This window comes from Pempheris klunzingeri, chromosome 13 (genome assembly GCF_042242105.1).
Source record: "Pempheris klunzingeri isolate RE-2024b chromosome 13, fPemKlu1.hap1, whole genome shotgun sequence".
In the NCBI taxonomy this organism is placed as follows: domain Eukaryota; kingdom Metazoa; phylum Chordata; class Actinopteri; order Acropomatiformes; family Pempheridae; genus Pempheris; species Pempheris klunzingeri.
Window position 1 is genome coordinate 6155860 of NC_092024.1, and position 72089 is coordinate 6227948.

Genomic DNA, 72089 nt, shown 5'->3' on the forward strand with positions numbered 1-72089 from the left:
AGCCAAAAATGTCCACCTTGTCACCCTGTCACTGTCCACCCTGTCACTGTCCACCTTGTCACCCTGTCACTGTCCACCCTGTCACCCTGTCACTGTCCACCCTGTCACCCTGTCACCATCACTGTCCACCCTGTCACTGTCCACCCTGTCACCCTGTCACCGTCCATCCTGTCACCCTGTCACCGTCCATCCTGTCACCCTGTCACCGTCCACCCTGTCACTCTGTCACTGTCCACCCTGTCACCGTCCACCCTGTCACCGTTACTGTCCACCTTGTCACCCTGTCACCGTTACTGTCCACCCTGTCACCCTGTCCACCTTGTCACCCTGTCACTGTCCACCCTGTCACCCTGTCACTGTCCACCCTGTCACCCTGTCACTGTCCACCTTGTCACCCTGTCACCGTTACTGTCCACCCTGTCACTGTCCACCTTGTCACCCTGTCACTGTCCACCTTGTCACCCTGTCACCGTCCACCCTGTCACCCTGTCACTGTCCACCCTGTCACCGTTACTGTCCACCTTGTCACCCTGTCACTGTCCACCCTGTCACTGTCCACCCTGTCACCGTTACTGTCCACCTTGTCACCCTGTCACTGTCCACCCTGTCACTGTCCACCTTGTCACCCTGTCACTGTCCACCCTGTCACCGTCCACCCTGTCACCCTGTCACCGTCCACCCTGTCACCCTGTCACTGTCCACTCACCTGCCCTTTATGACCCTCCTTCTTCGGGAAGGAAAAACTCAAAAACCTTCATTAACCTATTGCCAACTTGTCTTCTTACCTTTGCAGTTGAAAAACTAACGCTATAGAAGTTTAGTGCCACTTAAAGTCATTCGGCTGCCTCCATAGAGAAAAACGATGCAAGAGAGAGAGAGACACATTGACGTTAGCTAGCTAAAAGTACATGTTCGTAAATTAACATTGTACTGTAACTTACTTGCTGCTTAAAACAATGATGTCTTGCACCGTGTATTGATGCAGTTAGCAGTTGCATATAAAACAAAGCAAAAATAGTTGCTTACTTACAACAACATTCAAACTCCGGTTCTCCTCCTCCTTGGTGCCTCGAGTATTGGCAGTGAAACAAGCCCGGGGAAATCTGGCCGTGTACTTAAGTTTGACAAAATGCACAGTTGGAATCCACTAAATAGACAAATTGGGCTAACGTAATTTTCTCTACAATCAAATGAACGCAGAAATGTTCAAAATTTATTTAAAAAAATTACTTTACACCTTACTCTTTATATTTTGGCTAACATCTTGCAATAAGTTATCAACTGATTAAAACATGTTCATGTAACATGGTCTTTATTTTAAGGGTGATTTACTAACCCCATGAATCATTTCTTAGAGTGCATGGAAACTGATCCCTTTAGACCAGCCTGGTCTTGGTTCGGCTTAGCATCGCTTCAGGCTAAACCTGTGCTACAAACAAAGTGACAGACTGGAACACAGTGTTTTATCCAAAGTTCTATCTCAAGGTTCTTCTTTCCTGCTGCACTGTGAACATCATTCAGTTGCCTACATGTCAAATGCAAATTCCACCTTTCCATCTATGTACCTTTTAAAACAAACAATCATCTTTGACCTCTAGCTGTAGCCTCATAGTAAGAAACATTTAGACAAAGTGTTCTCTGTTTCAATTATATCAAATGAAATAGACAGACTTGAAAATGCTGAGCGTGGCAGACTGTCCATCTGAGGACATTTTAAGAGTTTTTCCACTGAATGGAGGCCGTCATGTCACTCGTAATAGCCAAGTAACATCAATCGATGGAGTTGATAGAGTTGACAATTTAATTTCCAGGAGATATGAATCATCTAATTTGCTGTGAAATACATGTAATTCTCAGCACATATTGGAAGTAAGTTTCCATTTCTCATTGATGCTTTAAACTGATAGTGACATTTGACAGCAGGAGCTCAGTTGATCTCCACCAGTGTCAAAGTCTGAGCTTCATGCTCTTCTGTAACATCCTGAAGCAAAGGTTCACTTTTCTTTTGTTCTGTTTTTGGCAGTGGTTTTGTTAGCTTTTGCTGTCTTTACATGTTAGCTGTCTTCCTTGTGGTTTAATATGATAAGTGCTTGATGTGTCAGGTCATAAAATAAACCAGACCTGAATTTGTCAGATCTCATTAACTCTGAGTTGGCTTTATGAAAAAGATGAATGAGATGATGCTCATTCAAACACACTTTCTACAACGTGTCCCACTTTTCTGAGCCTCCTTCATGAAAAACTTTCAAAGGTGACAATGAAGTGTGGGAGTCACATACTGATTTCCACTTGAGTGTGTCAGGCTTCTGTATTTAACATCTGGATAGATACATGGCAAAAGACTTTTGCACTCAATGTCACACATCATAGTGGCTCTCTACCAGCTTGTCATGCGATAACGCCTCTAAAGTCTAAAGAGCCTGCTGTCATTCCATTATGGCACTGCTTGAATTTCATTTTAACAAGTGATTTTTTCTCTATCCTATTTCGTTGTCAATGTGCAACAAAAGCTTAGATTAAAAGGACAAGTTTCCCATCAAAGCAGGGTAAGACGGAGATTTCATCTGGGTGTCCTGATCCTAATCCACATGAAGTGTTTTTCAGAATGATTCCCTGAGACATGCAGGCCTATGCTAACAAAATGTGTGTGCGTGTGTGTGTGTGTGTGTGTGTGTGTGCGTGTGTGTGTGCGCGATGGAGATTCAAAGCATACTATTTACACTGTGATTTAACATCAGGGATGAACGATTAAGACTTTTTACAGGATACTGTGCACATGTGCATGGAGGGTTAAAGTTATTATTGCAGATGTACTACACCTCTCTCTCTCTCTCTCTCTCTCTCTCTAAGCTGTAATGCACTACAACAGCTGGTGTGCTTTCACCACAGCCTACTGTTGTTGCAGCAGCAGCATCCTCTTACATAGGACAAACACAGCTACTAGCTCTTTGAAAGGCTTGTTTGGATTTTGCATGGATGCTCCTTTTTGCTACAGGAGGGAGTTTGAGGAATAGAGAGAAGTCTGCAGGCTCTATGGAGAAGAAGGTAAAACAAAGAACTGGGCAATGCACTTCTTTTCTGTAAAAATCGATCGTTTTGAACATTTTAACAGACACCAGCTTCATGTCGAAATATTAATAATGATACTGGAAAAAGTCTTTCGAACAACAGGTAGTACTGCAGTTTCAATTCTGAGTCCTGATGAACACATTTCTTGTAACATAGGCAGTAAATTGTAGTATGCATATGTACAATATAGTATGCTACTGCATACTATATTGTACATATGCATACTACAATTTACTACAATTTAATTGTTTGATAATTCATCAGCATTCACTTAGACATCACCTATTTACACTATTCCTACAATATTCTAGCTTGTTCTTTGCCTTTATTATGGCAATTCACACTTCATTAAAGGTGATTCAGGATCAGTAAAAGTGTTAAACTGTATTAAACTGACTTTATATCAAATTAATAGGCCACCATTTTACACTTCATATCTATCTAACATGCAACAGCAAATAGTTTTGTAAGAAACTGGCCCAGATTACAAGTAAAATACAGTAAAATGAGGATATGTTCTTAAAGAAAAGTTATATAATGTGCTTAGTGAAAAGTTCAAGGACTACCTGCTTGTGAAAACCTCAATCATTTCTATGACAAGGGACTGCAGTCTCATGCTCACAGATTTTCAAGTCTGTCTTAAAACAATACTCAGGTGCCCATAAGAACATTGATAGATGTTTTGTTTGCTGTAATCAGTCCAGTTAGAGATCCCCTGCTGCTGCTCCAATGGAAGAGATGGGGGAGCAACTTCCCAATGCGCCATTTTTCACGAGATAGAAATGGGCACCAACATTCCAACCAACGCTAACCATAACCCTTGTAACAGGCTTCATTAACTCTAACCATACCCTGGTCCACCAAATTTTAAGATGTTAATATATTAATCATCAGTAGGTTTAGCCTAGCTTAGCACAACGGCTGGCAGAAAAGCACAATGAAACTATTTACATAATGTATCTTGTTTGTCGTACTTTTGTTGAACAGAAATGTAAAATACCACTTCTTGGTTTGGGGTGGAGCTATTTTCTTGACAAACAAGAGTCTATCCAGTGTTACGTCTGTAGCCCTGGGTTTTGGTTTTGGTCTCTGATACGTTACCTGACAACCTCACTGTGATGACAAGAGTCCAGGAAAGGACGGTCGGTGTTAAACGTTCTGAGAAGTCCTGCACATATATCCTGTCATTTAAAACCAAGCAGAGATACTACGTCTGTGTATGTTAGCATATGTACATGTTGGCTAAATGTGGCCATTTGACACGTACTGGTAAAGATGATATATTTTTGAATGCAGCAGGGGAGAAGTTATTAGAATCAATTAGAATCAGATTCTGCACTGGAGTAAAAGTACCAGTACAATAATGCAAAATGACCCTATTACTTGAACTGCAGCTTAAGTGAAAATACAGATATTAATTGGTGACATGTACTTATGTAAGGGGTCAATGTTAAAGTAGTGATTGTGCGGTAAAATATCTACCAACTGACATATTATTATATATGACATGATTAGACTGTTAATACTGATACATCAATGTGTAATTTATGTTTAACTACTTTATTCTACACAGTACAGTTAGCTAGTGTAGTCCAGTGGTTCCCAGCCTTGAAGCCCGGCTCCTTATGAAAGCGTCACAAGATAAATCTTTGGGTTTCTGACATGAGAGAAAACAAAGTTCTGTTACGCAAACCTGTTTTTTTCCTGTAATGATAGATCATTTGATCACAGCCAAACAAACTTTAAAATTCAACAATGTAACATCTTGATCTTTTACTAGCAGTCATATTAATAAAAACATAGAATGCTCACCTTTAAATTGTATTGGAATAGAAGTATATGGTTGCAAATAATGAAAATACTTTGAAATTGTACTTAAGTACTGTATTTGAGTAAATACTGTTACTTTGAGTGACCAAAATTTTAGTCAAGGTGAAAGTTTGACCTGATGGTGTTGCTGGAGGAAAGGCCAGAGGGACACCAACAGCATGCAACATCACAACAAGCTGACTCTGCACTCACCACCTGCCTGATAAAAAAAAAATCTGAAGAAAAGAATAATTAGATATAGAATTCCAAACAGACGCAACCTTCTGTGTAGCGTAAGACTGTGTATTCATGCAGAAAACATGGGAGCAATTGTATGTGATGCAGGTGGCATTAGTGTACAGGAGTAAGAGTGACTGGAGCCTGTTTATAATGACCAACAAAGATTAAAGGTTGACCCTTGGCATGGAGAATAATCTGACTATCAGCTAAATACTGCAGCAATGACATAGAATCCTTTGTCATTTGGGTCAGATTCTCCACATTAAAGGAGCAGGACAGCCAGCATGAGAATGTAGGTCAGTGGTATTTAGTGAGTAAGCCAATAGCATGCCAGTAAAGTGCAAGTGTTATCTGACATTTATAGTTTGAATTTCATAGATTTTCATCCAAACAACCAAATATATCTACAAAGTGGCTCGGGTGTTTATTGTTTTAAGTTTACAGTCCACGACTTTGCTGTTCTGGTTCAGCCTCACTGCTCTCACCAGCCTGCTGGGAACCAGTTTCATAAGAGCTGTGAGACTGAGCTACAATGGTAGAGCTGCAGGCTGGAAACCAATGAACTCAAAGAAGCTAAAAACCTCTGTAGCTGCTGAAAACTGCACAGTTAGCTGATAATTTTTAATGGGTCCCTCACTATGATTATAGTAATAATAATATTATAATAATAACACTTCGAGCAACAACTCTTCAAGTAATCCTGTAATCTATTATTATTATTATTATTACTCACAACTTCTAACTTATTCATACCTTATTTTCTATTTGATGTCAGATCTTACTGCTTCAGCCTTTATTTTCAGTTTTATTTTATATGACATTATTTGCATACAAATGGAAAATTTAATTTTAATTTGATTGTATGATTTTATTTTGATATTGACAGACCTTGACCTTTATACACTGTAAAGCAAGTGAAACATATCGTAACAAAGATAAAGGTGGGTGGGAAGACCACACTCATACAATTGCCTTTATATAAATATATATACGTGTGTGTGTGTGTGTGTGTGTGTGTGTGTATATACTATATAGCTGTTGTAGGCCTACGTGTATGAATGTGTGTGTGTCAGCAGTGATGAGTGAGCAGGCGCTGGGCCATGTGCCTTCAGCATCACACCAGGGCCCGGGTCACCAGACGGCCCTGCACCGAGCTGCCATGGTGGGGAACAGTGATACCGTGGCTGCTCTTATTCAGGGAGGCTGTGCTGTGGACCTGCAGGACAGAGTGAGTGGTGGACACACTGTATACATCAGAACTCTTTCACACACCTACAGTTTCATTCACCCATGAAACCTCACTTTGTTTGGTTAACGCCAGCAGTTTGTGAAGGGAATAATAAGTCTGTATCCGTTTAAGGACGGCAACGCAGCGCTGCATGAGGCATCTTGGCATGGTTTCTCTCACTGTGTCAAACTGCTGGTCAAGTCAAGAGCTGACGTACACATCAGGAATAAGGTAGGGTGATAATAACAACACCAGCAATGATAATGATAATGATAATAATAATGTAGATGATGATGATATATAAATACACTGTTGCCCATAAAGTTGGAATCAAATGTTTTTCACCTCTTCTCATGAAATGATTGTGACAATGTGATTTACTCTTGATAAATAAAGTGTATATCTTCTCAACTTTATTGATCAAACTCTTCCAAACATATCACAGTGAAACTTAAACCACAATGAACCTTTGCAGACTGTGTGTTCAGGCTTTAACTAAATTGGGGGTATTGAACAATTATTCCAACTTTATGGGCAACAGTGTATAATAATATATACAACTATATTTCAGTTATAGTCTCTATTTGGTTTGTGTTTAGACAAGCAAGGTGGGCACACATCACAGCAAAAAAACAGTTCAGTGCAGGATTTATAGTAGTGTAGTAATAACAGAGTAGTAGTAATAGAAGTAGTCTTACAGTAGTAGTAATAACAGAGTAGTAGTAATAGTAGTGGTCTTACAGTAGTAGTAATAACAGAGTAGTAGTAGTAGTAATAGTAGTAGTCTTATAGTAGTAGTAATAATGGCTGTTTGGTGGGATGCAGAATTTGTCGGTCTCAATGCATCTGGGAAGAACCTTAGTTCTGCATGCCTTATAGTTACTCACATGCATTATAACGTGACAAGAAAGGCTCTGTGGACCATGAATACCACCAAACGTGTTGCCAAACTCTTAACAACATAATAATAACATGAAAACATCTGGATCTTTTTGCCCTTACAGTTGTGGTGTTCCATTCTCATGCTTGTGCAGAAGTTTTAGGCAGGTGTGAAGAAATGCTGTGAAACAAGAATGCTTTCAAACATATAAGATTTATTTTTTATTTTATTTTTTTTTCGATTTACAAACTGCAAAGTGAGCGAACAGAAGGAAAAAATCTAAATCAAATCAATATTTGCTGTGACCTCCCTTTGCTTTCAAAACAGCTCCAGCTTCCAAACATGTTGGAGATACTAACCACAGATCTTCTGTGGATGTATTCTGCCTCAGATCCATCTGTCTCTTCATGTGATCCCAGACAGACTGGATGATGGTGAGATCAGGGCTCTGTGGGGGGGCCACACCATCACTTCCAGGACTCTGTGAAGATAGTTCCTGATGACACTGGCTGTATGTTTGTTTCTAATTTGAACTCATCAATCCAGAGCACCTGCTGCCATTTTCCTGCTCCCCAGGTTTACGTGCTTAGTTGAGCTGCTTAACCATGTTCCCACATGGTTCCACACAGAGGGTTGGCTTTTGGTCACAATGCTTCCATGAAGACCCCTTCTGGTCTTCTGTCTTCTCCAGACAGTAGATGGTGTTCCAGGGTCCCACTGGTTTCTGCTAGTTCTGAGCTGATGGCACTGCTGGACATCTTCTGATTTTGAAGTGAAGTAAACATAATGTGTCCTTCAACTTCTGCACTAAGGTTCCTTGGCCAACTGCCGTGTCGACGCTCCTCAACGTTGCCCGTTTCTTTGTGCTTCTTCAAAAGAGCCTGGCAGGGACCTTGCTGATGCAGTTTAACTACCTGGTGTCTTGTTGCTGTGCTCAGTCTGAACATGATGACCTGGGACATGAAGCTGTCTTCCACAGCCTCACCCTGATAGCAGAGTTTGGCTGTTCTCACTTTAAAGCATTTCTTCACACCTGCCTAAAACTTTTGCACAGTACTGTAGATGAAGGTATCCAACCAGCCACCCTAACAAGCTAACATGAAAGCCCACCTCACATCTGTGTTCACTTTGTAATTACTATATAATGTCCATTCAGGCAGGAAACACGGCGCTCCACCTGGCCTGTCAGAACGCACATGCTCAGACCACTCGCCTTCTGCTGCTCGGAGGAGCCACACCGGACATCAAGAACAACGTGAGTCCTTCTGTATCCCATAATGCACTGATGACATGAACAAATAAGTTGTAGACGTTCTGCTATATCACTATTGAGCTATAGCACTGTGGACTGTCACACAGTAAGAAATTGTTTCACAGGGTCCTTTCTACACTGTTGCCCATAAAGTTGGAATCAAATGTTTTTCACCTCTTCTCATGAAATGATTGTGACAATGTGAATTATTCTTGATAAATAAAGTGTATATCTTATTGATCAAACTCTTCCAAACATATCACAGTGAAACTTAAACCACAATGAACCTTTGCAAACTGTGGATTCAGGCTTTAACAAAATTGGGGGTATTGAACAATTGTTCCAACTTTATGGGCAACAGTGTACATTGCTCATCATGGGATCCCTTAAAAAACACTCACCTAAGAACTCTGCTCTGGTTCCAGGTGGGCGACACCTGTTTACATGTGGCTGCTCGCTACGACAACTGGTCCCTGGTGAAAATCCTGCTGAGTTCTCTGTGCTCTGTGACAAAGAGAAACCAGGTACAGCATACGTGTGCTTTCAGTATGATGGCATTGTACATCACATGACACAAACAAACGAAAACAAACGTACTTTGGTGTGTATGAGAGTGTATTTTTTACAGTAAACCTTTCTTTTGTATGTATGTGGTTTCACACAGCATGTCCAGTTAGCCCTGTGAGTGTGAAAGCAGAGCTGGGTAATAATACATCAAACAGTATCTTGTTAAATAGTTGCTCAGCAAATGTATCGCAGTGAAATACAACATACTGTGGGAAATATGTATTTACTTAAAATACAAGTCATTTGTAATTCGATAATACAAAATGAAGTTCTACACAAACTGATATTAGAACATTTTCATCTCTCCCAGTGTTTGAGAGAAGTACCTGCAAGGTGCCACAGCCACAGGAAAGTTCATTATACTGTTGATGCTGGTTTGAGTTAATATAAAGCATCTGTTAAGTCACTATCACATAATTAGTGACCCTGTAGCCCACTGATGAAAGCCCTTGCATTTGCAGTATTCTGCATTATGTAGTACTATCACCCAGCATTGGCTGATCCACCAGTTAGTGATGTGAGGAAACTTATTATGGCCGAACACACAAAGACAAGATCACTGTCTACAGTCAATGAAACTTCAGAAACAACTGCAGCTCCAAAGAAAACAAACAGTTCAGCATCAAAACTGTTAGCAAGGACACTGCTCCTTGGATCTCTGTTAAAGGGAGGTCCAAATATTACAGCTTATTACCACAGACCACAACTATTAAGAACTTCCACTACAAAACGCCTAAATGTAGCAATGCTAGAACAAAATGTTGTCCTGATCATTAACCACAAGATGCTCAGTGTGACTGTGACTAAGCTGGTATGCTGATATTATCTGCTTAATTGCTCTTTTCATCTTATGTATTTTAGTGTAATTCAATAAGCTTTGCCTTAGCTGCAATATCTGATTATTTTGATTTCATACCTTTATCTCAAAAGACATTTGCATCAACACAGAAGCAGCTTCTTTCCAGGAGTTACCAGTGGGACACAAATGTTACGTAGTTTGCAACGCACGTGTTGATGGACACAGTAGGACATGTCATGTGATTCACTTGCTTTTAGCCAAATCCCACGAGTAGGTTGTTTGTAACAGTTTAAATAAAAATGGGGAATAAAAATATGTCTCATTTGACAATAAAATGACATATCAAATAATGTATTTAAGGTATTTCAAATACAAGTTCTTAAAATATTTTGTTACAAATTACATCTTACACCAAAATATGAGTGACAAATTATTCATTTTGTAATTAAGTACATTTAATTGAAATATTGTCCATCTCTGTACAGGACACGTAAGGTAACAGTTTTAATTTACTAAGAAGTTAAGTCTCCTGGAAAGTTCCCTGAGAAGAACTCCAGGATTTAGTATACTGGCAGCTGCAGCTCGCAGGTCGTCCACCAATCAGAAGAGCAGCAGTTCGATCCCTGGCTCTGCATGTTTCCTTGGGCAGGACAGTGAAGCATAGCTTTGGTGTGAGTGTGAATGGTTTTCTCCTGATGGCATCAGTGTGTGAATGTGAATGTTGTGTAAAAGCGCTTTGACTGGTTCAAAAAGAATAGAAAGGGGCTCTATAAGTACAGTTACTATATACTTTAACTATCTTATACAATATATTATTTCCACTTTTCAAGACCTTTTTAGGAAAGACTGAGACAATCTAGAAATAAGGCAGAACTAGAAGAGTGCAGACCACCAAGGCCAAACGTCCAGTCTGTTTGGGTGTGTAAATCTATACATGTCTATATGGACATGATGCACATAATACATGAAAGTACATGATATATATTTCCAAAACTATAAGAATTATGTCAAAAAAAGGTTCTGCTGTATGCTAACTCACACCACACCACTCGCTTTTGTTAGAGTTTGGTCAATTCTATTGTTGGTCAGATCTGGATCCACTCCAAAATGTAATGGATTCTTGCATGACCTATGCTTCACCTTCCCACCAAGTTTCATGAAAATCGGGTCAGTAGTTTTTCCATAACCCTGTGGACAAACGAGCAGACAGACAAACAGGCCAATGGTGCTGCAAACACAAGCCCTTTCAAAGCGGGGAACGTTAAGCTGTGTGTGCCGCTATCCCGCCCTGCGTCTGTGTAAAATGAACCTACTGTAATGGGGGTCATTTTTGTTCTGCAGCAAAAAGGACAATATTTCAGTTTAAAATGCAGTGGAGCAGACGTGGTGGAGAAGTGTAATACTAGAGTCAGTGTACTAATGAACTTTTCAGCACTGTATTAAGGTTTGAGTGCAGCCTAGTTCATTTCCTTTACAAACACCGAGGTAAATATGAATCTATTAATCATTTATTATTGTAAACTGTCTGCACTGTAGTTGTTCATGTGCACGCTTGCCTTAGTCATATCATACAATTCTTTCTGGGAGGAGGTTGTGAACTGGTGAAATGAAAATGTTCTCACCAGAGAAACGGCAGACGAGCAGACAAACAAAGACGCATGCTGTGTGAACATGTTTCTGTGTTTGCCTGCAGGCGGGGGACACAGCTCTCCACGTGGCTGCTGCTCTCAACCACAAGAGGACGGTTCAGCTCTTACTAGAGGCGGGGACTGATGGGAAGATCAGAAACAATGTGAGTTCCATCCACAAGCTGAATGGTTCAGGTCACAATTGAATGACCCTGATATCCCAAACTATCAACCTGTTGTCTAACGTTTCATCATTAATACATTAACAGTGACTTTCTGTAGTCTCACATCCGTCTTTTGTTCTGTGAGCTCGTGGCCCGTTCAATCCCAGCTGAACACGAACAACATCATTAGTGCCAATAGTGCTCACAGCTTTCACTGTCACAGGTCTTTGTTAGGTGCCACATTTAAATCACCTTTGAAGCACCTTTATTTTGACAGTGGTATATGTAATACAAGGTGAATGTTACACTGGTGTTTGTGATATACTGTTCACTTCCAGGCAGGAAAAACGGCGCTTGACAAAGCCAGGGATAACAACCACAAAGATGTGGCACATGTCCTGGCCAGAGCTCCTCAGGTTGGTTATCTGTATTATGATTTATTAGTTCAAATCAGTGGTACAAGATTAGGGTGGGGAGTTCTTCCTCCACTGTGTCCTAATATAATATCTGATGCTGCTCATGTGGGGATTCTTGAATCCTTAATGTTGAATTCCTGAATCGTTGGGTCTCTCTCTAATTGATTGATTGATTGAGGTTTATAATGATCATAATCACAGTTTTAATGGAATCAGCAAACATCTTGTGTAGTTTTAGGCTCATTGTAATAAAACAGACTGTGCAACTGTCAGGTACATCGCTTCATGCGAGGAAGAACAATCAGGAAACGAAGAGAAAGACTGACAGCTGAACGCAGGACCCAGTCTGTCACCAGAGTAGAAATCCTACCAAACAAAGTAAGAAAATAACGCTCTGATGAAAGAATTATTCCAGTTAAGTTAGTAACATTAAGCCAAATCTTTCAAACCACAGAGATTAAAAAATGGACTCTACCATCAGCTATCATCTTTTCTTTTCTTGCAGTCATTTTTGCTTTCGCTTTGTTCTACTTCCTGTGTGTGTGTCCTGAGCAGGACAGCAGCTCTGTGGTGGAGGAAACCTCCAGCAGTGAACAACTGCAGACCAAAACAGCCATCAAGGAGGATTCCCAGCAGCAGCAGAGACGGCAGCATTGCCGCAAGAGCCCAGCCATCAACAACAGCCCCCACCGCCACCACAAGAGGAGCAGAGTCAAGGGGCAGGTAGGTGGACAGCAGAGACACCAGGACCGGCCTGGGTAGCTAGTCCACATCATGTGGCAGTCAGAACTGGAGGTTGTGGTGCTGTTCACAGAAAAACAACGTGTGGTTTGTACTGAAGCCACACGCTGATGAGCTGCTGATTCATTAATGCTGTGCTTCATTGATAGATCAGCTGCTTGGCTACTAACTGTATTCATACTACTAGTCTGCTAAACAAGGCTACATCTCTAATATCAATAAGCTAGCAACCATGCTTATGTTTGTAGTGATGACCAGATGCATAGCTACATTCCAGTTTCCACCTGATTTACCCTCTAAAGACCTGGCGTACACATGCGTGGACTTCACATTTTGGGTTATATTTCCATAGTAGTTAATTCTGCTTAGCTGGGGCCGTATGGACATGTATGTGGGCAAAATTGTTGATATTTCATATTGTTTTTTGCACCGTGATTTTCAAAACGTGTTCAAAATGTTTTGTATGTGTTATAAATACATGCAAAAGCAGTCAGGAAAAAAAACTGCTATGTTCAGGGTGGAAATAAAGACCGATTGTCCACATATGTGGACATAATTTTTCTCTAAAACTACACCATGTAAAAAGATGATGCTTAGGTTTTATACTTATCAGGGTCCAATAAGCCCAAATAGCAAGGAGAAATAAAAAATGCATATCAAAGAAGAGCTCGGGTCTTAAGAGGTTAAGACTACTGTCATGTCATAACACCTCCGCACATCACATGAAAACAAATGGAAAGCCCTTTATGAAGGAAAACTACATGTTACAGTCTGTTACTTTTGCTCCTTTGCAGGCTTTGAATGAAGATGATCAGAGAAAGGGCAAGAACGACCTCCACAATAAGAAGGATCTGCTCTGTGATGACAGTTCTGCTCACAATGCAAAAACCTACCAGCTTTACACGCTGTACAGGGACAAGGACGGCAACGTTAGACAGGTTACTGATGTGCTTTTTTTAAAAAAAATTTTAACCACCAACATCTTTTGTAAAGCAGCACCGGGAGAGAAAAATAGTACGTGGAACTTAACATCTAGAACTGAACACGCAGGGCATGCTAAGCTACGTTTACCACGTCTGCAATGAAAGATGAAGCAGGGTAGTCCGGGTAGTACGCTTTGTGACTTGTGACACGTTCTCTTCAGGCACCAGCCAAAGGATGCCGCTGTAAGCCCCTGTTCAAGAAGCTGGAGGACCAAATGAAAGCCACACAGGAGGAGATGAGGCTGCACATCCTGGACGTCCAGGAGCAAGTCAACACCAGGCTGGGCAGAATGGACCGCAGGAACAGACACCAGGTCTGCGTCACTGTCTGTGATTTGAGTTCAAACTTCTGGTGGTCTATATTTGACATATTTAAAGTCAGGCTTCGTCACTGTTACCAAAAATGAATGCCTTGCTGGAGAACATCAGTTTCGGGTGTACCGTCACTGGAATGTAACTTTACTCTTTTTGCTAATTACAATTTTTTTCAAACGTCAAGGACGCACACACTGATTCTAGATATATATTTCAGTTGAAATGAAAATGAAGCTTCTTCTACACTTTTGGCTTGGGCAGATCAAAGTGTTGGACGTGCTGAATCAAGAAAGAGCAGCAGCAGAGAGGAAGAACACGATATACAGGATTGAGCAGAGAGTTGCCCGGGAAAGAGAGGAAGCCCTGATTACACAGGTATCAGAGCTCACAACTCACAGCGGACTTTCTGTGCTGGGAACTCATGGGAAGATCTTCTTTTATGTTTACATGTAACCTTCATGAGATGATTGGTTCATACTTGGATTATGAGAAAGAAGGTCATACTGGCTTGGACTCAGCTTGCTGCTTTCTGTATGAAAAGTAATTAAAACAATTGTTAGAATTGTAAAGCCAGTATATTTAATAGAATTGTGAAGCAGTTAAACAGCAGCAAAGCAGGTTGTAGTGTGATAAAATCAGAAATTAGACATTGAGATTTAAGTCAGAGGAGATGGGATCTCATGTAAATAAAATCATTTGAGCTGAACAGCACGATTCCAAGAATGAAGTCAGAAATTCAGAGAATAACAGAATAAAGGCAGAAATGGAGACATGAGACAGAACTGAGTATGTGCCCTGTTTCTTATCTCAAGCAGGCGGCAGTGAGTCATGAGCTGAAGAGATGGTGTATGTCCCAGCTGAAGGACATGGACGTTCACCTCCCAGCCAAAGCCCAGTATTACAAACTTCTGCCCTCAACGTCTGTGGAGCAGTCCGTGGCAGACGCTGACCTGGAATCGTTCCCCCTGCTGTCCGTGGTATCTGGAGACAGCAGCGCTTCACTGGCCACCTACGTCAACATCCTGCCGCCGAAAACACAGCCGTCCGGTCAGGCAGAGCCAGAGCAGGAGCAGATGGGGAGCAGGACATACTTTGAAATGAAAGTGGACAGGTCACCAGGTACGTCGTCAGCGCAGTCAACAGAGACCGTTTTAATGGAAATCATCCTGCAATGATTTATACAGGTGCACTCCAAAGAAGGTCAACTGGAAAAATGTACAAACTTCCAGCTATGTTCAGTGAACATTATCGTGGAATTCTCGGGGCTACAACCGTGCCCTCAAAACATGATAAAGGGACAGAGACGTGGCCTCCTTTTTATAACGGAGGCCCTTGCCTAACTCCTACGCCATGTCAAACAGGACATGGTATGATAGCCAAGACTTTGTTGCCCCTTATCTGAGCCGGCTTCATATCACAGTCCTGGGCTGGGCTTGCATGTATTCATCTCACACAACCATTCCTGGTCCCTTTGGGAACACAACAGCCTATACGGCCTTTTTATCCCATTGCTGTGTAGGCAGCAATAATCTAGAATAATAATAACTCAAACAAGAGCAATGACCATGAACCAAAGAACTAATATCACAGGTGGTCTCTCCAAATTCAACACAATATGCCACTTTTAATAATTAATGCAGTCTCATAATTATTCAGCCCCTTCTTGACAAGCACCTTTAGAACTTAGCAGAGCACCTCTAGAACTTAGCAGAGCACCTTTAGAACTTAGCAGAGCACCTTTAGAACTTAGCAGAGCACCTTTAGAACTTAGCAGAGCACCTTTAGTACTTAGCAGAGCACCTTTAGAACTTAGCAGAGCACCTTTAGTACTTAGCAGAGCACCTTTAGAACTTAGCAGAGCACCTTTAGAACTTAGCGGAGCACCTTTAGAACTTAGTAGAGCACCTTTAGAACTTAGCAGAGCACCTTTAGCTGTTCTGACCTGCTGCAAATGTGATGCACAGTCAGACACCAGGTTCTGACAGCGTTCCTGAGGAATCTGAGTCCATTCCTCATGGCCAACAGCCTCCATATGTATATCTATCTATCTATCTATCTATCTATCCATCTATATATATATATATGGTAATTAATTAAACATAATTGCTTCTTTGATAACGTCAACTTTCTATATTTCTCTATCTTATGAAGTCTTTTATCCCAGCTACTGAATGAATGCTTGTTATTTGTATATTGTGGTCAGATTCCATAGAGATATAACAACTGATCTTTATTCATTTTCAGTTAGTGGATGATTTAGACTGACTCTAACCTCTCCTATCAGATGATTACGAGAACACAGCCCTGTTTACTCTGCCTGCCGAAAATACCACGAGCCTCCTGCTGAGCTCTGGTGACCCCCCCTGGCGTACTCCAGGAGTGCAGAACAGCCCCATGGCGGCGATGGGTAAAGAGGGCTTCTCGAGCAGCAGCAGCCGGTCCAGCATCAGTGACCATGGACCCACACTGATCCAACACCAGCAACACAGCTACGAAAGACTGAACAAGAATCAGGGTGGAGAGCTGAGTGCCCGCAGGCGGGTAGGGATGCACACCGAGGCCACCAGAACACTAGAGTTCTTCATCAACCGTCCCACTGAGCCCACATTCAGCCAGGAGAGGAACAATCTGCATGCCAAGGAGGTGGGTGTAGCAGTGGGTGGGATGAGGAGCTGGCCTGATGGGCCTGTCAAACAGGAAAACATATTCCACAACATGCTTAGAGGATAAATCTATTGTATTACAACAGGAGTCTTATTTGGTAACTTTGGTCATCATTTCTATCAGTGATAATAAAGCGTCTGATCATCGTGGCTTTAACCTGATTTACTTTGTTGTTGGGATCAGTACTTTAACCCATACCATTATGTTTTCCTAAATCTAACCTAAGTAGGAATCAGAACATGAATCACATGTTTCTTTATCGTTACCATGACAGTGAAGGTCCAGTGTGCCTGGGGGAATATTAGACGGTCAGGGGCATCAGTATTGGATTTTTGTAATGAAGGGACAGGCGTGAGAGTTGCTTTGAGTTTCTAATATTAACACAGAAGGGTGGCTTGTGCGTTGGCATCGGACACCAAAGGAGGTTACACAGGAGCAGTATTGGGAATGAGAACAGCTTCAAAGATATTTGTGGGTGTGTTTCTTAACTTTGGAGACAACCAGGCCGGCTGATTGCCTTAATGCTCTAAACTTAGTACTCAGCACATTAGACTGATACTGATCTTCTCATCTCACTCTCATCTCATAACGAAAGAAAAATAAGCATGATTCCCAAAATGTTGAACTATTCCTTTAAGAAGTCAAATTTCTGTGGGGGGGAAAAAAAACTGAATTCAAGTTTAAGAGGAAACTACTTTAAGTGTGTTGTTGCCCTCCTATCAGGTGACTCAGCGTTTCTTTGAGACTGTGTCGACCCAGTTGGAGCGTTGGTACGAGAGGAAGCTTGTGGAGGTGGAGCAGCAGACAGAGCTCAAAACCCAGCAGAACAGGAGGGAGCTTCTGCAGCGAATAAGCATACTGGAGGAGGAGCTTCAGCAGCTGAAGACCAACGAGAATGCAGAAAGCTGATGCACCCTGTCAGCCATTAACACAAGAGCAGGCCTGACAGAGGACGGAGAAGGTTTTTACTGTGACTGAGCAAGTAAAAAACTGGAGAGCAGCAGAAATTTGGAAAAAAGTCAATGGATTAATGTACGAAAAAGATGTACATACAGTGATCCAAACGCTCATATTGTATACACAGTTAACCACAAGTGATGCTTACATATAATAATTGGAAGTTAAATCCTAAATAAAATGTTATAATTTGCATTTATTATTATTCCAAGAACTTGTTGTAATGTAGTGTTGTAAAGTGAATAATGGTGTAAACTGAAGGAGAGTTTGGTTTGTTTCACTCCTGAATATACTGGTGAGGCTTTGAGACAGTGGGACACACAGTGAAGCCAGAAACCCAAAAAGGACATAATATTAAGTGAGAAGTGCTAAATGTTATTGTCATCATGTAGCATATAATACATTTTAACACCAAGTTCATTTTGTCATTCTTTTCATGCAGAAATTGTTACCTGCTCAGTAGCTATGACTCTAATTTCCTTGATGGAGATCAAATTCTTTTTGATTCTTTGGAATTATTGTTATATAAGAAATGCTTGGCAAAAATTCAAAATTCAACAATGAAGCTTTAAATGCAATAAATAATCATTTGTTCTTACCTGTGTGACAGAGTATTGTCCTTTACGCAGTCCCCTTTGTGTTATCAGAGGGCTGGAATAATCATTATTAAAATCTAAAAATCATAAATATCTGTATATCTTCATTCGTATATCTTCGTTATTTTTGTTTTATTGTCTTAATCATGATTCTCTTTTTTAAACATGTTGGAAATATCTAATATCTAATCTAATGATCAGTTCAAGTGTTGATTTATTAGTGTATTTACACTGTTACACACCCATAAAGTTGGAATAATTGCTCAATACCCCCTATTTAGTTAAAGCCTGAATCCACAGTTTGCTAAGGTTCATTGTGGTTTAAGTTTCACTGTGATATGTTTGGAAGAGTTTGATCAATAAAGTTGAGAAGATATACACTTTATTTATCAAGAATAAATCACATTGTCACAATCATTTCACGAGAAGAGGTAAAACACATTTTATTCCAACTTTATGGGCAACAGTGTAGTTGAATTTAGTCAGATACAGAGTGGCTTGGATATTTGTTCAAAAGCAGACATTTTGCTTGCAAACAGCAACAAGAACAACAAATATGATCATGATAATAATAATGATTATAATAATAATAATAAATGTAATAATAATAATAGCACTTTTATGTATTTATGTTACATTATGTTATGTATTCATCAATCAATGTGTGAACTCAGGCTCCTTCAAAGACTTCAGGTCTGATCCTGTCTTTAATGAGCTAATGTGTTTCTGTTGATAGGGGGAACAGGTCTGTTGGACAATTTATTTTGTATAGCCCAATATCACAACAGAGTCTCACAGTGCTTTACAAAGTTCACTGAAATAAACAAGAAGTGTAAGCGAACAAACAATCTAATAAAGAGTCCAGCAGTCGATGAGGCCAATGGATCGGTCCGATGGATCAGTCCGAGGCATCACCTGCCCTTTATGACCCTCCTTCTTCGGGAAGGAAAAACTCAAAAAACCCAGTGGGAAAAGAGAAACCTCCAGGAGCACCACAGTGAAGGAGATGTAACAAAGCAAAAAAAAAAAAAAACAAGACCGTAGAAATGATGTTTAACTGTAACCAGAATTACAGAAGAACAAGGAAGCGTGAAGTCATTCATCACCTGTCAGCTGTGGATACAAGAGGCCTTCTAAATCACTTTGTGGAGGATCTGGGCATCTGTCACCGAAACTCAATATACTGTCTTCTAATGAACTGGGGGGTCAAATCAGCCTTCACTTGTTCATAACCTGTCGGTGCCGTTTCTATTGGCGTTAACTGTTATCCAGGCCACACGACTCTGAACTCTGCAAACCCCTTTTAAATCTGGCCATTTCAAATTCTATATCACCATGAATCACCAGATGTTTGTAAGAAGCAACCTTATCTACACAGGGTGTGTAATGAAAGCTGCACGTCATCAGAATGCATCAGAATATTTGAAGTCTAAACCATAAGACAAACGCCGACACGTACACAGTGCTGATTACCAACATCTGAGTTTATGATTAAAAGGAACATGTCATCTTTGTTGGCTCCTTCCATGTTTCCACAGCACTATGCTGTGTTTTAATCACAGAGAAACAAACAAAACAGAGTCTTCCTGATGTCATAGTGGGGGCTGAGCCTGAAGGACTGAAGGACACCGTGCCGGGCATTAATGAACAAATGGTAAACTGCTAAGAAGCATTTGGCTTTTCATAAGGTAGTCAGGTGAAACAGGGAGGGGGGGGGTCTCACTGAGGGTATCTGGTGGCCAGGTGGGGGGCTGCAGGGCCAAATAGGCATCACAGTAAGAATAAACTTGATTGGGTTCAGTCAGACGGCTGAGAGGACTGCTCTTTAGTTCTTTTATACTTTTAGGTCATAAAAGTAGATGTTATTTTATTTGAGAAAGAGCAATGTTTGTTCATGGAAAATCAAACGCTGTACAACGGTTCAACCAGAGTGATTGACAGGTTAGTCTGGGGTTAGCACTGTCAGAAACGGATCATGGATTGGACTGACAGTTTAAACCTGTTTAATCTCACCACTAAGTAGACTGCAGGGAGCCCAAAGAAACGACAGCTTTCCAGTCGTAGCAGTGCTGTGGTTCAGTAAAGATCTCACATCGCTTACGCACCAAACTGAAGAATCATTGGGGAAATGGTTACAACAGTATTCGCCCCTGTATCTACTAAATACACGTTTTAATGATCTAATTCTTCTTTTTTTTGGGACCAAATCTATGACTCAGTCTCTAACAATGGAAAATGCAAAAGGAACTAGCTGTTCAATAAATGCAGTAAAAAGTACATATCCCCTCTGGAGTAGTGAAAGTGAAGTGTGAAGTAGTAAAGCACAAGTACTAAGTAAGTAAGTTGTGTTACTAAAGTAACTGAGACTCCTACAAGGATGTCAAGACCAACATTTGGGTGACTTGTGGTCTGGTGTCATCACACATGCAGGCCGGACAAAGTCCCGCCCCAGCTACCCAGCTGTCGGTCAGACCATCGGGCAGAGATCCGATGAAGCAGCCGTTGGTTGTGTAACCCAATGATCCTGGTGTGACATATGGCATTTGGCCTCAGCGACCACAGCCGCAGCTTCTGAAGGGAAAATCAAATCAATGCTCCATTGACTCTGTCAGAGCGCGATGGAAACCTAATTAAAGGCCCTCCAGGCACAGCTGGTCATTTTATGCAGCCAAGCACCAGGGCTCTCAAATCAAGCCAGTATTATGTACTATTGCTTTACTCTGTGCACGGAGCGAGGGCTCTGTGGGCCTCCCCAGCCGGGACAGTGTCAGCAGTCACTATGTTAAAAACTCATGCCTAAGTCATGTCATTATTTAACACTTTTTTTTTGCAGTGCACTCTGAGCTAAATTCAACACAGCATACAGCATTGATCTAATGCATTTACTGTAGAGATGTATGTCTACAAAATGATATAACAATGCTCTAACAGTATTAAGACAAAGTAAGAGATGGAGAGATAAAAAGACACAGCTATTTGAAAAACAAATCTTTAACTTTGGGGGAAATGTACGATGATATTCCCCTATGAATGCTGGAATGGATTCCAGTGTAAAGGAAGTTAAAGTTGACATTCTTTTGGTTTGTTGGAGAATTAAAAAAAAACATTTTTGAGCCTCCATTTTTCTAGCCTCCATTCGGGCTATGTGTAATGTTAACGGTGGATTAGAATGTTTTATGTCAATTGGTCTTCTAATACACTGATTTAAAACAAAATGTGCCACCTTATTGTTTGCTTGCTTGTGGGAAAAGAATATTAGACATTTTCAGTCAAGGTTGGATCTGGATGTGAAAATCTCTTATTGAAATGTAACAAATGAACAAGCTGTGTGGTGTATAACGGTCTTATGGTGAATGGACTTCGTCAGCAGTCACCTTGAGTCATAGCTGTGTCCACCTGCGATAGTCACTTTCCTCTAGCTTGGTCTTGGTCTCTGTGGCTCCTAAATAATGCTCCTCTATGTTCACCTACTGCCTCGAAATGAGCAGGTGGTGCCCAATGGCTTGATAGGAGCTGTTTCACAGACAAAAAAGCTGGCTGTTGTGGCCAGAAATGAGAGAGTTGAGGGGGAATGCTGAGTTGGTGAGAAATATCTGACACCTTCTCATAACACATAGTCACCTTTATAGAAAATATGAACTGGTGCAGCTTTGACTGTAACAAAAGTTAGATGATGCTAAAAAGTCTATTATGATCTTCATGAGGGAACTTGTGTGTCAGACTTTTACAGTGTCTGTGCACATACTTTGTTGAGTTGAAGTGACACAGCCAGGCAGTCATGAATGCATATACATGCATAATACATCATGCGCGTGTGATATACATGCATAATCCTCATATCACAAATTCAAAGCAGTGTGCAGTTTGGCAGGTGGGATGTGATCCATAAAAACACATTATCAACATTAGGGGTTGGACTTCCTGCCTCCCTGCTAGCTGAGTTACATCTTAATGTTGAGGGCAACAGAAGAAGGCCATATGTGAAAGACCAACCATAAACAAATATCACCTCTATGTCAGAGAGTGAGATATTGATGGCTCTGGTTGGAGTTGGCACTGCTGGCGTGGGAGAAGGGAGGGGGGCAGTATCCGTCAGGAGGCAATCGATGCTAACATCCTGTGAACCCTGCATCTAACACGGGAGAGCACTCCCAACACTCAGGCAGCCACAGCACACACAGATACACACAGAGACAAAGACAGAGGAGATGTGAGGGATGTGGACTGGAGTTTGGGACTGGCACAAGAGGACCAGCAAACACCTCCATGGGGTAGCCATAGAGACACAGTCAATTCCTGGAATGCTTATGTAAACATGATGAAGTGCATCAAGAGGCAAAGAGGGAATCCATACCAGTGATATGTAAGTGCTGCTGAAATGGTTGATTCATTGAACAGAGTCATTTGCTGTGATGTCACACTCTCAAAAATATGCAACACACGAGTCCAGGAGCGACTTGTGTGAAATAGTTCTCAGATGGCCTAAATAGTAATGGTGCATGTCAAACTCAAATGTTTTATTGTTGTTATATAAAGGAAGTGATGGTTCCAGATGGATTGTTGACCCTCTGACAGAAAATCACATCATTTACTTACTAGCAAACACAAGACAGAATCCCCAGGTAACAGATTTGCATGTTATTTCTACCACACAATGTTGTTTTGTACATGACTGCCTTTGTATCAGCGTGGGACGATTGGTTAATGCACGCCAAAAATTAGCTGTTGATCATATCAACAAGGTATTTGAAAAAAGGATGACCGCACACTAAGCTGCAGTGATATGATTGTGTCATCAATGTTTAAATCACATGTTGTTTCAAGGCCTTTAAAAAGACCCGCTGTCTTGTTCAAACATCAGCAATCCAGTAAAATCATTGAAGCTCAGTCATCTTCTAAGAACCCAGATTGTTGTAATGACTGGGATTTAGTATGAGCCTTACAGTCCGAAGTTGATCTCAAACAAAAGTCTACCTCTAGGGTGCAGTATCCCTCATCCTGGCAGTAAATATGTGAATGCACTTACACTCTGTTGTAACTAAATTGCGTGACAATACTCACCACAGTTCTCTTTTTCTCTTTGGTCCAAACAGACATGTACGTAGGTTGATTGACAGTTATCTTCTTCAGTCAGATCAGATCAGATGAACAATGCTACTCCTGATTGGGCAAGCGACCCACTCACCAGGATGTCAGTGGTTGCTGCAAATAAAAAAAAAAAGGAAAAGCAAAGCTCTCAAATTTTTCTGCAACTAGCCATGTGAATATGTTTAAATTATACATCCAGAACATCTGGGTGACATTACCATCAACACACCGGGCTTCATTTTGAACACACACACCATGCTACAAAGACATTAGAGCACCAACTGTGGATTCACAGACAAAGACCACACAGACAAAGACATGGATTTGGACTAGTTCATGGCACAATATGAAAGGGGGAGAGCCAAGATTCTGTAGAAACGTTCATCCAGAGGGAGGGTGACAAAAACTGTGGCACCAGTTCCTCTCCTCCTGGAACGGCATCTCCTTGATTTCATGATGACCTCGTCAGCACACCAGGAGACATCCAGCTGTTTACAGATGCAGCTCCTTCTGTCAGCTTTCATGACTACCACAGCGGCAAATGTCGTTGTTCACTCCTTCCTCCACCATCTCCAAAACGTACCCACTCATAACAGCAGTCATCATGATAGGTCTGGAGGGTAGGGATGTGAAAACTGAGTCAGAGGGGAAGTTATAAAACTTCCTTTACCTTAACAAAGACCACACCAATAACTATATGGATTTAGAACAGTAGTTGTTGCATAATATGGATGGAGGAAAGCCATGATGATGTAGGAGGGAGGAACTGAGGGTCTGTAGGAAGGAATGAAGGGACAGAGGGATGAGGAGGTGAGGGTAGACAAATGAAGGGCTGAGGGATGCGGGATGAGGGGATGGGGGGGACGAGGGGTGAGGGATAAAGGCTTAGGGGTCAAGAGATGGAGAGATGAGGGATGTAAAGGTGAGGTATGAAGGGAGGAGAGAAGGAATCACGGTCATGGACAGAAGGATGGAGTTTGTTGATATGGACCAGGAAGATGGGGGAGCGATCTCTTCGTGTTCTTTAATTGGATTGAGCCCCAGTGGTTCCAGTATTTGAATGAAGGAGAAAGAGGGGGGCACAAATGGGATTTTGAGGGATACAAACGGATAAGGTATGCATAAATATTATTTGGAAGGAAATGGGATGCATTCAAGGAATGGTTCCGAAACTTATTTTTAAAACTTTTGATTTAATCCAAAAATGGTTTAGGCACTATTTCCTCCTGTTTGAGTAAAATAGGAAAACAGCAGAAGCCAGCTGTTTTACGAAATTAAAAAAACAAGCTCTATTTGTAAGTAAGTATATAAATAAGTTTATAAGTAAGTAGTTCTATGTAGGAAACACAAGCATGGCATTAAACACTGCTTATGTTTCTTGCCTCACTGGATTTAATTTTAGTGATGTTACCAACTCCTGAGATCTCAGTCATCACTTCAATGAGTACAATGTTATCATAACCTGTAGCCTGAGTTACAAAAGTCAAACCAAAATTGCTTTAAACTGAAGCCTTCCTGACAAGTCCATAGCGAAAACTTACCAACCATGTAGTCTCAACCATGTGAAAGTGATGTGATGTGTTGCATATGCATACTGTGTCTCCACAGTTCGAGGACATGTGGCATTGAAGTGGTGAGAAGCTGACCATGGGTGACTGGAACCTGCTGGGCAGCATCCTTGAAGAGGTCCACATTCATTCCACCATCGTGGGCAAGATCTGGCTTACCATACTCTTCATCTTCCGCATGCTGATCCTGGGTGCGGCCGCTGAGGATGTATGGGATGATGAACAGTCCGAGTTTGTCTGTAACACAGACCAGCCAGGATGCAAGGCGGTCTGTTACGACCGTGCCTTCCCCATCTCCCTCATTCGCTTCTGGGTCTTGCAGGTCATCTTTGTCTCTGCGCCCTCACTGGTCTACATGGGCCACGCCCTCTACTGCATTCGAACCCTGGAAAAGGAGCGGCACCGCAGACGCGCCCAACTGAAGGAGGAGCTAGATGAGGCAGAGCTGGCTCTGGACGAACATAAGCGCATGGAGAGGGAGCTAAGGAGGCTAGACGAGCAGAGGAAGGTGAAGAAGGCTCCTCTCAGAGGTTCTCTGTTGAGAACTTACATCATCCATATCCTTACACGCTCCTTGGTGGAGGTCTGCTTCATCCTGGGTCAGTATGTACTCTATGGGGTCCAACTGGAGCCACTTTATAAGTGTGAGAGGCTGCCTTGTCCCAACAGTGTAGACTGTTACATCTCCAGGCCCACAGAAAAGACCATCTTCATGGTCTTCATGATCGTCATCGCTGGTGTGTCACTTTTCCTCAACATGCTGGAAATATCCCACCTGGGCATTAGGAAAATCAAACAGACACTGTATGGCGAGAAGTACACAGAGGATGACAGCTTGATTTACAAGTCCAAGAAAAAAGCCTCCTTACCACACCTCTGTGTGATGAGCAATGTATCACCTCACAACGGGCCTTTGACTCAGACCTTCAGAGTGATTCCAGAGGCAGACATGAAGCCTCCTCATTACAACACTGGGTTCAAAGCCAACCAGGACGCACCAAGACACAGTCAGACGAGCTATATCTGCCCCCAACCTAGGATGCCACCCAGGTGTGGCCAGAACTGTGCAATCCAAGTCCCCCAATCCCATGAAGGTCCAGAGGTTCACATAGCCATGGTGGACCGCCATCCAGCCTGGGCATCTGTGTCCAATGTGGAGGGAAGTACAACAAGCCATCAGGGGGATCCCCATGGGGGGGAGCACCCTCCCCCCAGCCATTTGGAAGCTCTGCTGTCCAGTAGCACCTTAAGGCCCAGCACTATCAGAGACCTGGATGAGGATGAGCGAAGAGAGTCAATGGGGAGTGAGGTCCTGATCCCCAACCCCAGGAAGACCAGCTTCATGATCCGGCCACCATCTGCGAGCTTGTCCTCCATCAGTGGCTCCACAAGCCCGTCCTTACATACCTCAGAGGAGTCGGATGAGCTGGGCTCCCTGCAAGGGGACATGCCCATGATGCCGCCTGCTGGAGGCCGAAGAATGTCAATGGCAAGTAAAGAGCAGTTTGTCCTTGTGTGTCCTAATGACGTTTCACACTAGTCCAGAGCATCGAAGGCAAAGTTGTAAAGTACATCTGATAGTCTTTAGCAGCCACTGTCGTCTTCATACAATAGTGAGAGGCTTCTGCTAGTGTATTATCTAAGAAGTCAAAGGGGAAAAAAGTAATTTTGAAGCTTGCTCACTAGTTGAGCTCTGAAGTTAAATTAGCCAAAAAGATGAGATTCCCAGTCATTGATAAGGAGGCTCCAGAGACAGTGTTTTGAAGAGAGGAAGAGGGAGATAGAAAACTAACTTGTGTTTGTCTGAATTATTTGCCCAATAAAGACAAATTGGCTGCTTCTGAGCACGGTGGATGGTGGTTAGCACTGCTGCCTCACAGCAAGAAGGTACCAGGGTCAAATCCAGGTTTGGGGTCTTTCTGTGTGGAGTTTGCATGTCCTCCCCGTGCTTGCGTGGGTTTTCTCCAGGTTCCTCCCACAGTCCAAAGACAGGATAACTGGTGATTCAAAATTGCTTGTGAGTCTGAAAGTGAAAGGCTCTGTCTCTATGTGTTGGCCCCATGATTGACTTTGACCAGTCCAGGGTGTGCCCTGCCTCTCGCCCAATGTCAGCTGGCCAGCCTCCCGCGACCCTGAAGGATAAGCGGTATAGATAATGGATGGATGGATGGATGCATGGCTGCCTCTGTCATTCAGTCTTCTCAGTGGAAGTAATGTGAACAAATCAAACTGCTCTAAAGTTATTTCACTTAGTTCCCTTCAGTTCTGACAGGAGGCAAAGCAGCAACAACAATAGAGAGGAGGTGAATTTGCCGGCATTAGAGAGACAGAATCAACACAGACATGAATTTTACACAGCAATATATCTCATATGAGATCAGATAGATAAATAAATATAGATATAGAACAATATATACATACGTCAACTATTGAACACAATCTAAATTAAATTAAAGATTTTATATGTAAGTTTGTTACCACGACATTAAACATTAAATTATTAATAAACAAACATTTATGACATATACTTAAACCAACAATTTGATTTAATATCTATTTTCTAGATTATAAGTAATCTTTCATAAACACAGATAGACAGTAGAAATGTTACCCTCAAATTAATAATTCATGTGGACTAATAAGTTTCATCAAATTTCCACAAAATTCCACCTTATGGACAATAGAGACCTTTGCCTAGTGGTGGAGGAAGTGTTCAGATCCTTTGCTTAAGCAAAAGTACTAATATCACACTCAATTCATAAATATGTCACCTGTGACTGTTACTATAATATACTATCTACTATAATAGTATTACATGCTATATGTTTACATTATTATTACTGAAATAGTCATATAAAAGCATTTTGAAATATTTTGCAGCTGATGATTATTTTCATTCTGGGTTCATCTACTGATTATTTTCTCCATGAGTCAATTGACTAAATTAGATAATTGTGAAAATAGAGAGAAATTCTAGGTGACACCTTCACAGCGCTTTTGTCCAACCAACACACCAAACCCTGAAATTATTTTTAAAAAACTAATTACAATTTTGAATATAATTAAAAGAAAAAGCAACAAATTTCAAATTTGTGAAGCTGGAACCTTGAAATGCAATTATCAAACTAGTTGTTAATATTTTAGTTAATCATTGCACCTGTGCTAATAATACTGGGTAGTTACATTTCTAACCAAACAAGTGGCGTGAGTGGAAAGTAAATAAGTAAATGTGCTTTGTTACATTATACCACTGCATTTAACATGTTAATGGAATGTCAATGACATAACACACTTTGGAAATACTTTTTAAAATTGTATCTACTTAATAATGCTGTGTTCTCCTTAACACTACTTTAACATGTCTTTAACATGACCGGATCCATAGATGTCATATTTACTTTTATGGTTGATACAATTAGTGATCATTAGTGCTACGTCATCAACAACATGTGACGTGACGTGTAAAAACTGTTTTTGATTAAAATTGTATAGGTCACAATGTGTTTTTCTCCCATACACCTTTTCTTACATTGGCGGTAAAGGAAGTAAAGGATTTATTTCTAATTACTTTTGTTGTTCCCAGTTGTGAAAATCCTCACGTCTCTGTGCACTTGAAGAACGTTAGGTGTAATTTTAAGCACCGATGTTGGATGCATACTAAAAGTTTTCTGTCCTACAACAGCTGCGGTCAAAGCCGTCTTCTTGTCTTTTTCAGAGCATGTTTCTAGATATCTCCTCTATCATGAAGAAGTGAAGCACCAAGGCTAACATCATGGCCATAGGAGCAGTGTTCCACAATCCAGCTGGGTCACAAACAAGGGTGAAGCTGTATCAATGATCCAGCCATCAACATTGATCCACCGCTCAAGTCACATGGGGCCAAAACCAGTCAAAGTCAGCCGTGATGAGGCAGAGAACTCAGTGCCAAAGCCCAGTATGTTTTGGATTTGAAGCACCTTAGAACGCCTACATGTGGGCGCTAACAGGAAAGGATTGTATCTTTTTAAAAACATCTTTCCATGCGTTGGCTGATTTTTTTTTTTAGATAATGCAGAAATAACATAATGGTTTTATAGAGCAAACTCCTCAGAGGATCTGTTTGCTTCTGTAACATGGACTTTATAAGCTTCAAATACTTTTTCTAAGTCAAAGACTTGATTAGAATCTGTGTGTATATGTGTATATACAGTCGTGATAAATTATGATCATTTATATTGTATTCAGATTAAATGCTTCTTAACAAAACAGCAATCATTTTGTCAATAGATATTTAATCAAAATCCACACACCTACACCACAATGTAGAATTCTCATGCTTTTTATTTTATTTCTCAACAAAAACTGCCTTGGCAAAATGCTGTTGTTTTTTTTTTCTTTAAACCCTTTTTCATATCAAATAAACAAAACATGACATGTTGCACAATATTTACAAAGGAATCTGAATAAAACACAGGTCATTTGAACATTTAAAGATAAAAAAGGAAATTAAAATGCTGAATCTGCATATAACAGTCATGTTGCAAGTACTCAAAAAAAAGGACACGTAAAAAATGGCTCACCAAAATCTACAAATACAATGAAGTAACCACTGTAAAAAGTTAGAAACAATGCCACAGAAACTGTCTACATGTTTATCATACAGTCCTTACCCATTAGAAGAGGTATGCTGAATCATCCAGGTAGATAAGTGCTTAGACTCTGTTCAACTAAGATTTCAAAAAAATTCAAAAATCCCCAACGCATTCTGTAAACAGGTTGGATTAAATAATTCCATTAGTCTGCCACCATGTACGGTAATTACATATTGAAGGCATGTGATTTCAAAATACTTCCATGAGGGGAAACTTTCCTGATGACCACTGCTGAAGAAATAACCAATAACTGCTGTACCTAGATTAGCGCTGCATTCAGAGATGATGGAAACTGAAGAAAAATGCAGTGTTACAGCTTTAGACTGAAAGGACAGAGCTGTAGTTCAGTCCCAAGTTTGGTGATACGGAGGATGTGTTAATATGGCAGCATACTGTGCAAACCGGTGGTTCTAAGTCGTGTCCTGCAGCCCGGGAGTCTGCAGGTTTTCCTCCAATCTGCTAATGAATCCATCCTCAACTTGGCCAGATGATCACCTGCTCATTTGAAAACATGCAGACTCCTGTGCGACATGGCTCAGAGCAACTGTTAGAGACATTAGAACATTTTAACCATATACATCATTTTCAAAATACAATAAAAGAAATGAGAAACACGTCATCAGTTCATATTCCAATATTGAAGTCCGACCTCTGACTTCCTAAATGTATCTCTTTCTCAAACTCCTGACTTTTTCAGGACAGGTGACTCTAATCATGCTCCATCCATGAGGAATACTGTGCAGTGTCTGTGTTCTACCCTGAGCCCTCAGAGCTGAACTTCTGCAGAGCAACTAACTTGGATTATCTCATTTTTCTGTGCTGCAGAGTTTTTGTGGAGGACAAGGAGCACCAGGAGAGGATTTCTCTTGGTAAACTCAAAAGGTAAAAGTCAAAATGAGGGATGGAATCATGCTGTGGCACACATCCATTTGTGTTCTGCTCTGTAAAAAGCACATTTACTGCAAATGAGTTTGTGCACAGTTTAACGTAGAATGGATCAAATTCTTTGGTGCCTCATTTTGATGTTTACTCAAGTGGAATTTCCTCTGATTTTCTTCAACTCCGTCACAGAAATGCAGCTTATTAATTACATCAAGTCTTTCAGTTTCTCTTGGTCCTCAATTATGAAATATTCCATGGTGACACTTACCAAAGCACTTCAATATTAAATAAATAAATAAGACGTTATCTGACAAATACACGCAAAATATAGAATGTAGCCATGAAATTATTATATCCATTTTCATCCCAGCAGCTTTTTTCTTTGCATGTTTTTGCATTTTTTCCCTCTGATTTTATAAAATCTGTCTAATAATTTCACACTTTCATGGTTATATGACATATTTTGTCTGTATCTATTGATATGATTTTCCATTTCATCTATTTACCAATGATAACTTTTAGTTCCATAGTCAGAGGGGGGGCCCTCGCCAACATTTTATCACACTGTTGCGACACGGTTTCTTAAAGCTACAGTGTAGTTTCCACTTCCTTCCTGAATAGTTAAGCCTCTGGAACCTCTAAGGCAAGAAATTGTAGCTGCACTTGTCAGATGCTTATTTTTCTCATTAATTCATCAACACTTTTAACTTGAACTAAAAAAGCTTCATCAGCTTATCTACCGACCTTAACGCCAAGGTCTTAATAATAACTTTACAAAACAAAAAGAACATGTAATACACCAAATTATAAACATACTCACGCCCCGTTAAGCTAAAATATTACAACTTAAGTAAGCACATGTGTGACTTGTGAATGAGGACTTATTTCTTATGAAATTGTCAACAACAATAGAATAAATCCATTAACAAATCAATTCTGAGAAAGGAGAGTGACCTACATGTTACATCTATGCACTTTCCTCTGCACCTGAGCCCAGCCCCCAACAACAAGAGTCCAAATAAATAAATGAACAAGTTCACATTAAGGAGTGTTCTTCACTGTACTCTGACCATTTGGTACATTCCAATGAGATTATTGAGGCTAGCAGTGTCCTGTGGCAATATCATGGCAGGGATCAGTTCACCTTTTCAACCACATCAGCAAATTTGTCTTTATTCATTTCTTTTTTAATTCTAGCTCATTCTAGTCTGCTAGCTCACGCTAGCATGATTAAGCTGCCGTCGTAATACAGATCTGCATGGTTTTAATGACAGCATTCAAATGCTCCACTTGAAAGCTAACAGTTAAACATCCATAAAGTTGGGGAATGAGCAGCCCTTTGTTCAAGGGTTATTACCAGATTTCTGAAAATCAAGTGCAATGAAATATTGCCAGCCACAGTATCAAACGATCATTTGACCTTCCTGTGGTAAAAGTGACTCCAGCCTAACCCCCGGTGGACAAAGCCCAATCACATCCAGCGTGCAGAAGCCATGGTCCTGCTCCGCTGGGAAGCTGACAGTGCAGCAGCAGAGTTGGGCAGCAACAAAGCAGACGGCAGCTGCACTCCCCCCCCTGCCACGTGCCTCACCATCGACTTTTCAACAGCAGATGAATTTGGCATCTCCCTAAATCAATAACGCAGCAGCGTGTTTGTTTGGAGCTTTGGGCTTCATACCATGCACTATTAGGGATACTGATCTGTAACTCCAACTTTTATTCAGTGTTTCAACAAATTCACATGTGATGCGTGAATGGAGGTGTCCTACACCAACACACTGTGCCCAATACGTTTAGAGGGGATACTTGTCTTATGTACAATACAAGCACAGTGCAGCTAAACACGTGATTACCAGAAGCAAAAACACTGACTTCTTGCTACTTGTAGGACCATAAATAAAAGGGTCATAAAGAGCACTTCTGATGTATCTAAGCTGCTGTTTAAATGGCCACACAAGTGGATTCAAACGTGATCCCACGTAACATGGACCACGCACACTTTGCATGACCACCATCCATTTTCCAAAGCATGATCTAGTAACAGAAGTATGCCACTAGATCATGCAGGAGCGTGTTTTGCTACATATTAAATGAATGATTAATGAGATACTACTGCGTTCTTTGGAAAATGGTCAGCAGAAATACAAGCGGAGAGCGGCTTGGTTCTTTAATCGATGTGAACACCAGGTGATTAGCTCGGGACTTGTTATAAGCGCCAATGTCACAATCCCAGGCGTCGTCTCCTGGAGATGCAGGGCAGTGCTTCAACTTCATAATGTAGTTCTGTCTCTTAGCGTAGACATGAAAAAAGGGAGAGGAGAAAAGTGTAGAAACGTCCATCTAAGTACAAGAAAAAGTAAAAGTGAAACTTGACCAAAGCAACTTTGCATAATGACAGTTCATTTGACCATTTCAGTGAATGTAAAATTTTACAAATACACACCTTTGGTAACAATTTACTTTAAAGTCCTATTCCACTCAACAATTACTGGATCACTAACAGTTTTAAAACAAAAATGTTTGGTGGATTTGGTTTGGTGTTGTACTGAATATTGAATCATTTAAAGGTTCAACATCTTGTTAATATATATATATAGTATATATATATTTGTTTTCCTTCTCAGAGTAAGGTATTATGGATGTCAGTCTCATGTCTGTGTATTATGTACAGAGCTGGAGTTTCTATTCTCCCAGTTCTGCTGACAGTGTGTGAATGCAGCATTAATGCCACAGGTGTGAGACCAAAACCAAAACCTGGACCAGCTGTATGTGGTAGCTCATGTTCTACCAGAGGTACTGGGTGGATAGAGAGAGGCCTTTCTTAAAGGGACAGTGTGTAGAGATGGAATGTAATATTCCTAATTATGTTTTTAATGATTTAATGAAGAATCATTGTGTGTTCATTAGCTTAGAATGAGCCCTTTATATCTACGTATGGAGCAGATCTTCTTCCACTGAGTCTGCCGTGTTTCTACATTAGCCCAGGATGGACAAACAGAGGGCCTTTAACGTGTTTTACGTTGAATTGGCAGCTTGAGTTTGGTGGTGTGAAGAGGAAGAGGAAGAGGAAGAGGAAGAGGAAACAGTGGTTGCTGGTGCTGGCCGACCATTTGGGATTATGAGAAGTTTGAGAACCCAAATTTAGAAAAATAGAGGATTTGCAATCTGCATCCTCACTGCAAGACACCACTAAATCCTGCTTACTGCACCTTTACGTTCCAGCACAAATGATTCCCTTTCTATCTATGTGGGTTAAACAAACAAGATTGTGTTTATAAGTTAATGAGTGGAATGTTTTTCACTTTGGATGGAGCCGGGTTCACGGTCTTTATGCTAAGCTAGGCTAAACTCATCGGGACTCCAGCTCTTTACTGAACACACAGACTGATCTGATCATCTTACTCTGAAGAAGAAAGAGAGGAAGCAGATTCTGCAAATGAAGACTGGCTCCAGTCAAATATGAATTCATTATCACAGATCAATTGCGTGTTATGAAGTAATTATCAAGACTTGACAGGACTGTAAAGTGAAGTGCCCGTACACGTCGAAGAGACATTACTGAACATTCCAAGGAATTCCTGAGTTTAATCTCCCATGATGCACAAGACAGGGAGGGAAGCTGACAGGAAGAAAAACCAGGATGAGACATAGAGGGAAAGGAGAAGAGAGAAAAAGCTGCCAGTGCTTTTGTGTTATCACCTGTCCAAAAATACCTGTTGAGCAGTATTGCTGATAAGACAACGCTTGTGTCATCCATTACAAAAATGAAAAACAAAGAAATACTTCAAATATCAAGGTATAGACAAGAAGCCTATGAGCGTGTCATAGACCTTACTGGTGACCTTCAGACTCTAAGTACAGTCCTGTCTCTGCTGTTCCTCTGTTGTGCATTTCTCAGTCATTTCCTGACAGAAATCCACTGTTACAGTGGGGCTACATACTTTCTCAGTGGATCCAAGCACTAGCAGACACTCTGGGTTCTCCCGCCCGGGACCTGACACCTCCACCCCAGGATGTCTGTCCTCCAGTCCACCCCGACTGGGGCCCACATCAGACAGACGTGCACCGTCGCTTTGTTGCGACACAGGTGACCTGGGCTGGGATGAGCCCTCGTCAGAGGAAGGCGATGGTGGGTTTGAAGTGAGGTCGATGCTGGCAGATATAGGAGGTGGCTGAGTGCCCTGCACCTCCCTGCACACTTGCTGGGAGAGGAAGGAGAGGTTCTGCCATAGCTCAGACATACAAACCTTCAGCTGGTTGCGTTCACTCAGTAGCTTCTCTTTCTCACACACCTGAAATGACAAGACAAGCGTCATCAGATCAGCATGAATGGTGAATGGTCTGTATCTGTAAATCTGCTTTCTACGCACTTTTCCATCACATCCTCATTCACCCATTCACACAGTGAAGGAGGAGACTGTTCTTTCACATACGTTCACACACTGAAGCTCTGCTTGGACACCAAGTGACCAAGGACACTTCGATGACCCACTCTACCTCTGAGCCACAGCCGCCCCAGACACAAATACTGAGCTGTACTGAGACTCGGTCCTTTGCTCAAAGGACAAACAATCTGTTAGTTCATTCTCAGATCAACAGGAGCACAGCATGAATTAAGCCTGGCTCAGTGTGGCATCATCCGAAGCTCTGCATCAGTCAGCCAAATACACGCGTGTACTTGTACACACGCGTGTGTGTGTGTGTGAGTGTACATTTCTGGTAGACTGCTTTGTAAAATGAACACGCTGTTTCTACTGTTTACATCACGATCAGCAAGATGAAACATGTCTCATGGGTGCTTTCAGCAACATGTTTTAGGGGGAGGGGTATTTCCAGTCTGGATATTAATATCTAACACTTGACCTCTAGTGGTTGTGTGAGTTGTGGTTCTAACAACATCATGGGGGGGGGGGGGGGACTGGATGGATCCACAAAGCATGTGACTTTGCCAAAGGAGGCCACTGTGTGTTTAGTCGTCCCTTCCAACAGTCCACGTAGGTTTCTTTTAACCATGAACATGATTGGTCATTAATCTTAACTTAGTTCTTCTTCTAAACATTACAACAAGCAAACATAGCCACTGCAGTTGTAGTTTATCAAAGTAGTTGTGTTGTTAGTTGAAAACTGCTGTGCTTTTTTTTGCCCAAACCTAACCAAACATGAACCAATGCAATGGTAAATTATGATCATATCAATGTCCATGGTCCCTGCTGATTGGGCCATACAATTCAAAAATGGTAAAATGGGTTCATTTTAAAGCCAGTGACAAATTACATTTTGTTGTGTTGGGCTTCTTGCTGATAACTCCCCTATAAAGACCTTGTAGGTCCTATTTTCAAAGTTTTAATTTCTATTGGGTATGATAACACTGATGTGATCTGGAAACATCTTCAATGAGGTATGAAACATGAGCCAATGATTACAGATGAACTATATCAACAAAAGCACTTTTTAGAGGCACAGCTGACCCTGCACACATCCATGGTGAGTAAAGTGGGTCACAGTTAAAACAGGAAGATGTTTACAATAGGCAGTTTGGCTAATCATTTTAATTTTCACCTTTTATTTTCTCACAATCTTATCAAAACTAGAAAATATGAAAATAAGACCCAAGATATGATGAGCTGGGATTATAATTTAACCCTTACATCTAACTCCACTGAAAGTTGCATTTCCTGGTGCTTGTGTGTAGGTGAAGGTGTAAACCCCATAACATCTGGTTTATGACCTGTCAGTGATGGGAGACTAGTTAACAGCAATCAGCTGGGATAGAGGAACTACAGTGCTCCATCATGGCTGCCAGAGGGTGTGTTACAACACACTACGTCCTGTCACATTATTTCATTTTCTATCTCTGTTATGTACCTTTGAGACCCTGTAGGTTGCTGTTTTGTTGGAATGACGTGTGTGTGTGTTTGTTGTATGATTGTACCAGTTTGTGGATTTCACTCTCCAGGTTCTGAATGCAGTCCAGCTTCCTCTTGCGACAGCGCTGGGCGGCAATGCGGTTTTTGCTGCGGCGGCGGATGTCATGGATGAACTCCAGCTGCTCTGAGGTCAGCTTGTGCATCTTGATGAGGATCTGGAAGTCATTGCGTGGCAGGTTGGTGATCTGGTCCACAGGAAAGGGGAGCTTAACCTAAAAGGACCACAGTTTTTTTAAAATCTAATTTTAATTCATCACTTTTATTATTCCCATAGTCACATACTCAGGTCATGTGATGACAACTGTGCTGGTTCTGACTAAATGTATTGTATATAAATGGTCTTCCAATTACTCAAAGTGCTTTCTGCTACTACATGCCATTTGCACACACACATTCATCCATTGATGGCAGAGGCTGTCATGCAAGGTGCCAGCCAGCTCATCAAGATATAATCTCATGCTCAGTCACTCACACACACACACACACACACAGATGGCACAGCCTTTGGGATGCCCCGATGCCAAATGTTGGGGATTGATCTGCCGATTTTCTGATCAGTGGATGACCTGCTTGACCTCCTGATAAGGACCATGTGATGTTAAAAAATTCAGAAAACACAAGTAAGTGGGCTGTGAGTTAGAATTATTTTGTCAAATAACTGTTTCCAAGCTCAAGAATAAACTGAAACATTTGGAAAAAAAGTATATAAACTTTGCAGTTTCAGTTTGATTTAAAATATCTAAATATTGAAATATACTGTGCACCTAATATCTTTTAATAAATAATGAAATAAATGTATTCTATCTCTTAATCTATGTTTTTAATCAACAGCGTGCCATTCTAATTGTAAGTTCTTTGTATTAAAGATGTAAGATAAAACATTATCAATCTAATTTTAAGTTGATTCTAACTTCAGTGTAGGCTGTTGGTTATTGTTAATCATGTGAAAAGTTGCTGGGATTGATAGAAATGTATATGTTATAAATATAAGCAGCATTATCTGATGTATGTAAATGGTAAATGGACTGTAAAGTGCCTTTCTAACCAGGTTGGCTTCAGGAGCAACCTGAAGCCATCGGATCTTCTGATTTGTCGTCGACCCCCTCTACCTCTGGGGTCCCTTTCTAGACTGAAACCAAAGTCACGCTGACCTCTGGACAGCTCTTGGGTTACAACATTAGGATGTTGCTCACACATTAATGCATTAGTAATAGGACTCTGAATGCAGGTCTGTAATGGAGTCTGTAATTTACTCTCTACTTTTTCTTATGTAAAGGATCTGAATACATCTTTACATTGACATTTACTAATACGAGTAGCATCCACCATCAGTTCTGAGGTGACTGATGAAGGGAAGTGTGGTGTAACCTCCACTAGGTGTCAGTGTTAAGCTGCAGCTGTGACACAAAGAGAGCACAGGTTGAGCTCTTTGTTTCACAGTCAGTCATTACGTACACTCATTTTGCTCCTCATTGTGCAGAATTTGAAATGTCTTATTATCTAACTTATTATCTATTTCTTTACTGATATGAAACCATGTGATTTAATTGGTTGTTTGTTAAAATGGTTGTATTATTTGAATATGTTTTCCTTTTTTATGCATTTTACTTATGCAAGCATCTGTTTACATAAGGGTCATTTACTTCAACCTTTATTTAGTGCTCTCTTTTTCTTCTTTCTTCCATGTCCTGTTTAATCGTTGCATTCATTTATCCCTCTATTGATCTGCTTATTTATTCAAGGTTCATACAGTTCTTAATAGAATTATAGTAGATGTAGGTATCCTTTCATTTATTTGCTGCTTTGTTTGAATCCTAAGCTGTAGCTGTGGCCTTCTAAAGCAGAATCCTTACCTTTTAAGCATTACTCATTTATTCCATTAAAGTGTTGATGAGTGCTGACCACTTCCACTCTGTGTTCTACTCTGAGTGTCCATCACCACAGCTGCTACAGCAGCCTATGCCGTTCCTTTCATATCACCAGTGTTCAGCACAGTGCTGCTAGTACACAACGATGACATCATCCACTGCTGACAGCACAAGAGAAGGAAAAGAGAGGCCAGTGTGTGTCTGTGTGTGCATGATATGTTTAGGTGCTGCCTGTCCTTTACTCTATAGACGTCTATATATAGCTCTCAGCAGTCACATAATAAGGTTGGAATGACAAAGTGAGCCTTCGATGGTCATAAATCCCCTCACCAATCTCATACTGGAGACTCTCTCTCTCTCTCTCTCTCTATCTCTCTCTCTCTCTCTCTGGTGTTCTGGTTTCCATTTTTAACACTGCGTGTATCCTTTGAGATGCTCTTTGTCTTGCTGGTGCTTAAAACTCGTTAAAGGCGTTCACATCAATATTTGCATAGATGTGATAAAGGTGAATTAACTGTTGAGTGGTGTGACTTATCCACACAGTAACTGCTCAGTCTGATGCTACAGTGTGTATGATCAGGTTTTTGGAGTATCCCACTTATCTATTTGCATAAACATCATGTCCTGGTTTTGAGAAACCTTGATATGCCACCTGGAGAAACCCGCTAGAAACCAGGATCTTTAGGCTTGTAAACACCAGATCCTGGTTTCCGTACAGAATAAAGTGACTGAGATGGATCAAATCAACACACCTGCAGGCGGATGATCAGAAACCTTATGCTCATGTATACAGGAATATGAATAATCCAGTTTTTCAAGTGTCTTGTAAACACCATATCCTGAATATGATACAATGAATATATAGCCACAGCAGACACTGTGATTAGCTACATGGGTTCAAAGAAAAGAAGAGAAAAGAGTGGAAAGAAGGGGTGGAAGCCTCAGGATTAGTTCAATATTTTTGGAAATGTGCTTATTTGCTTCCTTTCTGTGACAACACAGGATGTCACAGTGTCAGCAGTGTCATATATGTTGTGTTATGATACAACATATACATACATGGGCTATAAATATACATAGAAATGAATTTACTAATTTGTGATATTGCTGCATTAGTATTTGATGCTACTCTCTTTCATTTGGATTTTGCTGGGTTGATTTGGTATCTTTTGCTCAACTCAGCTGATACTTTTTTCTGCAGTGACCAAATTTCCCAGCAAAATTCAACAATTTCATGTAATTGCATAGTACAAGACTTGTGACATCAGCTCCCCTGCTAGTGTGGGCTTTAGTGAGGCCACTTATCTCCAACAAAGGCTGAGCTGTAATTTACACGTTTCTTTTTCTGGAATTACTTACGCTCACTTAAATAATACTTCAGTAAGCAGGACAAAAGTGAAACGACAGAATGCAAAGTGGAGTGGAAAGGGGGTCTTGATGGGCTGGCCTAATTGGAGAGGGCAGATCTGTGGTCAGGAGTAGCAGATGGTGGAGGGAATATGGACAGGACACCTTCCACATGCCTGTAGGGCATCTTAGAGTGTGGGCCACTCTGTGGGTGAAACAACTGGGTCAGGGCAAAGAAGTGGGACAGACCACACACACATATACATATACATATACATATACATATATACATATACATGTACATATATACATATACATGTACACATATACATATACACGTATACATACACACATATATATACATATACATACACACATATACATATATACGTATGCATACACACACACATATATATATATAAACATATACATATACATATGCATATACATACACATATACATCGACAGGAGTGATATACAATCTAGGTATGCACACACCCACACAACAAATGAAAACACAACTTAATGCAGAAATATTTCAATTAAAGAAAAAGAACAAAAGTCGGGGGATCACCAAAATAATTACATTGATTCTCTGGGGACCGTCCATAAAAGTCTCATAGTAGTAAACCTATTAATTATTATGTCAGTGTTCGCCAGAGAGCCATGCTGCTGTGATTTGTATTTGCCAGACACCAACACACACTAAAGTAATTCTCTATTTAGTTGCTGATGAATGCTGATATGGTCCCAAATTTAAACTGATAAAGCGACCACCTCCTCTGCAACAGAAAAAGTTCCATTTGGTTTAGGAGAGCAGGCCCAAGGATGCGTCACCATGTGGACTTGGAGGAGCCCGGGATTGAACCACGGGATTTTTATGGACGGTCCCTAGAGAATCAATTCTAATTATTTTGGTGATCCCCTGGCTTTTGTTCTTTTTCTTTAAGTGAAATACTTGTTGTGCTTTCATTTCTTATGTGGGTGTGTGCATACCGAGATTGTGTATCACTCCTGTATATGTGTATGTTTATGTTTATGTATATGTATATGTATATGTCTATGTCTATGTCTATGTCTATGTCTATGTCTATGTCTATGTCTATGTATATCATGACACACAACCAAAAAACAAACCAATTTCTATGCCACAAAGTTTTCCATAGAATTCAGGAAGAATATGAATGAATCATCACTTGGAGTGCAAAGACAATAGCCATAACCTCTGCAGATTTGGAGGTGCTGGAGTGTGCATTCTCACGTCGCCGCTTATCAAGATAGTGTAGCATTTGCAAAAATAAAAATCCCATAGTTATTTTTCACTACCTGCTCCCACCAGCAGCAAAACTTAAACTGCCTGCTCATCCACAGAATTCCAACTCCATGGTCAAGCTAGAACAGGCTCGCAGTAAAAACAGTTCCATAAACTACACCATACACACATGTGTAGTTGTTAGATTAGGTCTGTATTTAGAATCAGCGTGAAATGCCCTCCAAGTGACTTTTCCAGTATGTTTATTCAGAGAAGCTGAGCGCCTGCCCTGTGGATGAGCCTGTGAACACATCTTCACAGGCTCACCCACAGGACAGAGACCACAACCACTCAAATCTAATAAAGCGAATATTGTGTATGTGTGTGTGTGTGTGTGTGTGTGAGATAGAGAGAGAGAGAGAGAGAGAGAGAGAGTATGAAACCCATCTCAGATCTCATCAGATATTACATGTGCTTAGGCATCACCATGGCAACCATACAGCTCTCTTAAATCCAAGCTTGTGCGTCATTTCTCCTTAGAGATGAATCCTCCCAGCAGTGAATCTCACCTGATCACTGATACATGTCAGTTCACTCATGGCTCTTTTCTACTTGTGCTACTGTTACACTACATTCACAGATAAGCATTTCAGTCATTTTATCGACTAAACCCATCATGCCAAGCGGACATGTTTGCTGTTTCCTGCTTGTAATCCCATTCCAGTTGCTCACTGTCAGGTGTCTGATTGTGTCTTTATGTAACTGACTGATGGAAATCTTGGGAAAAGATTCCAGTGTCAGAGTCCAAAGTCCACTCAAGGTCGGTCTTAGGAGTCATGGAATTAACCTTGATACTAACACAAAGAGGAAGCCTGGGCAAGAAAGTATAGTAAAGGATCATACTAACCTCAGGGCCAGATATTCTGGAGATGCCACTTTCGCTGTCCCCCTCTGAGAAAGAGCCTGATTCATCACTGGAGTTGCCACCACTTGCACCAAATCCCAGTTCACTTTTGATCTTGGTGCAACCCTGAGAGAAGACGACTTCTCCCCTGTGGGGGTTCCTGTGCTCCACTACACCAGCCAGGCAGTGAGACAGTCCAGAGGTGGAGCCTGAGTGTGGGGATGAGGAAAAGTCAAACTGGGGAAGGCTGGATGGCGAGCTACCACTGCCTGCGTCTTCTGGGTAAGAGAATGAGGAGCGGGAGCTGGAAGTCTGAGTTCGGGGCTCAGACAGAGTAGGAGAGTGGGCAGATGTCTTGATGGGAACAGGGCAGCTGGTGGTGAGGCATGAACGACCAGAAGAAGGAGCTTCTACCTGCATCAGGGTTGACACTTGTTCCCTGAATTTGTCATCCATGTAAGAATGGGCCAACATTTGTTGCTCGCTAGTTGCTGATGAGAATATGACACTGCGTCTGTCCACCTCCCCCTCATGTTTAGAGGAGGAGGCTTTGGACACTGGACTTTCCATGTTCTTGCCATTGCCACTCAGCACTGCTGGTAATTCATCTTCAATGCCAGTCTTGAGGTCCACTAGTCCCAGAGATTCCCTCTTATTCCTCTGCCTGTCTTTGACCAGTTCCCTGTAGTGGTCGAGGGACAGTCTGTTGGTGAGTAGCTGCTGAATGGTGGTGCTGGGCACACCGCTGAGATCCAGGCCACCTCTCTGGAGATAACTGCGCAGGCAAGAAGGTGAACCTCTGTTCGGAGAGTGCTCAGGTGCTACTGGAACCCCTTCAACCTCTAGCTCCATCTCTAGCACCTCCTCAGTACACAATTCTGGGTTGCAACCACTCCTTTCATCACCGTCTTCCTCTAACACAAATGGTTCCTCTTTGATCATGGAGGGTGTCAGAATAGTTTGTGGAGCAGCACTACCGTCTGCGAGTAGTGAGCTCACAGGGCTGACTGAGGTATGGTTGGCCAAAATGATATCATTGCTGCCAAGATGGTTTTCTTCATTGTGCTTGTTGTCACTGATTTGGTACTGATATTTTCTGTATTTAGGACATTGAGAAAGGTCAGCAGGAAGTGACGCAGTGCTTGCTACATGATTGTTCTGCTGCCTCATCTCTGTACAATCATCCAAGGATAGTGCCTCAGAAAAGACTGTATCCTTGGCTGTGATGTCAACATCATATTCCACCTTGCCATTACTGGCATGTTGGCTGTCGTTTTGTAGCTGGGCTTGAAGGAACCGGAAACAAGAGTCCTCCAAATTGTGAACACCCAGGAAGTCAGCGCACAGGATGACCTCATGGATGTTGTCCTGACTTAAAACCAGCTTTGCTGTGTAAGCAAACTGGAGCAGTGGCCCAAACCCCTTCGCTGTCACCTGTAGGAGAGTAGAGAAGACATTTCAATTATGTGAGATGAAAGACTGTCAGTGCCTTTAGCATCAGCTTAGTGGTAGAAGTGAGTAAATGTTACATCAAAAAGATTCCTACTTTGTGGAACAGCAGTTTGAAATGAAAGCTTGAACAATGACAGTATTAGTAGTATTAGTAGTATTACCAGACATCTGTCTACCTTGCAGCTTCCAACTTTTCAAAATCAAATCTGCTTTGGGGCCCGTCTACTGCATATTGTGGAAGCATATTTTTTCATTTTTCATTTAAACACAAGCACCAAAGGGGGATAACACAGGGTGGTTAAATTACCTTTAGCCTATACGATAAAGGTTCACACAGTAAATTACTATTAGATGTACATTTCTACAACACCAGTCCCATTTCGTCATTTCTCCTTTGTCATTCTTCTGCTCAGTGTTGGGTTACCGTCAACAAAATGCAATACTTTATGATGTGTTTTTCACAAAGAGAAGGTTGCAAGACATGTAATGTGAAAACCCTGGAGGAAGTGTTTCCTGTCATGGTAACATTCATGGCTTAACATTGTTCCAGGACAAAGGCAGGCATTATACTGAATTTATCAAGACAAGAGGTACATATGGAGGAGGTTTTGAGTTTGTATTAACTGGAGAATAGGCCAAATTAAAAATGAAAGCTTGTCTTTACTATGAGTCTGAATACAGACCTCTCTGCGACTGATGCCTCTATTTGAGAACTTAAGGGAGCGGAAGCCTACAATACAATATAGAACACAACAACACAACACAACGACCTTTATTTTGGTCTCTAAGAGATCCGTTATACTGTAATTAGTAAAATAAGAATAATATTGTGTTACAGTATTTTGATATTATGGACAGGAAAAAGAGAATAAAAACTAAAACTTTAACAAATGGGTGGTTAGCTAGAAATGTATGAAACTGAATTTTATCCAACAAGCAACCAATCAACTTTTGTCAGAGTTATTTTGCCACATTTTATTAATCTTTTCCTCTTTCCCACCCTTCACACTGTCATCTCCCCGGCTCTCTTCTTGTTCCCTACAGTAAGCATGGCTACTGTGTGTGAACGTCGTGGAGGGGAGTGTGTTTTGCTGTATGTGTGTGTTTACTCTACATTAATGTGTGTACATTAAATATATGTGTGTGTATAGTGGAGTGCATGTAAGCCTATTTTCAGTTAGCATCAGCAGCTGCTGTCTTCTGTGCAGAAACGCAGCTTTGCACACCTCTGCGCACAGAGAGGAGTCAACATTACAAGCGAGAGGCAGCAGAGAAGAATGCAGCACAGGAGGACGACGAGAATAATCACTGAGTTTGAATGATCATTAACCACTTCCCATCTAGCTTACAGCCTTATTTACCTGAAATAGCTTCAAGATTAAAACATTTACATTGACTTAAAGATTCTTTTTTGGCTGTGCCACTCCATCAAACGGAAACATTCTACACTGAGCAAGAGAATTATCTGTTTCACTTGACTTCTGCTCTTTGATATCTTCCTGTGACATTGTTCTTTGATATGAAGGAATGTGGGAGCTCTGAAGAAAAATGACTTCTGTGTCTCTGTTAATCATTCACTTTGTTATCACAAATACACATCTTTTTTTTTCTCAACAAACTGAGATTACTGAGGAACTCAATCAACACTGTTTAGACAGAAACGGCCAGACGAATTCTTCAAAAGCACCACAACAGAGCTACATGTGCCTGACACCCATGGCAAAAATGGTCCTGATCAGCACATAGTTATCATTCTTTACCCCCCTGTTCCTTTAACCAATCTGATATAAGCATGCATATACGTATCCACACTGTGTGCATGTGTGTCTGTATGTATTTCTATGTATTACAGAGTAACATTTAACCCGAAGTTGAGTGCATTAACTCTACTTCATCTTTTTTACTACTTAGTGTGTACTACACATCTTGGTGTGGTTATTTGGTTAGCTGGAAGGAAAAAGAGTTGAGTTGAGGTTCAGGTTGCACTTATTTGCATGAAATTGGAATTGATCATTACATAGCTTTATTTAATAGCTTTATTAGTCCATTGACATGAGGCTAAACAAGACTGCGTTGAAACCTATCAGATGGGCCATGAATGGCATGTGATAGATTTGGTACACGCTGCGGTCAATCAGTGAAACTGCTGTCAAAGTCCCCTGACGATGGAAGTGAGGATGGTCTGCGCCTGACTGCAAAAGCCTCTGGAGAATGTAATAGATGTTCTTTTCGTTTTGAAAGTGCATCGGTTAATGGCTGACTTTCTGGCTGGCCAGTCAGAAATGATGAATGAAAAAAGAGCAGCGCACAGAGGCGAGGAGAAAAGGCAAAAGAAAAAAATATGGAGAAATCACAAAAGAAACGTCTAAACAGCACTTGATGGAAGATGGACGAGCTGCAGTTTACAGCGTCCACTGAGAGTTCAAGATGGGTTTTCATGAAGTATTACATTTTTGTGTAAGGGGTTGCTGGTTGTGGTTTCAGAAATGCTGCAGGAAATGAGGTTATCTTGCAGGTCCAAAATGGTTTCTTTCATTCCATTCCAGGGGTGAAGGTTTTTTTTTTTTTGATAAGATTTGGTGGATGCACTGGTTTCTAGTCTGATAAACCCTTAACTGTGAGGGCAATCTGTTCCACGTAAACCACAGGATATAAGTCCAAAAATTGATTTGATTGGTTGATTTGCAACGTCTAATAAAGTAAACTCCAGCATAACTTCATCACTCACTCACTCACTCACTCACTTAGTAAGGCAGGGAATGACCTTTGCATTTAGAGGCCTGGCCCAGCTTTGCTGAGGTCCAGACAAAAAACATATCAGGTAAGTACAGCTTATTCTTTGCCAAGTTATGAAAGCCAAGACCACTGGTGTTTCCCCTTACTGCCAGAGTTCAACAGTCATATCACAGTGTCCTTAACATATTGAATTCCAAATTTGTTGAGCTCTGAGCCGCAATGGGTTGCAGTAGGCTAATTCATGAGAAAGTGAGAAAATGGACAGCAGAACCAAGAAGAATAAAATGATCTGTGTTTTATACTGTATAACGCTATGCTTAGAGTCATTAGGGGACTTTGAACTGGTGGAGGCCTGTGCACATGATTACTGTATAAGGTGGAGTCACACAGATATATTAATCACTATGACAGATATGGGGCATTACATGGTAATATCAGCCACTGGGATCAGGAGCTGTTCCCTGATCAGCCCCAGTGGTGAATGGAGGTGGCAGCAACTAACAAAGTGGCCGCATTGATATTCATGCCCAACATTTTTTCAGAAATAGATCAGTTCATGTCAGCCCCACTGTTCCATCCATGTGCCCTTCCTCTTATAACCTTATTTAGGTCAAGATAGCTCTGTCCTTTTGTCCAGCACCCTCCTGCCCTGGCTTTACATCCATACTGTTCAGCTCGTTCACACGGGGACACCCACAATCAAAGCCTGTAAAGTGGTCTTCAAGCAGCGTGGGGCGAGTTACTCTCAAAATACAACGTATTACTTATTGGTGTCACTTTAGAACATTACTGTCTGTGCAGATGAATGCATTACACTAGTCGTTACACTACTATTGTGTTACTTTCACCCTGCATCGAACTCGTCAGTTGTGCAAATGTGGTATAAGGAAGACTGCTTTGCCCGTTAGCTGACCAGAGAGCTTGAAAGAGCAGACTGAATGATAAAGGTTTCCTGTGACCAGTGCCAGTAGAAAGATACATTCTTTGGTGCAGCTGCTCCACAAACTGTGTGTTCTGTGTTCAGTGTCGGCAAACTGTAAATATGGCAGAACTTTGAAAACAGAGTTCAAGAGGGTGTGAAAAAATTGGGAGGTGGAGGAAACTGGTGGTGTTTGCTCAGTCAGCCTGGGTGGGGGTGGCCATGGTGGTGCGCTACAGCTCCAGAATGGCTTGGTAACAGATTACTTGACATTATAAATGTAATAATATTACTGAAATCTTGTTACATAACACATTATGCTATTTTGTTCATGCTAAAAGTAACATTCTACTGTAACACTGCCTTTAAAAGGTCGACTTGGTTCCCCAGGACTGACACCAGACCAGGGCCTGAGTCACTTTACCTGTCTTGGGTCTGTTAATACTGTATGTTACTCGACTTTTCATTATACTCCACTGGCTCCCTGCTCCGCTCTGCGAACAGAGGCTGCAGACCGGCCACATCAAGCAGCGCAGAGCAGATGAGTCATGCAGGAAGTCAGACAGCGAAACAGCATAAAGGTCAATTTTCAAAATAAAACACCCCATGCAGACTCCCAATCATATATCCCACCACTGCATCAATATGATTTCGTAACCAGTGGCATGAACACCATGGACAATGAGGAGTTCATCTTGGAGGTGGAAAAACACTTAAGCCTGCTATCTGTAGGCTACAGCACAACAAAGTGGGAAACACCTAATACACAATCAAATCAGACACAAACAAACATGCTCATGTTAGAAGCACAAAACTCAAAGGAAAATGAACAAATAAACAGAATCTGAGAGTCAACTCATCAGCCAGATAAAACGCTCCACTTCTGAAATGCTCCGGGTGGAAAATGAAGAACGGAGCAAAACTGGACCTCAGCCTGAACGCAACACAGAAGTATAACACCCATGTGGATCCATGTGGATCTCTAATCCCAGCTGACACTGGGCGAGAGGCCTGGGTCTGGACTGGTCGTCAGTCAATCACAGGGCTGACACCTAGAGACAGACGACCACTCACATTCACACTCACAGACTATTTAGAGTCACCAATTAACCTGCACGTCTCGTGGGAGGAAGCCCGAGTACAAGGAGAGAACCCATGCAAGCACGGGGAGAACATGCAAGGCAGATTCGAACCCCCAACCTCGTCGCTGTGAGGCATCAGTGCAAGCCAGCGCACCACCATTCAGACTGCTTTTAGAGAAATGATCATCTTCATTTTATTCATACTGTAGTGGCATTGTTGATGATGGTATTTTTGTTGCTGTCGAGTCAACTCTTGTTTACTGATAATTCAGGTCCCTGTGTGTGCTCTCCTTGGTACTGGGGTGATGCTGATGCTGAAGACTGGCAGATTACTGACTGCATGATGTTTCACGATGGTTAACTGCCAGTAAAGTTACTAGTAGTGAGCTGGGTGCAGTGATCCTGTTTCAGGAATATTCTGCTGACTCTGTTAAGCTGTGGCTGCTGCAGCAGCACCTGTGACTGGCAGGCAAGTCTCTTCCCCATTATCTGGATAGACTCAAAGACTGGATTCAGGATCCAAAGACTGACAGCCACTGTGTTATATTCTTTTAGATTCACTGTCAGCTATCTACAAGAGAGTCGTCTATTATGATAAATGAATACAAGATCAAGTTGAACAGACCACCTGAGTTAGGAGGCTTAGTAGCAGCAACAGAACTTTAAGCTCTTTGTAAGTTGCTAAACTGTTCCACATATGTTCCCCATATGTCCAGATAGAGATATAATAGGAATGTTATACCAAACTAATTATGTTATTCAGTGACTGGGGAAGAGGGCCCACAAACAAAACTCTCCCCTGCTAGTAGGCCTGTCCCATGAACACCCCTGCTATGGGCTGCTGAAGGCGACTGTTATGCTTCAAGTTAAGTACTTGTTGGATTGTCCACAAGCATCTGATTGGGATTATTAGTCATATTGCTGTTATCATTAATATAGTTACTGTTGTTATCATGGCTGTATGGTTTCCTGTTAAAGGAGAGTTTTTCTCACCAGTGCTGTTTCCTCATGTGGGATTGGGTCTCTGTTAAATTAAAGGGTGTATTAGACCCTACAGTTAGACACAGTATAATGTGCAGTCAATGTCTTATCATAACATTTGTTATCAAATGGTGCTATATGAACTGATATAGACTGATTGATTGATTGATTGATGTACAAACAGCAACGTACAGACATAGACTAAACAATGGCTTTGTAAAATGAATACCTCATACACCATCACCCAGAGACTAACTTTTGTGGAGCACAGCACCGAATTCCAGTGCTAGTAAACTAGAGTGGATGGCCAACTCACACTGGAGCACTTCACAAACACTCATCCAACTCTGCACAACTTGGTCCATAGACACACGGCGTTCTGTATATTTCTATTCTATTTCTAGTCTCCTCTGGTGCTGGTGTTGTAGCAGAGGCTGTACTGCTATCTGCAACACATTTTGGAACTCCCACAAACTACAACATTCACATGAGGTGTGCACATGTGAAAGTAGGCATGGTTTGAACTTTTCTCTCAGCTCTTTAGTTTCATTCTTCCATTATTACGAGTATACCAGTACAAACGAATTAGAGCAGAGACATACTGAAGATGAGTCATGGCAAAGATTAAAAGAGGTGTGGCAGCTGAGGCTGAAGTCCCTCCTCCAATAAGATCCTAATGGTTTTATTAGCTATAGGTTGAATTCCCCATAATAACAGTAACCCCAACCCATTTTTGTTAGATGATAAATGGCCATATCTTTCAAAGTTTTTTCACACAGGCTTTCTGTCATACATTTTTGTGAAGGTGAGTGTTCTTTTTCTTTTTTCTTTGTTCTCATTTTAGCCCTTTACCTTGTCCGGCAGGTTAATGATGGACTCCGCTTCGCCAGGTGACCCATCGTGCCCCAGCAAGGCCTGCAGAAAATACCGGCTACTAGCAGCGAGGACGGCCTTGTGCGCGCGCACCTCCCTCCCCTCCACCAGTACTGTCACGTCACACAGGATGCCCTGCCGCCGCTGCTCTTCCAGGCTCAACAGCACGTTGGTGCAGTGGACCTTGGATTCATACACGTACACAGGCGCTGTCGCCTCACCATCCCGCTCCTCGCCCGCCGACATCACTCCCTCAAGCACCCTGCAAAGAAAGAAAGAAAGAAAGAAAGAAAGTCAGATAGCTACATGGGTGCAATCGCTGCATGAGAGCTGCCTTTTCGTCTGTCTATCTAAGAGAAGATATTTTAACACAGGACAGCTGAAACACTAACAGTCTTTTTCTTTACAGGCAGACTGCTGTGATATCTGAGCACGATGGGGGGGTAGTAGTATTTTACAGTAGTATTTTAAAATGGCTGCTGCTGGATTTTTGGGGTAAAATATGACAAATGCAAATGAGGTGGCTGCTAAAAAGAATGTGATTGCTGCAGTCTAGAGGCCTTGTGACTTTGTTACGAAGGAAAATATAGCCTGGAAATATCTGTGTGTAAGATTTGCAGCATGTGCACTTCAAGTTCAGGTTCTGTAAGGGAAATTACACTTGATCGTGCCAACTTCCACTGTTTGATTATGCTGATTCCAGTACAGTGTGAGACACCCTTGGCCTGTTTGCCTAAATGAAGGCGCCTGGATATCATCAAAAGATCCTGACCTTTGGCTTAGGAGCCTCTGTCTTGAGAACAAAGGAATGCAAGATGCTAACCGAAGGAGGCAACCTTGACCGAAGGGGAAGGACCGAGCCAGCACACAAAGAGAGAACACCTGCCCGACGGCGTGAATCACAAACCAACCCTCCGTCTGTGTGCCATGCTCTGAGCATTACTAGTGCGACAGTACTGCAAGACATGTTTGTCTCATTCCTCTTTGTTGTGAGTGAGATAAATATTAATTAATACATTTGCCATGATTCCCATTTCAGAATCAACAATCAGCTTTGCATTGTTATCCACACAGTGGTAAATACAAAGAGCCTCGCTGGTTCTTCTGTCACCTCAACACCCCTCTGACAGTCCCAGACAGAACAGTGGGAGGATACAAGGGGGTATTAACCTTAAACATTGCACGGTTATTGCAGTGAAATTCTAATGTAGTGTGAAACATCTACTATAGATGATATAAAGCACCTTCCACATTGATTGCAGGCAGTTTTATCCATTGTGGTTCATTTCAATGCCGTAGTACATAAAGCCCCAACACAGACAGCTGAGCATGCAGTCTGTCTGTCTCATCAGCCCTTGGCTGTGTGTGTGTGTGTGTGTGTGTGTCAGCAGGCATACAGAGGGCTGCTTTCTGCTGATTCATTACTTTTGATCAGGCAGAGCCCAGCACTGGGGGCTTACTGAAGCACTGTTCTTGGTTTTCTCCCTGTGGTCCACAGGCCAATCATCTCGCCATTGTAGATCATCTCATCCTCCCCCTCAGGGAGGCTTCAGGCTCAGACCATTCTCTATTGCTTTTCATGATGCTTGCAAATTGTTCGCTATGACTGTACCAACTAGACGACTAGATTCATATTTTATGGGCTTTCTGCCTGCTGGAAGTGAAAAAAAGAAAGGGGGAAATGCATTCAGTAACACTGCTCTTTGTGTCTGGTCTGATCTCCTGTATTCCTCAGAGTATTGGCTGAGACGCCCCTTTCCTATCATTGTATTGTACTCTACCGTACCTACTGTACTCTGTACGCTGTTGACCACTCACTAGAATCCTGGCTGTGCACAGCCATGGTCCTGATAAGTCCTCATGGAATGGGTGACTCACTGACCATTTATTTTGAGCCAAACTGCCCACCAGAAATATATTGGGTCACTCACATCAGGTAACTCTAAGCTGCTACATGTAAGATAATGTATAATGTATATAATGTATGATACAATATAACGCATAGCAAGGTCATTAAACTGCTAACCATATGCACACATTGTTCACGTGCCTCCTTCTAAAGCAGTACTGGACGGTGATGGATACTGTGTTCGGGATAAAATACACCTCAGTTACTCTCACACCAGTGTGATCAGTTCCTCTTTAGAATTTTAAGCAATAGGCCTTAAGCAAAGTGTCTGAAACCGTTTAGACCACAAATAAGACATTGGAAGGAGGTGATTAAGGAAATTTACAAAACAGAGATGATAACGCATGGGATTAGGAAATCAGTTCATTTATTTAAATTAAGAAAGAAAGATTAAGATTAAGATGAAGTAAAATAAGAAAAACTGACATTACACAGGCATAATTGTGAAGAAGAAGTGGCACAGGATAGGGGGGGTTACCAGAGTATTAGAACCTGCATCCACACCAGAATTCTGGGCTGACCAAGTGGCAGGATGGCCTGAATATCTGTGCTGTACATTTTAGTCACTGGAGCAACACACAAAGTCAGTCACTGATTTCTAAATATTATAAAAATGAAAGAAATTGCTTTAAAATCATGGAAGGTAACAAGAAATTCTATTCTATGATTCTATACCATACAACAAAATACAGGAATTACTTTTAGAAACGGCATAAACATTCCTCACTTTGAATCAGACCAGTCTTTGACGTTTGAAGCAACGCTTCTCCATGTTTTGCTTGTTACCCCTCCCCCTCACCCCCCTCACCCACCCCCCACCCCCACCCCCACCAACCACACTGGCTAAATTGTTCAGAGACAGTCGAGGGGCTTTGGTAAACAAGACATTGCCAGTGGTTTCATCAGCTTGTCTGGGCTGTGCTTTAATATGTGTTGGGAGCGGACGGCTCTGCCGCAGAGTGGGCTGACTGGCAGGCAGATAACTGATATCCATAATCCCCAAACTGTAAGATTACAAGTGAAGAAGAGAAGGGCGGAGAGGAGAATCACAGCTAACTTTTTCAGTGTAACAGGGCAAAGCTGCTGAAGAGTGAAGAACTGTAGCTGCTGAAAAACAGTGTGTGAAACCATATGAATGATGTCAGTTAGGACTGTACACACGTCAGGGCCAATTATTGAGAAACGCTCCTACAGGAGAATAACCGTCCCTCAGCTGTGTGCACACAATAGGCAGAGCATTATCTACTTATCACTGTAAGAATGATCTGAAATACTCTCACCGAACGTCCAGATGGACCGAAATGTTAATATGATCAATAAATTGTGATGCTGAGCAAGAACGGTGCGTGATTTTCTTTTCTCAAGACTGAAGTGAAGTGAAGGCACCTCAGGCTGAGATAGCTGGATGAGCAAGTATCTCCAATAAACATCAGAGCTCTCTGGTGGACAAACTGTAATGTAGAACACCTCTGTAAAACACCTCTAAGCTGGTCAAACATTTCTGCACTGACATTTCTTACTGACTGGAGGACATAAGCACTAATACCAATATAACTGCATGAAGGTAATAGCGGATGTCATATCGGTCCAGCTTTAATTCCATGTAACCATTTGATGGATGATCATTTCTTTATGAGGTAAAATAAAATCTGGTGGCAGAACAACGACCAAAGCCAATGCTGAGAAACTAGACTAAGAAAAGAAAACACAGACAGAAGGTCCAGGTAGTTCTCTGGATAACAACAGCATAACAATAAAGCAAACGCAAAATAAATCACAGCATCACACTGAGTCTTACACAATCCCACAAAAGTCCCAATGCTTTCTACTTTATCCAGTACAATATTGACCACTCTATGTCTATTTCTGATATTGCCATGTTTCCTGTTTCAGAGAGTTCGTGAGCAGGATGCAGCTGCATGCCATTAATCAAGTCCCAGGTAATATTACTATGTGCACAGCTATTAACCACCACAATGTCCTTCATCACTATACCACCCTTGGACACATCTCATCACATTCCTGGACACACTAGACAAGAGCATCACTCCACCAGATCAGATAGATGGCCTCAAGCTGGGACAACGTAGGTTTCCACCAGGCTGCTCTGCTCCACATCTGGTTCCTTGACTACCCTATGGTCCATTCCAGCACCATGTTCTCCATTTCTCAATCCAGCTGGAGATGGAAGGTCTGTGACCATAACCTCCATACAGAGGGCTTCTGCAAGCTTTGCATTCACTATGCTAGGTGATACTTCCCCACTGCCGGGGAGAACAGGAGCTGTAACCAGACCAAAACACCAGACAGGATGTCTGTGTACTTTAGATTTTTATTATTTGTTCTGAATATTGGCTCCAGCCCCCCTGTGACCCTGATGGGTAAGCGGTATAAATAATGGATGGATGGTCTGAATAAGGAGCACTTTAACACATCCACTGTTTGCTAGGATACATACAGCATTTTGGCCAAGATATTTTGGTTTACAACTTTTCTCCATTGCCTGAATACAAAAACTGGCACAAAACCGTAGCCTTACATCACCCCCAAACACACACTTTACATATCTCTACCCCAACATTGTTCACCTGTTTCCACATGTTTCAATATTAGAAACTCTCGACTTAAAAGCTTGCACAGAAGTGACCAAATAAAGCAATAACTGCAGTGTGTTCATTCAGCAACACATGCTCTGAATATAATTAACTCAAGTCATCACATTCTAAATCTAGGACCACAGTGCAAACAGGAACCCTAACATTGTGACACACCAAACAGAATTGCAAGGTCAATGAATGGGGCCTGGAGGGCCGAGGACAAGGAAGAGGACATGAATGACACAACGACAAACACAAGTAGTCTCACATGGAACCGGTGCCACCCTTGCTCATCATGTGTTCACACATGGCACGACTCTGAGAGAAGCTGCAATCCAGCCTTGGCCGTTACATGGTTGCATCCACTGTCGCTTTCATTGTACTTTCACAAGGGAAAACAGGTAATTAGCCTTTTTGTTACTGTGATACATGTGGTGTTGTAGTGCTGCAGAGACTTGACCCTTGTGCTGTGTGAAGAATGCTCAATATTGAGTAATGTGTGATCCTGAGTTGGGTCAAACCTAAATCTGTACTTCTATACTGCTCAACATGGGGCAGTCTCTTCCACTACAAACGGTTTGCAATGTCTATATGCAGCTCTCAAAATTACAATCAACAGGCAAAACCCCAGTGAAGCTGAGTGGCAGGAGGTTCCTGCACTGCCAGTTTTTCCTATAGTACAGCTCTCTGTGGCGCTCAGCACCTTCCCTTCATCAGCCAGTTGCTCCGTTAGCCTACATACAACACAGCAGAACCATCAATCAAACACACACTTCTACGGCCATTCAAACCCCTGAGACCGCAAGAGACGAGCAAAGGTGGCCACAGGCACACACACACACATACGCACACATGCTTGGTGCAGTGAAAACATCCAGGAGTGAATAATTCATCACAGGAGCAGCAGAGCCCAAGACCAGGCATGGGTTTTCCCCCAGAGTTGCTGCTACACGCAAATATTAATTAACAAACACTAATAATTCACCAATTCTACTGTGTGTGTGTGTGTGTGTGTGTGTATGTACCGTCCAATGTACTGCTATGCCCTACTTTCCTCCACCCTTTCCCTCCTTCTCCCCTGCCCTGATTATGTCTTATTTTCATCTGATGGACTCTGTGGGGTATACTGACTAGTGCTCATATACAGTGTGTGTGTGTGAATGTATGAAAGGATTAAAAAATGGTGAGTTCTGTTGAAGCATACAATGACATGTATTAGCTAAAAGAGGCACTGCCCAGCTTTAATCATTTATCAAAAATACTATTCTATGAAAAAGATATTTCTAATCCTGCATTCAGAGATAATGGTACCAGGTTGGACTAAATGAAGGTGAACTGACTGGTCGGGGTTGAATACAACAAGTTGGAAGCAAGTGTGTTAGTTGTTCATCTCTCAGTAGGTGAATGCTCCTCCTTGCTGGACTGGGACTCTGTCACAGTTACACACACAGTTACATAGATACACCGTGACTACTTTAGATGTCGACTACTACTCTCAGCCAGACAAATAAAGGCGGTAAAAAACAGTGAGCGGCTGTAACTCACTGTACATTTCAGTACCATGTCTATTTCCCCAGCACTAATTCCATCAGCACGACAACAGTTGTATCATATTCACCACGCTGCTGCTCTTATATTCTCTAACTCAGATGATAATTAGATTAAGTAACAATTGTCACTCACAGTTTTTCTAAACTTAACAGTTCCTGTGGATGTTCACATTAAAAGCAGTAGAAAGTTTGATGATAAAAATTCAAGGGAACATGAAAGTTATCACAGTTGATGCTGTGGAGACATCTGTACTAGAGACGAAACCTTTTGAAAATGTCACTATCAGTTACCACGGTGCTGTTTAAGTATGCTGAAAATGTTCAGAAGCACTGATACACACATGAAATCATTTCACCATAATAACATAGCCCACACCTTAAACATGAAAACTTCACTCCCACTATAATCAGTGAAACAGGTGACACCGGGCAGAAGACCAGCGCGTAGGTGGTGCTCATGAGCCACAGAGATCTGCTCTACAAACATGGTTTAAATGATAATTGAGATCTGAAAGGTAGTTTGTCCTGGAACTGGTAACTGTCTCATCCCTGCTCTGTTCCAAATATCACGGCAATCCATTCAATAGTTGTAGAGATATTTCACTCAGAGCCCACACCTCAAAATCATCTAAGTCAGTAGGATCCATGTACATCTGCACAACACTAGGTGTCAGTCCAGCAAGTAGTTGTTGAGATATTTCAGTCCAGACCAAAGTGGTGGATCAACCAGCGTCCAACGCCATAACTAGAGTTTAAATATAAGGCATTGCTGAGGCTGGAGAGAAAGCTTGAGGTAAAAAAAAGGGCAAAAAAGAGGCCTGCGTGTCTGATTATTTTTCACATTAACTGATCAAACTCGTGCAGACACACAGAGGTGAAACTTAATCACAGCAGGAAATTTCAGCAAAACAATTTAGAGCTAAAGATAGAGCTCCGTGCTGGCTACATTACTGGGGCCCTCCCTTAGGAGTTCCTGAGCTCCGGAAATATACCGCCATGACATCAGTGTATCCCATTCAACAATGAGCCTTTGTTGAGAAAGCAGCTCTGGGGAAGCTCTCACTTGCACTGTGGTCATTGAGAACCTGATAAACAACCTCTGAGGTCATTGCCAACAGTGTTTGCTCAACTCTCAGCCTCCTTCAGCCCTTTATAACTCATCTTTGCCATTGTCAAGTGGAATTGGATTTAGTGCAAAAGACACTCCTTCATCCCTCAGGCATGGTGCCAGCTCTCCCGTCAGAGCGCTCATATGTCAGGACTGTAGATTTATGTGAGGGCCAAGTGGCCTGCTGTAGGAGCAAGGGATTATGAGCAGTAAATGAACTGTAGGGCTTGGAAGATGGTGCGTGGAGCATTTATGGAGGGAAGACGTATGTGTTGTTATGTGCAGGGTGGGGTGAGGGCAATGCATGTGTGTGTGTGTGTGTGTGTGTGTGTGTGTGTGTGTGCGTGCGATTAACCAAGGATTAAGTTACAATCTATAAATGCTGAATAGCTGACCTAGGTACTTTGGCTTTCATGATCTCTAAGTCCTCATCAATACTTTCACCTTTTATCTTACAAGTGCACACACACACACACACACACACACACATTATATTATCACAGACTGCACATAGGTTAAGCAGCACTAAGCAGCACTCACCTCTGCTTCCATCAGGAGAGCATTTCTAACCCTGAGAGCACTTTCCCTACTTGGATCAGGAAAACCATACTAAGACATTTTACTGTTTACTTCAAGCTCCATCCACCCCCCCACCCCAACAAAAAGACATGGATACTATATGATTCTGCAAGACCCAGGCTTACAGGACAGCATCTGTTTTACATCTATGCCACCATTTTTTAAATATTCACTGTTTACAATGCCTGTGCATGGCAATCAAACTCTGGCTAAGTTATAGTTAGGGAGCCAATTGGTCTGCGAGTAATTCCAAAAGGCTTTTAGCTCTGAAGGAAGCTCCTCGGTTTAAGAGAAGTCGCAAGCAGTCCATAATTAGATGGCAACCAGAGTTACCTGCTCGTCATCTGGCTTCCTCTCCACCAGGTGACCAGCTCAACGGCTGTTTTTCAACTGGATAACTGACACACCAGTAAAATATTATCAGGCCAAGATCTTCAGTAGAACAACAGCCCTAGAGTCACGTAGGAAAAGTAAACACTGTTCATTTGCATAAACTACCCACGCTGTCGTGACACAAAGCTGGTTGATAATGGGCAAAGTATCCCTTTAAGGCACAGCTTGACCTTTCATCTAACGATGGCATCAAGCCAAAAAATTAGGACACAAGATTTATTTAAATCATATGGGCAGATTGCCATAAAATATGCTGCGCACATCCATGTTCCCCACATAATGAACCCATACTACTTGGATCTTGTTAGTCACACTGTTCTGTTTCTGTGCAGAATCCTGAAGCAATAGTTGAGTTAATTATCAATAACAGTTATTATCAACATATTTTCTTGTTGGACTAGAAGTAGATTTTTTACAGGGCAGTTACACTGGCACAGGAGAAGGGAACTCTCTTAGAGCCAGTCAGCAGCCCGTTGCTACTGCTCTTCCTTCTTCCTTTGCACATGGAAATAAGAGGTATCAGTCATTCATCAGCATGTCCAATCACCGTGCTTCAGCATTTAAATACAGGGCAGTGTAAATATACAATATCAATTATATCTTCATATCTGACACAAAGCCAAATATGTCACATCAAAACTGTGCAATAAATGGATCATTTTTTGAGGGTGCAAAAGCTCCCAGTTGCCAAATGACTCACGAAGGCAGGGATGTTGAGCAGAGGATTATTTCATCTCTTTCAAACGGCAAAACAGTGTAGGCGTGAAAATGAAAGTACACATGTGGGCTGCTAAACGCCCACAAAGTTTCCATAGAGGAAAACTGACATGATTAACATCACCTTTATGGGATACAGTGAATTCTTTCAGTGTTTCAAATGTTTTGCATGGCAGATAAACCAAAAGCAGCCCTATGCGATTATACACCACAGCGCCTCAGATGTGGATTCCAACCATAGATGTCCTGGATACTAGTTTCCCATGCTCCTGCAGCATAATGGTTGGACATATTATCATTCTCCTCCTGTTGTCACACTGAACATTGTGGTGACACCACTGCCTAACCCAAAAACCATTGAGCAGTCAGTCCTGGTCCAGTGGATTTGATTTCACCTGTTTGACGGTTACGGATGAAGCAGAGGAGGACTTTCCCTCCCCAGGGAGCTCCCCCATGGTCCTTCCCTCCTTTCAGCTGGGAGGCTGGGCTGACATCACCATGCCTCAGGCTGCTCGGGAAGCGTAAATTGGATCAGGCATGTCAGGTTTCAGGGAAAGTGAAGCTGGGTTGTGCTGTGTGAGTCATCCTCAAGATGGGAATGCTGCAGAAATTCAGATTCACTTTGGGAAGACAGCCAAAACAAACAGAAGTGAAGAGATAGGATCAAAACAAAAAAGAAAAATACTTTTGGCTGCAAATAGAACCCCTCTGTATTTACTACTGGGTTTCTAAATGATACAGCCTACAGCCATCCTGTCGCAATTTGCTTTTCATCCAAATACCAAGCTAAGGACGAGTGCTTTTCTTAAATTGACACTTGGCAGTTGTCTGTGTAGTACCGTCGCTGGGAAAAAAACAAAACAATCAGCAAGATCATGAAGCTCCACTTTCAAGGGGGCTTCATTTGGAACAGTTGCTTATGCATGCGCTCCAGCTCAGCTAATAGTGGTGCACAGGACAACCTGGCTGACAAAATAAGGCTTTTGTATTTGTCCTCTAGAATGTCATAGATGTGGGTACTGATCTGACGTCCCCATCAGCACGACCACATGGCTCGTCTCAACCTTCCAAAACGGTTACATCTTTTAAGATATCAGAACACTTTAAGAGCCTTCAGTAGCTTTAAGTAGGACCTTCATTGCCGTGGTTATAATAAGAAACATTTGGTTAAGACTTAGTGACTTTATAATACCCAGGACTGACCCACTGTCCCAGGCAGAGGCAAAGTGCTTTTTAAACACCGCAGCGCTCAGATGACGTACATGTATGTGTACATGCACTAGTGAAACACAGATCAGCTCTGACGTCATCTATTCAATTCAATTCAATTTTTCAATTCAATTTATTTGTATAGCCCAATATCACAACAGTGTCTCACAGTGCTTTACAAAGTTCACTGAAATAAACAAGTGTAAGCGAACAAACAATCTAATAAAGAGTCCAGCAGTCTGAACTTGCATGTATGCATGCATGCATCATCAATCTGCCACCCACTCATGTATTATGAAATATGAATGATTTATGAATGAATTATTATCTTCAATTTAGAGGCCTGCACCTGTACACACCTGCATGGGTATTTCCACTTCCTCTGGTCCCTGTGGGCTATATTGCCTTTTAAATTATGTCAATCATTCTGGGTGATTTTCTTATTGCTTGTTATACTGGTGTATGAGTGTTTTCTTTAATGATTTACTTTAAACAATCCTTGTGCTCCTGTGTCTTGTGTAAAAAAAATCTCTCTCATTGAGAAGACACATTTATCATTTCTGCTGCGGTGGGGTCGATGCAGGTGTTTCATCCACCTGCAACCCACCTACCATTAATCAGAATGTTCATTCTTATGACCAAACCCAGCCAATTAGCAGTTTTGCGGCTACAACTGCAGTCCGGGGCGTCACTAACACGTAAGGTTGAGTTGTGGCTCAATTGTGGTGTCATTGTTGTTACAGTGGCAAGCTTACGAGACAATACCATGGATGCAGTGGTAGGTTGTAACCTGCATGCTGTGAAGCCGTATAGGCAATGAACACAAATAGTTTGTGTTTCGAATTATTTCGCTTATTTAGTTGTGCAAAGCAAATGAAACATCCATTCTGAGCATCCTGAGGGAAAGTTACAGCACATGCAGAGCACATCATCATTTAGAAAAATGCTTTGCTATCTGTTAATCTTCACTCGTTAATATTGGCTGGCTATAGAGCGGAGAAAACATCATGTAATTCACAGTGTCGCTCAATGGGCTGCTATAAGGCAGTTTTTATTGGTGATGATTGGATCTTGAAGTGCTTAAAAATGTGTATGAATTTCGACCTGTTAATGTGAACTGTATTCTAAATAGTCTATGTTATTAGGGACAATTAAAAAAATGACCTTAGGAGGGCCCAGGGGTGCAAGGGGTATTTAGCTGAAAAAACATGTAACTGCAACTAAACAATAACATCAATCTCTGATGAATAGTCAATGTAGAATTGCGGGAGGGTACACAATTAAACAGTGCACAAGCTCCCTGTCACACACACACACACACAATGGCGTCACAAAGCAGTGGCAGGACACTGTGCTCTCTGGTGCCACCAGCTGCCACACCGACAAAACACACAACATAAGAGATGCTCTCTCCCTCTCTCTCCCTCTCTCTCTCTCTCTCCCTCTCTCTCTCTCTCTCTCTCTCTCTGGGCACAGTCTGGGTGTTGTAGTTCCTTTTTGATCTCTCTCTCTACTTCCTACAGATTATTATATATATACCGGGGCGTCCTGATGGCCTAGTGGTTGAAGTACATGTGAGGCCACAGCGCTCGCGGTTCCAGTTTGCAGGTCAAGCCTTTCTTTATCTTCCCTTGTTTTTTATATATATGTCCATCTTGAATTTAAATGATGAATTAATAATCATGATTTATGTCATTATTTATTTCAATGCCTACACCCTTCCTACCAAATGCTTTTCTCTTCTAGGTTACTTAAAAGAGGTGACCTAGAATAGACACTGGATGGAACAGAAGTCATTACACAATGGACAGGAACAAATCTGTTAATGATGCCGGGCTGCATCAGGCCTCTTGTCCATTTTCTCCCACAAGTAGATCAAATGAGCATCAATTAAACAAAGCTTCCAAAAGTATACTGCTAATTATTGTCACTATCCAGCCGTCTGTGATGAGACACCCAGAGACACATGTATCTCCATGTCTGTGCAGTTTTGTGAGTGTTAATTGGACATGATGAAGCCAATTAGCAGAAGCCCCAAGATCCTCAACAGCAAGCCCAAAGTGTTAGACACGAAGGACTGCATAATATGGTGCTTGGTGCAATTAACACTCTGCTGCTGGTAATTAACAAAATTGAAAAACAATAGGGCTTAAAGCATGTTAAAGAACAACATGAATGGCACTCGCTGTATTAAAACAAAGAACGGAACGGTTGTATGCATGAAAAAGAAACAAAGATCAGACGACGTGCTCGGGCTACAGTGCTGACCACAAGACTTGGGTTCCGATTTGTGTCTTCGATGTCAAACATCTTTGATCTGAGACTAAAACTTGAGTTGGCACAAAATCAGCTGCACGGTGCTGGGCTGTGAGCTCAGGTCCCACTAGAGGACTTCAGGACTCAGGAGTCTGTTTCTGACCGTTTGATCAGAAACATGCACAGCAGGAGCCCGCTGGGGGTCATTCTGTAGGACTCTGGCAGTGCTCCTCCTGTTCCTCCTCGCACAAAGGAGCAGATACCAGTCCTGCTGCTGGGTTGATGCCCCTCTACGGCCCTGTCCGGCTCGTATCTCCTCCGTGCTCTGGAGACTGTGCTGGAGACGCGGCAAACCTTGCGACAGCACATATGGATGTGCCATCCTGGAGGAGCTGGACTACCTGTGCAACCTGAATGGGCTGCAGGTACCACCTCATGCTACCAGTAGTGACAAGGACTCTAGCAAAACACAAGACTAGAGAAGAATCAGCCAGGAAGGACAAGGAGAGAGTCTGAGGCCACCACCTGTGAACCATTCCCTTTTTGGGGGTTGTCTTGCTGTTTCCTCTCCAGAGCACCTGTTGTCTCTTTCATTTGCACCAAAACAGGTGAAACCGATTCACAATCGCTTCTATTTCCTAACTGGACAGATTGATATCCCTTCAGTTTAACTGACTTGGTGTTATACTGTGATGATTAAGTGTTCCCCTTAATGTTGAGCAGTGTAGACACTAGCTATATATGTTTTTAATTTCCCCCTGAAATGTCTTCTGTCTTGTATCTTAGTTCAGTGTCAGTATCTATATCTATCAATATCTGCAATGTGTTTCTTTGCTGAGTATTATCAAATCTGTGAAAACACAGATTGTGTTGAATGGTATTTTTTGCTAACATAAACTGTTAATATTATCTGAATGTTTTCCTAAAAAACTCTTTGCTAATAAAAAAAAAAAACAAGGAAAAGTAAAACAGATTTGTTAACACTTAACCAAAACAGGTATTTTGCCAACTGGGAGCGAGGAACTGGGTGGTGTAATAATAAGCCATGTTATTCCACAGCTTTGTTGAATACTCGATTTGATTGGGCATTCTATGGTGTGTTATTTCTGCATAACAGACTGTTGCTATGGATGCAGTTCTAATAGCAGATGCAATAACATAATTCTAAAATCAATATTTTATGTCAAATTATTGATTTCTTTATGCAGGATAATGTGCAATGTGCAAAATGAACCCATTCAGGCTGATTGAAGTCTCCCTGTTTGCTTGCTGTGCTTTATCCTTTACATAGCTTCCATTGTTTAGGACTCCTCTGCTCTCCTTTCTCTCAAAGGTCAGCACAGTCAAGATGACTTGCTGTTGGTCAACAGACAACGGCGAAAATTTGTATCTCAAAGTTCACCACCAAGGGTCAACGCAGCAAGAAGCACAAAAATTCAACCAGGTTCTGTTTTGCCACAGCAGCCACAACTTAATGAGCTGTGTTAGCCAATCGAATCCATGCACATAATCTGCTTCAGTGGGTCACTTCCTTTTCTTCTAAAAATCCAAACCAATGCTCACTAAACCAGACCTCAGGCCGGCTGAACTGCTGTTACCCCTAAACAGTGAACTGAAGATGGTCTGCGACGCTCTATGTGATGTTGCTGTGTGTTTTTTGTACATAACAAGCTTTCGTTATGTCTGCCTATGCTTGCTTTTTTCTCTTTGCTGTGCACAGGTGTCTCTTGCAAACAAGATATTGATCTCAATGATTAAATGAAGGTTATGCTGCATATTGTATATTATTAACTAATTCACTAATCCAGTGGTAGCTTGCAACAAAGGAGTATAAACAGCCATATGGCGCCTTAATGTACAAAAAAATCATCAAAGTCTCCTCATTATTATCCCGTTACAACACAGCTGCACACCAACATGGCTCCTGGCATTGTTTTGCTGTGGTGGTTAGGTCTGAGCGCTAACTTCAAGCTAGCCACATGGTTGCAAAGCACGACAGAGTGCTTGTTTACCACCACTACTGCTGTAATCCTTAATAGCACGCAAACCCAACTTGCATCATATGAAAGCCAAAGCCATGTCTTCACTCAGCAGCAGACATGGAGAAGAATGTGAGAGCGTGTTAATCTATCTCGACAGCTGGAACCTCCACAACATCAAGCAGTCTTTGCAGCTTCATTGGCACTGTTACATCAGCCCACAAACAGCTTAGCCCTACTCAGGCCAGGACATCCTTCACTACATACTCAACTGGCTAACCACCAGGTGGACCTTCTGTCATTAGATAGTTAGGGCACCTGAGAAATGTTGCACTAATCCTACTTTGTGAGGGAGGTGAGACTCCCCATGTTGGTTCAGTGATTTTCATAACTGCTGATCAGAGGGCAATTTTCCAAGTCGACTTTAAGGTGCCCGTTTTTTGGAGGTGAAGGGGGATGGTCTCTGCAATGTGTCGATATTAAACAGCTTTTGCTTGTGGTTTCTGCTTACTCACCATGCTTAGCCATGCTAGCACCGCAGCTTTACAGATGGCAATGTTGTTTGGTCTCTTAGTACACAACTTTGGTTCCGACTGTAAAACCTCATTCAAAATCCTGATATTTGAAATGTCACTCATGACTAAAAGTCCAGCCTTAGAGTGGAGCCCTTCTAAACAGTTTGCTATGCGGGTCAGTCCAAATATACAATCTGACATCATTGTTTATTCAATGTTTCTGCTTTGAGCATACTTTAGCAAACACCATTTCCCATAAACCTCAGACCATCATGGGTTGGACAGGTTAAGTGTTTGACAGAGGAGGTGAGGCCACGGACTCAATTAGTTCACTGTTAGCTTGTGGCAGTAATAAGAGGACAGAGAGTGCTAGACAGTAGAAACCACAGCTAAAAATGTGTAGAACTGATGTGAGAAGAGAGTGTTGATGAATTTCATGGATGTGAACAAAACCAAGCTATGATGATGTTAGTACCCACACTGATAATGAGCCCTGTTTACACTTGTCATTTCTCATCTCAGATGAGATTTAAGACACTTTTCCTTTACATCTTACAATTGTCTTTGTTTTCTCAGCAACATGCAAATCAGGGTCGGCCCCGCTCCAATCCAGAAGGAGGGGGTCATGCATCTGAAGCTGTCTGGTAGCTGCCAAAGATGCAAGCAGAAGAACAACTTCTGAATTTTAGATACCATAATAAGTCTAGCTAATTGTATTGATGAACTAAGAGTAAGACAGAAGTCTCCCTCACCAGTACAGACCAATGCTCGATCACCCACACTGATCTTTCAGTGGTTGAACTGATAAAAAATGAGACAAAAGCGACAGCAGCTACTGCATGATTGTTAACGTGTTGCTGTCACTGGAGCCACTTTTTTCCGTGTTGCTTTCAACTTCCCGGCCAGGCAAGTCGCAGTTTACACCAGTCTGTCCAGACCCAGATCTAAGTTGAGGGTCTAAGGATGTAGGATATAATTTGCTATACAGATTGTGAAGGCCCTAGAGGCAGATTCTGATACGTGATACAAAGATGGCAGTGAAGATAACAGAAACAGGGACTTATTCATTTCATATTGTGTGTAACTTTAGTGAATCATAACATATCAGGTATGGAATTCATCTGCAGATATCTAGCCATTGGCTGGAAATGCAATTTGCTCTGTGACAGCCGTTGATGACTTGAGTAGGGACAATAGAGACGGGTGGATAAAATAAGTTTGTCAAAACTTGAGAATCACCACAACTGTGAGAGGTTATTCAGCACACGAGGCACAAATACATCTGGCTGATCGGCTCAGTATTTTTGGACAGACAAACACATTCAACCAAACGCAGGATCCCCTCAAGGCTCATGCCGAGCCGAGATAAGTGTGTCCATCGCAGTTTACCAGAGCCGAAGGTGACAGCTTAAAATGTCTTGTTTTGTCCGGCCAACATTCAGTCCATCCAGTTTACAATGATATAAAACAGAAGGAGACAAAAAAATCTCAAAATCTCAGAGAATGATTGGTAATTTGATAAAAAAAATAAAGAAACAACTAATCAATTTTCAAGATTGTTGCTCATTAATACTCAATTTACTAGTTAATCATGTAATCATCCATGTTTCAGCTCTACAGCCCCACAAATATAGACCTTATATATTGTTTTAAGTTGAGCCATGATTTAAGCTACCAGTCCTTAACCTGACTGGACCACAACATCCTCCTTCGTTAATGCAGTGTGAAAACACAGGAATGGATCAGAGGATGTGTGTACAGTGTGTTATTGTTCTGCTTTCCTACATTTACTTTATTCTCATTAGCAGTGTCATTCAGACACTCTGATGGGATGCTCTGTAAGATAAACAGACTTAGCTTCAGCTAAGCAACCCCTATGTGGAGTATGTGGATTTAAGCAGTGCCCAAAACAGCTGACCATCATCCCACCATCTGCCCCCACCCCCACCCCCCGTCTGCACCAATCACTGCCAGCTATGCCAGATGGGTTGCCAGATCTGTGGCAAGGGTATGCACCAGATAAACCATTAAATGCCGACTATGCCCTGGGGAGTGACAGCTGAGAGTGTCTGAGTTTGTTTTTTTGATCATTTGGTTTGGATTTGTGGACATGGTGACTGATATACTGTTAAATTCAACATATCATCATCATCTCATCTGGGGAACAGATCGTCTCCTCATCAGGAATTCACTGTGTCTCTCAGAAGTCCAAACAATAACTGTTCAAATCTGATCAAAAACACAAATTCACAGCATCAGCTTGGCGCTCGATTCAGTGCTTTAATGTCAGGGACGCCATCTCTCACTGGGATGGGTTTCCTCCCACAGTCCAAACACATGCAGGTTAACTGGTGACTCTGACTTGCCCGTAGGTGTGAGTGTGAATGGTTGTCCGTCTCTACACCCTGCACACCCGCCTCTCCAGTCCAGTTCCACAACAAAGAATGTTCTAGGATGTGTTGCTGCACATTGGTTGGCTGATGACGAGTGAAGTAAAATCAAGTCAAAGTCAAATACTAAATATTTGAGTTAAAGCAGAAAAGTAAGTCTTCATGTATAACTTGATACATTGAACATTTCAATATTTGAAGACACAGTACGCAGAATTCATTTTCAGTGTTTGTGCCTACAGTTATAATTCTGCCATTCAGACATTTGCACTCTTTCTACTGTTGCCACATATTATTAATGATCTAATAACATATAATATAATAAAAATGTGAATAAAATACAGATCAAATCTGACCTACATTTATCACAATGGTTCATAAAACCTGTGTTTATTTTGAAGTTTGAACTGTTTCCACTTCACAAAGACCACGACTGATAAAACAAGACAACTCACGCCAAAAGACCTCCATTACTGAGTGAACTGAGGGCGCTTCACACAAAAAGAGACTGTGTGCTAAACACAGTGGATGCCTTGAAAATATACGGCTATTTACATTCATGATAAATTCATTCATAAACTCTGGACTGTAATAACTCCTATGTGTTTCCATGCTTAAGTGTTAAGGTTTTTCACTGGCAAGCCTTTTCATTGAACCGTGGTTTCAGCAAGTAGGGTTGGGCCGTCATTGACCCCTGACCCTCTGCCATCGTAACATTGTGATTTGAAAGCAGTGGCCACCCAGCGGGGCAAACGTTGCCCTCTCTCGCTGCACTCACAGTGTGCTTACCTAAAGACAGAAGAAGAAAGAAACCTGGTGTGGTAAGAATATAATACTGTGGTAGCTGTAGGTAGGTATTCATGTGATCAAATGAATAAACGGTAATGTGGATGTAATGTAGACAATCACAGCTGATAAATAAATGATGTGCACTGTACAGCAGTGGTGAATATACATACACAGATGAAAACAGGAAGTAAGCAGCACAGTGAGAGCTCGAGGGTTCAGTGGTTCCACAGTTTTATGGCCTGTGGGATGAGGCTGCTGCACTGTCTGCCAGACAGCAGGCACTACAGTTTGTGGGTGATTGGGGTCACTTATGATCCTGTTGGCCTTCTTCCTGCACCCCTGGGTGTAGAGGTCCTCCATGTTTTCCCCACCCTCTGTGGAGCCTTATGGTTGAGGGCAGTGATGCAGCCAGTCAGGCAGACACCTTTAGAAGTTAAGTCCATGTGGATAATATGATACTTAGTGCTGTCAAAATAAAAGTGTTTGTTTTGTAATTCAGCGGACAAACTGACACTATTTTGAAAGATTACATAATTTACAAAGCTGTGTTTTGTTCGCTCCCTGTGTCGGGGCAGCGATTGTCTCAACGTGCAATGCTCTTAACACAAGTTTTCACAAATTCTTCATTGCCTATGAGTGCATTTCAGCAATAAAGGTGAAAAAATAACAATGAATGCAATGAAAGTCTTAGATTTCTTAGATTTCCCTCCAACTATGAGCGAACAGAACAGTATGTAAGTTTCTGATGGTCCGTGGAGCAGGGTCTGAACTAGGACCAGTCCACAGGACGGGACACGCACAACAGAAAGTATTATTATATAAGTACATTTAGTAAGGTTAGCACTAAGATTGGATAGAGTCACTCACAACGTGTCTGTTGTGCACACCATATTCCAACTTCTTCAATTCATTTAGCATGCTTGGAAGGTTTTTTGTGTAAATGCCTAAATGTTGTTCTTTCATTTTACGCACCGATTTCATAGCTTAATCAATAAATCACACAAACAGCACTTAATAGAAGTGATGAAGGACAGAGACCCCTTCTTCACTCCAACCACACTCCCGTCCACCAGAAGGACAAAGTGCTGAGACCAGGGCGATAAAACTAGGTGTGTTGAGAGTGTAAAGAAGAAAGAATTTAAGGAGACAGAGAATAACAGACAGGGATCCACAAGAAATTCCAAATGTAGTTTCTTCTGACTGTCCTCAGGCTGTGCTGTGCCCCTGGACAGTCTGTACGCATCACCTTCGCTTGCATACTCACACACACACACACACACACACACACACACACAGAGTCAGGCTGCCCTTGATCAGTCCCTCTCACCTGCACACACATGGCCTTGCGTGTTGTTGGTGTGAATTATGAATCGGTTTTACACCAACAGTCCTCAGACAGAAAGCAGCAGAGAGGGAGGAGGAAAAACAGCCTCTCCTCATCACAGCCGTCGGTGATTGTTTTGGTTTGTACATGAAACACCTGCACACTGCCTGGAAGAAACATTCATACGACATTAGCTGGAATCTATCACGCACATGATGGATCACCACGGATCTGGAAAGGAGTCACACATTACTTCATCCACTCTGCCAGTGAAGTCCAGTCACCTGCTCCCTGGTGGTTGTTACGGGGCATGGCCGTGTCTCCGTCACACACACTGATCCAGGGCCAGTCACACACTGCCTTAATGTGGAGAGTGCATTGCATCTATGACGCCATCATTCTTCATTTGCCCTGTTTCTCTGTGAATGCACACCGTACATTTCCTTCTTGTTTACCGGCGACAGTGACATGATATGGACAAACTCAATATAAGGTACATTTCCACAACATTAATTCTATCACAGTCTTTCTGTCAGTACTAATTCCGAGTCGTGTCACACTCACCACTCTGCTGAGAACACTTCTTCTTTCTTTATTTCTTTTTGAAATATTGTTTTCAACAACTCTGTGCTTCACAATTATTTCTCATTAAAATTCCTTCCTTTCCTGGTGGGCTTTTAATATGAAAATCTGCAGTAATAGTAGGCTTTTTTTGATGATAGTAACCCTTTACTATCATCTCACTTTTTTATTGAAACTTTTCCATTTCACCTTCAAAACTGAGCTTTTCATATTTTCATTTCTATTGTCAAATAATGATTATTGTGAATCATGACTCTGAGTGTTATGATCTTCCACTCTGCAGTGTTTGCAATCCATTCCCCTCGGTGTAAAGGAAGCTGGATGACTACAGGGCTATGTAGAGATGACTTTATCACACTACCAGAGAGATGTTTTGGTTTTTTCTTTAAAATCCTCATATGAAGACAGACTGTACTTCAAGATTAAACTGTCACAAAGCTGTATTTAAGTATAATGCCAAAGTTGGGGATAAGAAAGACAAACGCACTGTGTTGAGCCGCAGCAGCCATGTGAACATCGTGAAACGCCACTGAGTGAGGACGTGTATGCACACAATGAAGTCTACATATAGGAGGCATGTAGCACTGATACATAGTACAGACATGTGAGTACACACACACACACACACACATCCCTCTCAGTATGTCCTCCCATGACAGAGTGAGGATGAAAATAGACAATAGAGGTACAATGAGTGCTAGTTGCTGTGTTTAACCCCTCTAAAGCACAGTAACATCACTTTGGACCAGGGTCTGGGTGAATACTTGAGTCAGAGTGCTGCAGAGTGTCCATTAAAACGTGATATAGGGCGCCTACTGTGTAGTTCTGGTCAAACTGTCTATTCACCGTTCTAAGTGAATGCGCTCGCTGCATTAAATGAGTAACCATAGCAACAGGGACGTAGTTAAAGCCTCAAATGATAGCGACAACTTGACAAGCTAACTTATTTTCAACAGCAAGCGTGGTCCTTCCTCCGAACATCACAGGATGGACAGTGTAAGGCACAAGCAGCAGGAAGCACGCTGACCCTGTGAACTCTCTGAGACCTTGGATCACAGAAGCAATCATCTCACATTCCATTTGCTGTTCCACTTGCTGCTTCAGGCTGCAGCCAGCAGCACACACACACACACACACACACACACACAAAGGGCTCTATGCGCTGAGCAGACTGCAAATGTGTAACAACCTGACATTCTGATTGCAAAACGCATAGCTACACTCCAGCCTGTGGCTCTAAATGGGGATTTTGATATGATTGTGATGGTGTAATCCAACATTTGTCTGTCTGTTCACTCTTTCATTCTTTAATTCCTCTGTGTGGAATGTGGAGCTCATTTAGCTCTTTGAGATCTCATCTATCCAGATATGGTGTGATCTTTGATTTATGATGGCCCCGCGCCTGATTCCTCGCAGAGCTCCATTTATTCTTGTTGAAATTATGTGGTACCAGTAAAATAGATGCTTCTTGGTTTTACTTTCAATTTCTCTCCTGTGCTAATTATGCTCCACCTTGTTTTTTGTAATTTATTGCAGACATGGCCCCCGTTTGTATGCCACAGTACCGCATCTAGTACTCAAACTGCAATTCCCAAGAGGTGGAGCCTCTGCCATCAGGGTACACACAGGTGTTCTACATGCAGCCAGTGATAGAATGGGATAGGTTATTTGTGTCTGATAGACCGGACACTTTTACTGTGTAGATCTAAGTGTGCACAGAGTTTTTTCCTCATATTTGTCGTCTTTATGCTTCCAGCAAAGACTTAGCCAGGTGATGCTGTGGTTGTCCAGCTTTATTGATTGCAAAATGCATGACAGTATTGATCAATGGTCTTCATTTTCATCTTTGTCAAACGGTATAAGCTGAACACATTGGACGGTTCAGAGCATCACCATCATCATCATCGTCTGTTAATTCCTCAAAATGGAAACCTTCTCGGGCATTATCTCTCGTTTAAAGAATGCCCTTTGTTTAAAGATGCGGATGTATTTTGACAGGAAAGATATGAGAATGAACATATGGACCCAAAAAATAAGAAGATGTCATTCCCTCTCTGTGTCTTCATGGTTTTTAACCAGGCTTGGTATTGCAGACAAGGTTACCTAACACTGTTAATCTACTGTCCAGGTGGCTACAGACACTCAAACATGCAGATCCAGATAGTCTGAAAGCCACACACAGGCATTCTCCAACCGACAATGTTTAAACAGCGACTGGACCAATGTGAGAAGGTGTAACAATGGACGGAGCTCCAAGAATGCTCCACATTCTTCTTCACGTTCCTCACATTCCTACTTCCATGTTAACGGCTGACCCACAGACAGCAGAGACAAAAAGTAAGCGTCCAGTTCTGACAGACCTGACTTTTAAGTC

At 41.8% G+C, this 72089-nt stretch overlaps 3 protein-coding genes across 3 annotated transcripts; 2 read left to right on the plus strand and 1 right to left on the minus strand.

Moving 5' to 3' along the window:
- The first annotated feature begins 6196 nt into the window (after positions 1–6196).
- ankrd6a (ankyrin repeat domain 6a) lies at positions 6197–17664 on the plus strand. Its single transcript, XM_070842347.1, has 14 exons — positions 6197–6346; positions 6479–6577; positions 8383–8481; positions 8904–9002; positions 11538–11636; positions 11975–12052; positions 12326–12430; positions 12608–12775; positions 13588–13731; positions 13938–14090; positions 14353–14466; positions 14904–15210; positions 16376–16740; positions 17479–17664. The coding sequence occupies exons 1-14, from the start codon at positions 6197–6199 to the stop codon at positions 17662–17664; spliced, it is 2166 nt and encodes a 721-aa protein (XP_070698448.1).
- Positions 17665–25043: 7379 nt separating this feature from the next.
- Positions 25044–28718, plus strand: gja10a (gap junction protein alpha 10 a). The gene is made up of 2 exons (XM_070841988.1): positions 25044–26453; positions 28680–28718. Exons 1-2 carry the CDS (start codon positions 25044–25046, stop codon positions 28716–28718), a joined length of 1449 nt encoding a protein of 482 aa, XP_070698089.1.
- A 5610-nt stretch (positions 28719–34328) lies between these two features.
- On the minus strand, positions 34329–50064 carry bach2a (BTB and CNC homology 1, basic leucine zipper transcription factor 2a). The gene is made up of 5 exons (XM_070842889.1): positions 49798–50064; positions 41779–43209; positions 36410–36616; positions 34479–34769; positions 34329–34448 (listed from the first exon to the last, which is right to left on the minus strand). Exons 1-5 carry the CDS (start codon positions 50062–50064, stop codon positions 34329–34331), a joined length of 2316 nt encoding a protein of 771 aa, XP_070698990.1.
- Between the last annotated feature and the right edge of the window lie 22025 nt (positions 50065–72089).

What these genes read in the sequence shown, in the direction of transcription:
- ankrd6a (XM_070842347.1), top strand. Translation starts at nt 6,197, where the DNA reads ATGAGTGAGCAGGCGCTGGGCCATGTGCCTTCAGCATCACACCAGGGC. An exon ending in GGAGCAGAGTCAAGGGGCAG is followed by an intron (nt 12,776 to 13,587) that starts GTAGGTGGACAG and finishes GCTCCTTTGCAG; the next exon opens with GCTTTGAATGAAGATGATCA. An exon ending in AGGAAGCCCTGATTACACAG is followed by an intron (nt 14,467 to 14,903) that starts GTATCAGAGCTC and finishes TCTTATCTCAAG; the next exon opens with CAGGCGGCAGTGAGTCATGA.
- bach2a (XM_070842889.1), bottom strand. Translation starts at nt 50,064, where the DNA reads ATGTCGGCGGGCGAGGAGCGGGATGGTGAGGCGACAGCGCCTGTGTAC. An exon ending in TCATTAACCTGCCGGACAAG is followed by an intron (nt 43,210 to 49,797) that starts GTAAAGGGCTAA and finishes ACTCTCCTACAG; the next exon opens with GTGACAGCGAAGGGGTTTGG. An exon ending in AGAGTGAAATCCACAAACTG is followed by an intron (nt 34,770 to 36,409) that starts GTACAATCATAC and finishes TTGTCATTTCAG; the next exon opens with GTGTGTGAGAAAGAGAAGCT.
- gja10a (XM_070841988.1), top strand. Translation starts at nt 25,044, where the DNA reads ATGGGTGACTGGAACCTGCTGGGCAGCATCCTTGAAGAGGTCCACATT. An exon ending in GAGGCCGAAGAATGTCAATG is followed by an intron (nt 26,454 to 28,679) that starts GCAAGTAAAGAG and finishes TGTCTTTTTCAG; the next exon opens with AGCATGTTTCTAGATATCTC.